Raw genomic sequence first — 72,089 nt, 5'->3', positions numbered from 1 at the left:
CTAGTGCTCACGGCCGTGGATGGCGGCTCTCCCCCGAAGTCCGGCACAGCACAAATCCATGTCATTGTCCTCGATGCCAACGACAATCCTCCTGTGTTCTCTCAGACCACTTACAAAAGTCGAGTTCTGGAAAACAGCCCCAAAGATTATCTGGTTGTCACTGTTTCTGCTACTGATTTAGACGAGGGAAATTATGGGGAAATATCCTATTCTTTCAGCCAGAAATCCAAAGAAAACAGTAAAACTTTTAATATAAACCCAGTGACAGGGGAACTTCGACTCACAGGCCAATTGGATTTTGAAACTATTGAAACATATGAGCTAGATGTTCAGGCCACAGATGACGGGGGGCTGTTTTCCCACTCTAAAGTGCTTGTGGAGGTGCTGGATGTGAATGACAATCCCCCGGAAGTTAAAGTAACGTCCCTCACCAGCCCCATACCTGAGGACTCCTCGCCTGTAACAGTGGTGGCGCTTTTCAGTGTCAGAGACCGGGACTCTGGGAACAATGGGAGAACAGTCTGCTCCATAGAAGATGATCTTCCATTTTCTTTAAAAACAACTTTCAAAAATTCCTACTCTCTAGTGACTGAATATGTGCTTGACAGAGAGAAAGTATCGGAGTATAACATCACCATCACAGCCAGGGATTTGGGAACTCCCAGTCTCTCCACTGAGGAGAGAATCGTCGTGAAAATATCCGACATTAATGACAATTCCCCAGAGTTCAGTCAAACATCATACATGATGTATGTCCGAGAAAACAACGGTCCAGGGATAAAGATTGGCAAAGTCAATGCTTTTGATTCGGACTCAGAGCAGAATGCCAAAGTGACATACTCTCTATTGCCTGCTGAGGTAGGTGGCCTTCCGCAGCTCTCCTATATCTCCATAAACTCGGAAAATGGGAATGTGTACGCTCTGCGATCCATGGATTATGAACAGATAAGAGAGTTCCAGGTCACAGTGAGAGCTGCAGATGGCGGGTCCCCTCCATTAAGCTCTGAAGTAATTATCCAAGTTGTGATAACTGATGAAAATGACAACACCCCCTTCATTTTATACCCTCTGCAGAACAGCAGTTCCCCCGCTACTGACCTGGTTCCTAGATCGGCGAAGGCGGGTTACCTGGTGACGAAGGTGGTGGCTGTGGATGGAGATTCCGGTCAGAATTCTTGGCTTTCCTATCATTTGTTGAAGGCCACTGACCCAGGTCTATTTACTATCGCTTCCCAAAATGGTGAAATAAGAACCACGAGGCTAATAACAGACCGAGATACGGTGAAGCAAAAACTCATTGTGCTTGTTAGGGACAGCGGAGAATTACCCCTTTCTTCATCTGCGACTCTAAACATAGCTCTAGTGGATGGCTTTTCGGATGCATACATGCAGTTTACAGATGTAGCTGTGGAAGAGGAAGAGAATGACACATTAACGATGTACTTAATAATTTCCTTGTGTTTAGTATCGTTTGTCTTTTTTATTTCAGTGATAATATTTATAATTATCAAGCTTTATAGAAGAAGGAATTATGGAGAAAAATACATGTCTGCTTCTGGCAATTGTTGTGGTAATAGCAACTTCCAAAATAATTTGGTAGATATAACGGGTAACGGAACTCAGTCTCACAGTTATCGTTATGAAGTCTGTTTAACAACTGGATCAGGAAACAGTGAATTCAGATTCCTCAGACCAATTATCCCCTCTCTCCCACCTCAGCATGGCAATGAGGACTCTGGAAAAGAACAGGATCTTCTTACTAACTTTGATCTAACCACGGACATGAAATCAGCGAACCAGGTAAAATTAACTTCTCATTCTCTATAGTTTTTTTATTTCTTATTTTCTTATTATTGATTTAACATATGCCTATATTTAACTATATTTAAAGAAAACATCATAAATATTTCACAATTATTCAGAATGCTACCTTTTTGTTCTATTGGTTCTTGCAAATGAGTTTAGTATTGATCTGTATATATTTAATGTTTCCTAATCTGTGTTTTGGGTTACAAATATTTGGAATATTAGATAGCTTCAGTACACAAGTATCCGAGAGTATTAATATACTATTGGTCCATTGAGTATGCACGTTATAAGGAAATGATTAGTCTACTGTTTTGGCGAAATATTCTTGAATATTCTAGTCGGGATAACTGATTTTTGTCTTTGATCAAAGTATGCTGGTGTCATTAAAGAAACAAACTTTGCCACAAGCGCGGTTTAACAGGGAATTGTAAATGATAAATTAATGCATCCAGCTATTTCCCCGTTATTGTTACAGTCACCCAGGACCCAATTAAGGCAAAGGAGGCCTTAGGTATACTCTATGGGGGCCCCATAACACCACTCCCACACTGTGACCCCACCCACATGGGAAGGCCCTACCCTCCTTCTGCTGGGATGATCTCGTCTTTCAGGCTGGCTGCTGTCGCAGGGATCAGTTGCACTGGATTTATCTTTATAGAGTTTTCCTTGCATCCATGAGAGCTAGACATATCTTTAAATGAAAGCCTAGACTCTGATCTAATCACGTGACTCTGGGAGCTGGGGCCTTAGGAGTCTCTGGTGTTACTCGAATTTTGTCATATAGCCAACCTTAACTTTGTCACATTGCTTTATTCTGTAATGGAAATATCTCGATGCATACTGTTGACTTTATATATTGTAGTGTGCATTTGTAGAAAACATATTGAAAGCTGTATAGTCTCAGGGCATATTGAATCATATCAGAATTCTATCTGGTTTTTCATGACGTCATGTGTTAGTACAGCAGAAGACTATTTTAATTAATAGAAACTGAGCGACTGATCTACTTGGTGTTGTGAAATTCCTTGATGGTGTTGTGTCCTGTGGTATAGAACTTGCAAATTTGTATTTAAACTATATTTTACAGTGGTTTTTATATTTTTGTAATAAATAATGTAACTTAAATTAGTATTCAGGATTATTAGAAATAGATTCCTAGAATCGGAAATGGAATTTTAAAATCGTTCATTATGTTGTTATCTTGGCCTTTGCAGGTAGTTTTGCAATTTATTTCTGGTGTGATAACACTAGGTGATGAAAGATTATATGGCAGATGTTTCTAAAATGTGTGTGTGTGTGAGTGTGAGAGAGAGATAGTTGGATTCAATTGACATTCACTTACAGCCTTCCTTATCTCTTGCTTTAACATATTTTTTATTTTGGATTTTTCTGCTCTAAAAAGATTTAAAATCGGGTTAGCATATAAAAGCCACAAGAGGGGGCCCTGCTCTGACACATCTTTAGAAATCCACCGAAGTAGGGCTGCTGTCCTAAATATGTTAGCAAGTTGATAGGAAGTTTATGTTGTGGGGGGATTTATACATGACACAGAGTAGAGGATGAATGGGTCTGAGGATGAATGGAGAGGGAGACTTTATTCAAAAGGAAATCATTAAACATTTCAGATTATATATCTAGAAAATGTTAAGTGTTTACAGTTTTTAAAACAGTGAAAAGACCATTTTTGCCAGTCCCCCTCTATGCTTTCTCTGACCCATGGGTGTTTCCCATGACCCAATCCCATATCTGTCCCAACCCACTGCACTCCCATTTCTTTCATGGTCCCTGTGGTGGGGCTAGCACCGCAGTGCCCCTTTGTGGCAGGGGCAGGAAGGATGTCGGCACCTCACCTCTCTCTAGTCTCGGTGTTTGCCTCTCTTCAGGCTGTCTGTTACTGTCACTCGGTCGTACGCTCTTCTCTCCCCCGTAGGCGCAGTAGCGCGACCTGGCAGGCAGAGTCTATATAACCCCTCTTACGAGTGGGTGGCTCGACCTAGTGGCCAGAGTCCATATAATCCCCCTTTGTGGTGGGGTAGCGTGACCTGGCAGCCAAAGTCCATATAATCCCCATTTGCAGGTGGGGTAGCACGACCTGGCGGCCAAAGTCCATATAATCCCCCTTTGCAGGCGGGGTAGCACGGCCTGGCGGCCAAAGTCCATATAATCCCCCTTTGCAGGCGGGGTAGCACGGCCTGGCGGCCAAAGTCCATATAATCCCCCTTTGCAGGCGGGGTAGCACGGCCTGGCGGCCAAAGTCCATATAATCCCCCTTTGCAGGCGGGGTAGCACGGCCTGGCGGCCAAAGTCCATATAATCCCCCTTTGCAGGCGGGGTAGCACGGCCTGGCGGCCAAAGTCCATATAATCCCCCTTTGCAGGCGGGGTAGCACGGCCTGGCGGCCAAAGTCCATATAATCCCCCTTTGCAGGCAGGGTAGCACGGCCTGGCGGCCAGAGTCCATATAATCCCCCTTTGCAGGCGGGGTAGCACGGCCTGGCGGCCAGAGTCCATATAATCCCCCTTTGCAGGCAGGGTAGCACAGCCTAGCAGCCAGAGTCCATATAATCCCTCACAGTTTAGGGTGAGGGCATAGGGGGACTCAGGCCCACCCTCTCCACTGAGCCCCGACCCAGGGCCCGGGTAGCGGCAAGCTCTACTTGCCACTCGCTCGGCAGGGATCCGCCCGCAACACACCAAGCGGTAATACAGCTTTAACGCCATTTATCTCTACTTTTCCCCTGGGTCACTTCCTACCGGGAATGACAGTGCATCTGCAGCGAGGGGTCCTCCGGTCTGTTCCTCCCCTGGGTCATCCTCCATCAGGGTCTCAGGTAGTGCCTTGGCAGGGCTGACTCCCGGATCCTGGCTCACAGGCCCTCTCTCTGCAGGAGCTAGCAGCATGCATCCTTCCCCTCCGGCAGTCAGCCCAGACTGAGCTGAGCTGCAGGCTTTTATATCTGACCTCTAGTTGGAGCATGCCCAGCAGAACTTCCGGGGCGGGGCTTCCTCTGTGAGGAAGGAAGGGTTAACCCCTGCTATACCAAAGCGGGGCCGCTCTGCCCTGTCACAGTCCCCTACATTCTTTTTCTGTGATTACCTTCCTGACCCTACCTCTTATCCCTTGTCCACTTTCCATTCCCCCTACAATGTTTGGGGAAGGTTATGATTTGCTGATTATGATTATGCTATCTGTATGCATGTATCGTTTTTGTATTTAAAGTTATAAGTATTGGCTCTATACCTGGATTTCAAATGTTTGCTCCTGGGGTAACACCCAGGAAGTAATTGGAAAGCTCCTGAACCACACAAGTGCATGGATTCTGGCTGAAACACCTAACAACTCTCCATGGTTGTTTACTTGAACAATTTAACAAATGTTTGAAGAATGGATGTCAAAAATGGATAGTGACAGGGATACACATCCTCATACCAAAAAAAAAAAAAAAAAAAAAAGAAGAAGAAGACTGTAGTGATTCTATGAATTATATATAATATAATAATTATATTACTATCATGTGCTTACCAACTATGCTGAAACTTCTACCAGCAATTCTGGCAAAGAAGATATAGATAGTGCTAGCTCACAATGGAATGCTGCCTCCTAATCTGAGCAAGCATGCTGCACAGTAAACATGAAAGGGACAAAACAGGCTGAACAGGAGGATCACAGAATATGTAAAACAGGAAAAGAAAAATTTAGAGACGGTGTGGCTAGACTACCCAAAAGCACATGACAACATCTCATATTAATGGATCATTGAGAGACTTAAAATCCAAAGGTCATTTCCTTTCTGGAGCAATCTATGGTTAACTGGCACACTAGACTGTACCTTGAAGAGATTGTCATTGATGAGGTCCAAATTAGAAGAATCTTTCAAGGGAATTCCTTATCACCAGTGCTGTTTATGGTAGTGATGCTACTGCTTACATGGATACTTGGTGAGATAAATTGTGGTTATTATAACAACAAAGAGCAACAAACAGTGAACCATTTGTTTCACATGGATAATCTGAAACTATATGAACAGTCACAAAAGGAGATTGTGATGAAGTGTACAAACCCCACAATGAGCAACGAAGGGTTAAGGAAGTACTCTGGGCTCAGCCAGTGCCACCCTGCCCTGCCTGTAGGAAATGTGCCAATTGGAGGAGGGGTTAAAAGGCAGGGGAGCTGCTCATCTTGTGGCAGACCAGGGAGGAGAGCAGACATGCTACTTGCAGCTCCAGGGAGCTGAGGGAAGGCAGAAGAATCTCTCCCTAAACAACTGCCCAAAGATCCCTCCCTGAGGAAAGGGAAGGCCTGCTGCAGGGAAAGCCTGAGTGGAAAGCATTCCCCTCTCCCTCTCATATGAACACTGGACTTGATTGATCCCCTTTATTTTTTGTTTGGACTACCCCAGCAGGGGAAAACCCTTGGACTGAGCTGGCCCTGGGAGGCTGGGTCATGCCACAGGAGGAAAGGAGAACAATCTCACAACATGCAGCCTCCAGAAGTGGGGTGAGCAGACAACCCTCACACTGCCTTAGCTCAGATGGCTACCTTGGGACAATCTCAGGGAGGTGGTAGTAAGTGGCCCAGGGAGGGCTGCCTTAAGCATCTCTGGCTGTCAGAGCACTGATAGCCCCCAAAGGGCCCTGGTCGGATTCCAGTGGAGTGGGAGGGCCTGTGCTCCCCTACCAACAACCCCCTGCATGTCACAGGTCTAAGCCATGACAGCTAGGTGGCACTCCTGTACCAACAAACCCAACCAAGGGCTGTCACAGATACACAAAGACAGATGATATGTAGAAAAGATTGATGAAGATATAAAGCTAGAGGTTGGTGTGGCTAAATACAGTGTACATATCTGTAAAGGGGGCAAACTGATACAATCAGATGGCATACAAATTAAGAAAGGCTTACTGTGGTGCTAGCAGGCCAGGTGACAGCTCATGCCAAGCTCCCCATGTCTCAACTGGACACTGACAAATACATAGATGGAATCTGTCTGTCTCACTTGTGGGTTAATATTGATAAAATAGGAATTAGAATTATAAGAAAGTGTTTAATGTTTAGACTTTGTTGAATGCTTGTGAGTTGCTGCATGCATTAATCTTACTTGTAATATCTGTGTTCCATACTGTAATGTAATATTTGAGTGGTTGTATAATGAGCCTCTGTGACTGTATGAATTCCCATACAGGAGGGGGACATTAATTAGTGGGAAGAGCTGCTCTTCTACAGAAATTGTTATGCCCCTCCTGAAAGAGGAGACCCTTTTCCTAACTTACACATCTTCATATAGTTCACTATAGGAATGGCTACAAGCTTCATCTTTGGTGTGAGACCTAAAGTGCAATTGACTTGGGGTAAGTGACTGGTCCTTTGGGATGGGGAGAAACCTGAATATTGCTGTGATTCTTCATGTAAGGGACCATCTATCACAGAAATGCACTCAGCTGGGTGGCAAGACAGACTGGATTACCCAAGGGGACTGTCTGAGACTCAGTGTTAAGGCTATTAAATTACCTGAGGTGTTTGTAGTTGGTGTGGTTGGTTGATGAACTCTAAGTTTGGAACTTGCAACGAAATTGGGGGTTTGTGCCCAGGTTTTTAACAGCCTTCCAGGAGGTTGGTACTCAGGTTCTTGTGTCACTGTTTGGAACTTCACAGGTACTATCTAAAGTATTTCTCATCATGGGCCCTACAAATACCTTGGACTCAGGGGACTGTTGGAGTTGCAACATAAGGAAAACAAAGAAGAAGGCAGAAAAGATTATTACAGATTAAGAAGAACTACTCTAAGGATAAAACTCAACTCAAAGAATTTGATCCAACACATTCATATATGGGTGATACCAATAGTAAAGTATACTGCTGGAGTGATCCACTGGAATCAAGAGGAGAAAAAAATTGACATCCAAACAAGAAAGCTCCTGGCTATGCATACAGCAATGAAAGGAAAAGGTCTGCTATCTATGGAGGAAGCAATTGAGAAGGAAGAATATACATCAAAATACAAGAAGAGTCAACTGAATAGAAGATCATATTGCTGGGATAACAAGTGATGGCCAAGCTTGCATCCCAACCCCAAAAAAGCATAAAGGAAAGGAGAAAGCAAATCACCAAAGAAAGATTCAAAAGATTTACACAAAAATCAATGCATGGACAATGATGGAGAGAGATTGAACTCACTTGTGATTGAAGATTAACAAACTCATGGTTTGTAGAAGGATATATCAAAAGAGAGAGAGAGTCTCATTAGGAGTGCACAAGAGCAGTCCTTAAAGTTTAATTATGTTTGAAACAAAATTGACTGACAGAACTGCTCCCCAAATGGAAGAATCTGTTCTGAAAAGGAAAAGATGGTGGATCATGTGTTGAGCATCTTCAAGTGTCTGGCTGGAAGAGAATATATGAACAGATGGTCATCAAGTGTCTGCATTGGTGTCTCTATGGCAAGTATGGATTGAAACACACCATGTGGTATTATGACCACCAAATTGAAAGTGCTCTAGAAAATGAATAGGTAAAAAATTATGGAATATGACAATTGTCACAGACTGAATGGTGGAGGTAAATAGGGTGGCTATAGCTGTTGTAGAGAAGAAGGAAAACAAGACATGTTAATTGATCTGACCTTACCAGCAGACAGAAAAATAAAAAAAGAAACAAGAAGAGAAAATAGCAAAGTATGAAGAACTCTGCCACAAAGTGGAATGATTATGGAAAACTGGAACAAAGACAGTCCCAGTGATTATTGGGGCACTTGGGTTCACTAAGGATAATAATGAGCAGCTCAAGAACATGTTGGGTGTGGACATCACTACAATGATGCACTGCCTCAGGAGTGTGAATCCCAACCTCTGGATAGACTGTCTGTCTTGCCACCGAGATGAGTGTACGTTTGTGATAGATGGTCCCTTACACCAAAAATCACAGCAATATTCCTGGACAATGATCCCTCACTTTCACAGACCTTGGGAGGCAGGCCAGTCCTCGCCCACAGACAACCCGCCAACCTTAAGCATATTCTCACCAGCTACCATGCACCGCACCATAACAACTCTAACTCAGGAACAAACCCATGCAACAAACCTCGATGCCAACTCTGCCCACATATCTACACCAGCAACACCATCACAGGACCTAACCAGATCAGCTACAACATCACCGGCTCATTCACCTGCACGTCCACCAATGTTATATATGCCATCATGTGCCAGCAATGCCCCTCTGCTATGTACATTGGCCAGACTGGACAGTCACTACGCAAGAGGATAAATGGACACAAGTCAGATATCAGGAATGGCAATATACAAAAACCTGTAGGAGAACACTTCAACCTCCCCGGCCACACAATAGCAGATGTAAAGGTAGCCATCTTACAGCAAAAAAACTTCAGGACCAGACTCCAAAGAGAAACTGCTGAGCTCCAGTTCATTTGCAAATTTGACACCATCAGATCAGGATTAAACAAGACTGTGAATGGCTATCCAACTACAGAAGCAGTTTCTCCTTCCTTGGTGTTCACAGCTCAACTGCTAGCAGAGGACCTCACCCTCCCTGATTGAACTAACCTCGTTATCTCCATACTGATTTATACTTGCCTCTGGAGATTTCCATTACTTGCATCTGAAGAAGTGAGGTTCTTACCCACGAAAGCTTATGCTCCCAATACTTCTGTTAGTCTTAAAGGTGCCACAGGACCCTCTGTAGCTTTTTACAGATTCAGACTAACACGGCTACCCCTCTGATACTTAGCAATATTCCAGTTTCTCCCAGTTCTCCAGGTTGATTGCACCTTAGATCTCACACCTAAGACTATGCTTGTAGCCAATCATATAATATCTATAAAGATTTATAAAAGAAAGTGAGCGAGTTACTTACAAGGGTAAAGCAGGTAAACCTAGATACACTAATGAGTTACAATCTTAAATTTCAAAAGGTGTAAAAAGGTTCTATGACCAACAAGTTCTATATGTCCTTCATTACTAAACCCTGCTAAACAGGTGGGGATTTCTCACTTATGTCTAGAAACACTTTGCCCCCCTAGAGTCCAAGCAGCATAGAGATACCAAGTTTCTTTTGTTTGGGGTTTTCATCACCCTCCTGCCATGTGCTTTGAACTGCAAACTGAGCTGATGGGAGGAATCCACGTACATGACTCATACTCATGGGCAGAAAAGCAGAACAAGAAAAGTCTTTTGTCCTCTTATTGATGGTATGTAGGGAAATTCCAAATGCAATGCCCATAATAGTCCCTCTATGGATGGACCTTTCCTTTTGGGAAGGGCATAACAGTTTCTATTGAAGATCAGCCCTTCACACTAATGTCTCTTTCCTGGCTGGTGATTTACACAGTCATAGAGGCTCACAAATACAACTGCTTAAATATTACCTTACTATATGGGATACGGATGTTATAAGTGAGATTCATGCATGTAGCAACTCACAAGCATTCAATAAAGACTAAACAGTAAACACATTCTTAGAATTATAATACCTGTTTTAACAATGCTAATACACAGGTGAGCCAGACTGATTCCAGCTATGCATTTGTCAGTGGTCACTTGAAACCTGGGGACCCTGGCATGAGCTGGCACCTGGTCTGTCAATGTCACAATCACAATCAATAATCTCCAGAAGACAGCTCTCTTATGCACTGCAAGAATTTTAAGGAAAGTCAAAGGAGAACAAGTGCCTTTGAGGACCTGAAATGCAGGAATACTGTGAAAAGTTTAAAAAACTCCTGAATACTCAAACCTATGGAGCTGATTAATGGTCAGGATTTATTGGCGACTCATAGGGATAAATTTTAGACAGTAGCTTTCCTCTTTTTATGCTTAAAACTATTGTATATTGTGAAGGCTATAGTTTTTTTAAAATCCCCATAATGTAATACTGAGGGATAATACTGTTATTATTAAAAATAATAATTTTCTGCTTTTTACAATAGTTAAATAATACTAAACCTCAGAAATTAGTCCTAGGGGAACATAAAAAAAGTTTATAATATGTAATCATATTCATAATGATCTGCAAAATATTAACATACAGAAGGGAATGGTGAACATAACTGATCATATAGGCTGAAATGTAATTGAACAAAAACACCCCTATGGGTTAAAATTACTAGTCTCATTATTTCATGTAGACTTTCACTATTGCATATTGCATATTTATAAAATGATGGGGCCTAAATTAGCTGTTGCCACTCAAGAAAGAGATCTTGGAGTTATTGTGGATAGTTCTCTGAAAACAGCCACTCAATGTGCAGCAGCAGTCAAAAAAGTGAACAGAATTTTGGGAATCATTAAGAAAGGGATAGATAATAAGACAGAAAATATCATATTGCCTCTATACAAATCCATGGTATACCCACATCTTGAATACTGCATGCAGATGTGGTTGCTCCATCTCAAAAAAGATATATTGAAATTGGAAAAGGTTCAGAAAAAGGGCAACAAAAATGATTAGAGGTATGGAGCATCTGCCATTTGAGGAGAGATTAATAAAACTGGGACTTTTCAGCTTGGAAAAAAGACGACTACAGGGAGATATGATAGAGATCTATGAAATCATGACTAGTGTGGAGAAAGTAAATAAGGAAGTGTTATTTACTCCTTCTCATAACACAAGGACTAGGGGTCACCAAATGAAATTAATATGCAACAGGTTTAAAACAAACGAAAGGAAGTATTTTTTCACACAACAGCACAGTCAACCTGTATAATTCCTTGCCAGAGGATGTTGTGAAGGCCAAGACTATAACAAGGTTAAAAAAAGAACTAGATAAATTCATGGAGGATAGGTCCATCAATGGCTATTAGCCAGGATAGGCAGAGGGTGGAGATGGATGGTAGGGGAGAGATCACCTGATCATTACCTGTTACATTTACTCCCTCTGGGGCACCCGGCATTGGCCACTGTCGGTAAACAGGATACTAGGCTGGATGGACCTTTGGTCTGACCCAGTATGGCTGTACTTATGTTCTTATGTTCTTATGTACTCACAGCACCCTTTTCAGGGACCTAAAATGAGTGAGACAGATAATCCTTGAGTGGTTCTAGTTCTGGCACGACAGGAAGATCTCAGCGGCTTAGCCCTAGGTCAGTCCCTTTGTATTAGTGCCTGATGTAGGGCTGCCATGCATATTCATGAGGGTGTTCAGTCCCCAATATCCATATTTAAACTTCTTCATCCTAACAAGGTCAAGGTGTCCTTCTCTAACAGGCTTACTTCCTTTTACCTCAACTATATTAACAATTGGTTACCATAGCATTCTTGAGGTTGAACATCTGTGGATATTCATATCTTAAAATACCCTAAATTAGCATAAACTGGTGTTTTGTGGTTACTTGTCAGCAGTTCAGCATACTTGTGTATTACAGCATTCCATTTTGTGACATCTTGTGATAGAAGGTCACTCCTATTAGTTGCTTATGCTAAGTGTTTTAGACCCTGGGCCTCAATTAGATTAACTAAACTCTGAGGCCTTTAGGCTTTTGCATTATCACTTTGATTTATACCCATACCTTACCTAGCATATACCTACAGTGGGAGCCGCAATCGGCCGAACCTGCGGATGCGGCAGGTAAACAAACAGGCCTGGCCCACCAGGGTGCTTACCCTGGCGGGCTGCGTGCCAAAGGTTGCCGATCCCTGACCTAGTGTAATGGTCCAGGAACTAGAGCCTGGGTCTGCAGAGCCTCAACAGCTGACATTCCCACATTTCTACCAGGAGGTCTTAGAGAACCACGCCCAGGGAGCATTGTGGAGAGTAGGTGCCACAGGAAGTACCACCAGGGGAGGCAGAGTGACAGTACCCTGAAGCCCTCTCAGTTGCCAAGTGCCCTATTTAACCTCAGGGGTTGCCCGAGGCAGTTGTCTGTGCAACCACACAGATTTTGGCCTGCTGTGACTCCAGACTTCACCTTGTCTCCTGATCTCCAGTTTTCATTCCCAGCCTGACTTTGATTCTGATTCCTGCCTCCTGATTCCAGCCTGGTACTACCTCTGACCTCTGGTCCCCAAACTCAGCCTGACTCTGACCCCGACTCTTGCTTACTGAACCTGGCTGTTGTGATTCCTCTGACTTCTGCTCAGTGACTATTGTCCCTGATATGCAGACTCAGCCCAGCTGTAACCGTTAGGCCAGACTACCTAGGCCCTGGTTCCTTACACCCAGGTAATTATAGGCTTGTCAGTCTGACATGGCTCCCTGGCAAGATAATGGAGCATGGGCTAAATATTATATAGAAATAAAGGAGGGTAATATAATTATTGTTAATCAACATGGGTTTATGGACAAAAATCCTGTCAAACTAATTTGATAGTTTTTGTCGATGAGATCACAAGTTTGGTTGATAAAGGTAATAGTGTGTATAATATACTTGGACTTTTATAAGGCCTTTGATTTGTCACCACATGACATTTTGATTAAAAACCTGGACTGATAAAATTATCATGGCACACGTTAAATGGATTAAAAGCTGGCTAACTGATAGGTCTCAAAATGTAATTGTAAATTGGGAATCATTATCCAAAGAGTGTGTTTCTAGTGCCGTCCCACACTGACCCTATGTTATTTAACATTTTTATTAATGGCCTGGAAGAAAACATAAAATCATCACTGTTAAAGTTTGCAGATGAAACAAAAATCTGTGTGGGGGGGAGAGGAGACAGGTCACTGATACAGAGTGATCTGGATCATTTGGTAAGCTGGACGCGAGCAAACAATATGCCTTTTTACTGGGGCTAAATGTAAAGGTAGGTATTTAGAAAGAAAGAGCATAGGCTGTATTTACAGGATGGGGGACTGTGTCCATGGAAACAGTGACTCTGAAAAAGATTTGGAGGTGGTCGGTTATCTGCAGGACAAGACCTCCCAGTACAATGCTGTGGCCAAAAGGGCTAATATGATTATTGGATGCATAAACAGGGGAATCTTGAGTAGAGTAGAGAGACTATTTTACCTCTGTATTTGGACCTGGTGTGATGGCTACTGGAATATTGGAATACAGTTCTGGTTTTCAGAATTTAAGAGGATGTTGATCAATAAGAGTGGGTACAGAGAAGAGAGGCTAGAATGATTAGAAGATTAGAAAAAATGCCTTATAGTGATAGATGCAAGGAACTAATTCTATTGATCTTAACAAAGAGAAGGTTAAGGGATGATTTGATTATAGTTTATAAGTACTTACAAGGGGAAGATATTTGATAATGTGCTCTTCAATGTAACAGAGAAAGATATAACAGGATCCCATGGCTGGAAGTAGAAGCTAAACAAATTCAGAAGGGAAATAATATGTAAACTTTTAACAGTGTGAATAATTCACCATTGGATCAATTTATCAAGGGTTATGGTGGATTCTTCATCATCTGCAATTTTAAGATCAAGATTGGATGTTTTTCTAAAAGATATTATCTAGGAATTATATGGGGGAAGTTCTGTGGCCTGTGTCAGACAGGAGATCAGACTAGATGAGTACAATGCTCCATTCAGCCTTGGAATCTGTGACTCTAGTAATTAAATACAACTTTATGGTTAGCTATGAAAAGAAGTAACTGTTGTGAAACAAATAAGTACAAATTATAGTAACAAGCTTACAAAAATAAATAAATCCAGACAAAAAGAAATGAGGGTAAAATAAGAAGACCAGTTATAAATTTTCAAATTACTGTGGTTTGGCGAAGCATCTGCTTCAGTTTAAGATATACTATTTTAACGTGTTTTACTAGCTAAAGCAGAATATTAGGAATTCAAGATTTCACACATCTCCTCATTTCAGATGTCTCTGATAGACATTCCAACTCTAAAAGGAACGTGAATTTTTAGAACTGAAATAATTTGGATAACAGATTAATAAAATACCGTAGATATGACAGTTTAATCCTTTCATTTTTCAATCACTATTCATATGTACTTACAAAATATATTAAAATGCTATGAAAAGAATCTCAATTCATGTCATTTTTGTTGATTCTGTATAAATTTCGATCAACAACTCAAACAATAAATATTTTATGTGTTTAAATATGGGTAGGACACTACCCAACATACTATTTTATACATTAAAAAAAAAAACAGGAAAAAAAAAACAACGAACATAAAGTTCAGACATCTGGTGGCGCTGTTGGCTAAGAAGGGCTTACAATTGCAGATTGTAATGCACTCCTGAGGAATGAAACATCCCACGACCACAAGAGCAGAGGTGCTGCAGAGGCTTTGTCTGGAATTGCTGAGAACACTACAAAGGGATTCACATCAATTAAAACTCTAGAAAGAACATCTTCCGGAAATGAAAATCCTGGGATGAATCTCGACTAGTGATATTATTTCAGGATCGCCCTGTCATGTGTTTTTATATAAACAATGGCGGATACCGAGAGGAGAACAGCATTCAAAAGGCAAGTCGCGTCTCTCCTTCTGTTTCTTTGCATGTGGGCCATCGGATCCGGAACAGTTCGGTATTCTGTTCCCGAAGAAATGGAAAGCGGGTCCTTTGTGGCTAATGTAGGAAAGGATCTAGGGCTAGACCTGAAGGGTTTGTCTGTTCGCAGGGCTCGCGTTGTTACTGAAGACGGCAGCCAGTATTTCCAGCTAAATGGCAATACAGGCGACTTGTTTATTAAAGAGAAAGTGGACAGAGAAAAATTGTGCGGGCAAACTGACCCCTGCACGATACAATTTGAAATAATCCTGGAAAATCCTTTACAATCTTATCGAACTGAAGTGAGGGTTTATGATGTAAATGATCATTCTCCAGTGTTCTTGGAAAGTGAAATACGTTTTAAAATCCCGGAAACGAGTCCCCCAGGATCTCGGTTTCCCCTAGAGAGCGCTCAGGACTTAGATGTGGGAAACAACAGCCTCCAGAACTACAGCATTAGCGCCAATGCCCATTTTCGTGTGTATACCGGTGAACACAGTGACGGCAGGAAATATGCAGAGCTAGTGCTGGATAAAGCATTGGATAGAGAGCATCAGCCGGAGGTGAGGCTAGTGCTCACGGCTGTAGATGGCGGCTCCCCTCCGAGGTCCGGCACAGCACAAATCCTTGTCATTGTTCTGGATGCCAACGACAATCTCCCTGTGTTCTCTCAGACCATTTACAAAGCTCGAGTTCTGGAAAACAGCCCCAAAGATTATCTGGTTGTCACTATTTCTGCTACTGATTTAGACGAGGGAAAGTATGGGGAAATATCCTATTACTTTAGCCAAAAATCCAAAGAAAATAGCAAAACCTTTAATATAAATCCAATGACAGGGGAAATTCGACTCACAGGCGCAATTGACTTTGAAATGATTGAGACTTACGAGTTAAACATTCAGGCCACAGATGGCGGGGGTCTGTCTGCGCACTGTAAAGTGCTTGTTCTCGTTGTAGATGTGAATGACAATGCCCCAGAAGTGATAGTAACATCCCTCATCAGCCCGATACTTGAGGACTCCTTGGCTGAGACGGTGGTGGCGCTTTTCATTGTCAGAGACCGGGACTCTGGGGACAACGGGAGAACAGTATGTTCCGTAGAAGATGACGTTCCATTTTCTTTAAAAACAACTTTCAAAAATTCCTACTCTCTGATGATTGAAAGTACACTTGACCGAGAGAAAGTTTCCGCATATAATATAACCCTCAGTGCTCAGGATTTGGGATCTCCAAGTCTCTCTACTGAAAAGACCATCACAGTGAAAATATCCGACATTAATGACAATTCCCCAGAGTTCAGTCAAACATCATACACTCTGTATGTCCGAGAAAACAACGGTCCAGGGATAAAGATTGGCAAAGTCAATGCTTTTGATTCGGACTCAGAGCAGAATGCCAAAGTGACATACTCTCTATTGCCTGCTGAGGTAGGTGGCCTTCCGCAGCTCTCCTATATCTCCATAAACTCGGAAAATGGGAATGTGTACGCTCTGCGATCCATGGATTATGAACAGATAAGAGAGTTCCAGGTTACAGTGAGAGCTGCAGATGGCGGGTCCCCTCCATTAAGCTCTGAAGTAATTATCCAAGTTGTGATAATTGATGAAAATGACAACACCCCCTTCATTTTATACCCTCTGCAGAACAGCAGTTCCCCCGCTAATGACCTTGTTCCTAGATCGGCGGAGGCGGGTTACCTAGTGACAAAGGTGGTGGCTGTGGATGGAGATTCCGGTCAGAATTCTTGGCTTTCCTACCAGCTGCTGAAGGCTACTGATACAGGTCTATTCACTGTGGGTTCCCAAAATGGTGAAATAAGAACCACGAGGCTAATAACAGACCGAGATACAATGAAGCAAAAACTCATAGTGGTTGTTAGAGACAGTGGAGAATTGCCCCTTTCTTCATCTGCAACTCTGAATATAGCTCTAGTGGATGGGTTTTCAGACGTGTATATGCAGTTTACTGATGTAGTTGAAGAAGAGGAAAAGGATGACACATTAACTACGTATTTAGTCATTTCTTTGTGTTTAATTTCGTTTCTTTTTCTAATTTCAATAATTATATTTTCAATAATCAAGCTACTTCAGAGAAGAAATTATGGAGGAACATGCATGCCTGCGTCTGGCAATGTTGATGGCGATGGCAACTTCCAGAATAATTTGACGGGTAACGGAACTCTGTCTCAAAATTATCGTTATGAAGTTTGTTTAACATCTGGTTCGGGAACTAGCGAGTTCAAATTCCTGAGACCTGTTATCTCCCGTCTCCCAGCTCAGCAAAGCAATTCTGGAATCGATTTAGTGAAAGTACAGGATCGCGTTATTAACTCGCATCTGAATAACGAAATGGAATCTGCCGGTCAGGTGAGACTGTCTGCCGCTTAAATATATTTTTCCTATCTCTTTTCTAGCGCAATATGGAATTAATGATTGTTTTAACGCCTGTATAGATTTCAGTAATATTAATTTAACTTTTATGTTGAAATATTTGCAGTCTCCCTCTTTATTTCCTCCAGTATACATATGGTGTATGGAAGTGATTTTAATACTGGTGGGAGTTAATTATTTAATTTTACTTGCTAAGGTTTTAGTTGAGATACCGGTGTTACTGTTTCTTAAATATATTACCTTGTTATTTTCACGGAAGTGGAAATTAAAATATTTCTTTGTGTTACATCAAAACGGTTTCACTGATTGAAATATAGTCAATAAATCTTTGAATGGGGAAGAGCGAGAGAGAGATTGCACAAGGGATTCGGAGCTACCGGGTGCAATAGAAGTCAGAGTGTGCGAAAATGAGGGATGTGTTTTCTAAGAAGGTTGTAAAGAACATTCTCATGTACTGTTCTTCAGAGTGTAATCAACTGCTTTGGGAGCGCCGATTTGTGGCCTTAGAAAAGAACGCTGTTGCCCTGGGCTGTCAACGTTTCACAAGGCGAGCTCTTCTCTTTCCTTTCCGGGGGCATTTGTAGTATGCAAATTCTGGCGGTGCTTAGTTCATATCTCTAATATGGAAACAGTTCCTCTCTATGATCTATATCTTGGAATCGTAAAAGAAGGCTCATAGAACAAACTCCATTAATGAAAGTTTTTAAAATATAAATGGATGGTTTAATGTTATTCTCCTTACAATTATCCTATGCAGGGAGTTAATGGTGTGTTTTCCAATTATTTGCGCATTCATTGTTTCCGGAAAGCTGAATCATCATATTAATCCCTCTTCTCCTGCTAAATGTACCGATAAATTGCATTGCTTTTTTCTTTTCTTCCTTGTTATTCTTTCTAACTTAGAGCCCAATTAACCGGTTATAGAAAAGAGAAACTAGGAAAAATAAATACTCAAAATATTGATAAGTACATAATCTTTTGACAAGCTATAAACATTACAATCGTAAAGTCTTATTATCTTGAAAAATATGGCATAAAATAATCCGTTTTGGTGAATATTTCAGAACTAGTACAGAATGGTTTAATAGTATTTTGACAAGATGCACTGAGGATAAGAAAATAAGTGCATTTTGAAGGTTACTACATCCTTCGTCTGTTTGTACCGTCTTTCCATCTGCCTGCCTCTCTCTGTCTCTCTCTAATGCTTCCATTTCGGTATGTTATCTGAGTACCAATTGTGTGTGGGGGGGGGGGGGGGAGAGGGCGCACACACACACATGCAGAGAGAACGATTGTACGCGCTATAATTACTCGTCAGGTTCAATGAAGGACTTGATTTCAAATACAGGAAGTAGCATAAACTGAATGGGTGAAATGCTAGCCAACTAATGTTAATGGTAAAACACCCACTAACTTAAATGGGCCAGGATTTCACCCAATCTCTCTTGTCTGGATAAAACAGAGGATTGAGAGAAGGGATTCCATAGACTGAAGAGTCGGTCCAGAAGTTCAGCCATGTTTTCTATTTGCTGCTCAGTGCAGGAGGTAGATGTAGTTACAACTTCATAGAATAATAGAATCATAGAATATCAGGGTTGGAAGGGACCTCAGGAGGTCATCTAGTCCAACCCCCTGCTCAAAGCAGGACCAAGCCCAACTAAATCATCCCAGCCAGGGCTTTGTCAAGCCTGACCTTAAAAACCTCTAAGGAAGGAGCAACAAAGGGTATGTCTACACTTACCGGAGGGTCCAGCGGCAGGCAATCGATGTTCTGGGATCGATTTATTGCGTCTGGTTTAGACGCGATAAATCGATCCCGGATTGATCCCGGAAGTGCTCGCCGTCGACGCCGGTACTCCAGCTCGGCGAGAGGAGTACGCGGCATCGACGGGGGAGCCTGCCTGCCGCGTCTGGACCCGCGGTAAGTTCGGACTAAGGTACTTCGAATTCAGCTACGTTATTAACGTAGCTGAATTTGCGTACCTTAGTCCGAAGTGGGGGCTTAGTGGGGACCAGGCCAAAGAGTCCTGTGGAACCTTATAGACTAACAGACGTATTGGAGCATAAGGAAGGAGATTCTACCACCTCCCTAGGTAACCCATTGCAGTACTTCACCACCCTCCTAGTGAAAAAGTTTTTCCTAATATCCAACCTAAACCTCCGCCACTGCAACTTGAGACCATTACTCCTTGTTCTGTCATCTGCTACCACTGAGAACAGTCTAGATCCATCCTCTTTGGAACCCCCTTTCAGGTAGTTGAAAGCAGCTCTCAAATCCCCCCTCATTTTTCTCTTCTGCAGACTAAACAATCCCAGTTCCCTCAGCCTCTCCTCGTAAGTCATGTGCTCCAGCCCCTAATCATTTTTGTTGCCCTCCACTGGACTCTTTCCAATTTTTCCGCATCCTTCTTGTAGTGTGGGGCCCAAAACTGGACACAGTACTCCAGATGAGGCCTCACCAATGCCGACCCACTGAAAAGGGCAGGGATTGTTTAGGGGGGAAATGCAAAATTTGGGGAAGAAGGTATTTTTCAGGCCGACAATTTTTAAAATACAGAGGCTATTGGAAGCTGATTGGGGTTCAAAACAAAATCATAAATGAATCCCAGGACATGGCTCATTGAGAAGGTAATACACTGATTGGATGTCTGTGCAATTTTCAAAAGTTGCTTTAATATATTACTGCCAGGCCATCTGGAGTACCTCAGGACATTGAGTGCCTACCTCAGTGCAGACACCCCAAACTGGTGATGGGTTCCATGATTAGATTTCACCAAACCAGTAACAGGTGTGAACTCCTGGATTACTATCAGGGCCGGCTCTACCATTTTTGCCACCCCAAGCAAAAAAACAAAACAAAACAAAAAACCGCTTGGAATGCCGCCCCTTAGCATGTGCCGCCCCAGGCACATGCTTCCTCCGCTGGTGCCTGGAGCTGGCCCTGATTACTATAATAGTTTTACCATACAGTCCCATTAGACTCTCCAGTCTATCTTGCCACCCAGACAAACTGAACTTAACCATAAATGGTCATTTATACCAAAAATCACAAACATTACAGGTTACTCCCAGTCCCAAGAGACCAGTCACCCAGATCGAGTTGCATTCTAGATCTCACACCAAAGATAACCCTGGTAGTCAAGTATATAGTCAACTAACTATAGGTTTATTAGCTAAGAAAAGGAAATGAGATCTGTTGCCAGGCTAAAGCACGTAAAATATACCTACAGGTGAGTCATAGTCTCTAATTCCCAAATGGTGGCAGAAAAGTCTTTTCAGGATAGCCAGATTGTTTCTGGGGATCTCTGCTTTGCTTCTGGTACCCTTCCCTGTAACAGTCCAAACAGTCCAGACATGCAGGATCTTTCCCTGAATCCATAGGTATAGTTTTTTCTCACAGAAATCAAGCTGACAGGCTCACCATCCAGATGGGCTCTTTGGTTGATAGAGAGATAGGAGTACATTTAGAGTCTTTGATCTCTGATCAGCACACACAATGACCACTTGCCTTCAAATTAGCACTTTCCTGTTAAAGTTCTTCATTGCATTACACAAGGCTTCTTTCTCATTTGGTGGGTTATTTAGTTACAGAGGAATATAGAATGTAAATGTTTTATATTATATTATAACAGGATGCATATCAGTGAAAACAATGCATGTAACATCCCATTAGTTTTCATGAAGTTTAAATACCAAATACATTCTTAAACAATTAACAACCACTTTAATCTATATTAATACATATCTGAATTGGTTTGGGGCTTTGGCATGAGCTGACATGTGGTATGTCAGCATCACAATTAGATTGATATCACCTCCAAATCTATGCTAGATATTAGGGCTGTCAATTAATCGCAGTTAACTCACACGATTAACTCAAAAACATTAATCATGATTTAAAAAATTAATCATGATTAATCACAGTTTTAATCACACTGTTAAACAATAGAATACCAATTGAAAATTATGAAATATTTTGGATGTTTTTCTACATTTTCATATATATTGTATTGTGTGTTGTAACTGAAATAACAGTGTATACTATTTTATTATAAATATTTGCACTGTAAAATGATAAAAGAAATAGTATTTTTCAATTCACCTCATACAAGTACTGTAGTGCAATCTCTTTATCATGAAAGTGCAACTTACAAAAGTAGATTTTTTTTGTTACATAACTGCACTCAAAAATAAACAATGTAAAACTTCTGTCGTGTTGCATTTGGATCAGAATCGCCTGAGGACCCTTTATTACAAGCATGCAAGGGGGGTACCAGCAAACCGACAGTCCCCCCGAATACAGATTCTCAGCAGCTTATATAGCATAAAACCACAATTAGCAATATACACTTCCTTGTTAACAATTTTTGCCATACTTGGAATGCACCTTCCATAAAAGGAAAGCAGCACCAGCCAGCCTTCCTGTTATTCACAGTTTGCCCTTTGTGGTTACAAGCTTTTGGAACACTAGCAGTTGGCAGTTACATTTCACAAGCCTGGTGATTACAAATAGTACTGCTTTTGTATTTTTCCTTTACCCTGTCTCCAATAACCCCTCCCCCCTTTTTTTACGGTTAACTTGACCAAAGTTCAGGCCCGACAAAGCTCAGGCCTGAGCCAAAGTTTAGGCCTGAGCCAATTTTCTACTACAATCCCCCATTTGATGCCTATTTGGCATCACCTTTGCCTAAACTTCCATATTCATAAGTTGGTAAATCTCCCTCTGCTCTTCCCCTTCTTCCTTTTTATCCATCCAAATATTACTGTAAACATGCATCAACTTTATTACTTTCCGAGGCTGGGCCTGGAGTCTTTCTTGCCTTGGGTTAGGTGGACAGGTACAAGGACAGCACTGTGTTTTACAGCAGCAATAGCAAATACAAAGACTTAATCCAAGCAATACCAAAAGCGTTAACCCTCCTATTGCAGCGATATGATGGGGTTGGCGTATAACCTTAGTTACTTTACACATTACATCAGATTCAGTACATAATGTGGATATACGATGGGCTGTATGGAAGGCTTGCTTTTCAATTTGATATATGTTTTCAAGTACCTGAGTAGCTCCTTGCAATTCGGAGAGTTTTTGAACTTCTGGTAGGAGTGAAAGCAGATTGTGAAAGCAGTTGGGTATTAAGGTGGTCCAATTAAAGGGGATTTTGTACTTAAGGACTACCTGAGAAACCTTATTAGCAGGCCAATAAAGAAGATGGCTGCCTGCAGCCGTGGTAAGATTAAAATGTATATCTAACAGAGCAGAGGTCTTCAAGCACACATAGGTGTCATTAGCTTGGAAGAGCAAGTGTCCTGTCAAGTTAGTTCCTAGCCCCATGCCTTCCCAGCAGACACTGTCATGAGCAGTGATGACATCCCCTGGTTTCAGTTTGCACATACATTGAAGCTGTGGGGGCTCTAAGGGCCAGAGTGTCCACTGATTCCCAAGACCTATCCAAATATCGTGTGTTATTTCAGGAGCACTGATCACAAACCTGGTTAGGTCCACCAGGCACTTTGATTTCCCAAATGTCTTGGTGGATTACCCAATCTCACATGCACCCTCCCCATGGACCGGGCAGGATTTGGTATGTGGGTGCCCACATCCCTCTAACCGGTCTATATGGTTGGAAGGAGCACTGTGAATGTTCACACCTCCACCCTGAAAACCTCCAGGTATGCCTCCATGGCCATAGATTAGATGGAATTCCTGAGGCATTTGTAAGGGCAGAGGGCCAGGCCTGATGCATAAGATCACCTCGAATGGCCAATAGCTGATCATTCAGGAAATCCTGAACCTCTGAACATGCTAGATCCCACCTCAATGCCTTCCCAGACTTGCTGATACTTAATACCATCTCTGTCAGCAGCTTGCGAGTCATTGGACTAAGGGCGGAAATAACATGTAATTCACCAACACCAGCCTGTACCTGGGTTAGCTGTGCTCCAGTAATAAGACCAGTGGCTTTTTCCAATTGGCCTAATTTTTCCTCATGCTGTTGGCTTTTGTGAACATTCCAAATTACAGCTGCGCTATTTGTACCATCCCATAGGTGTCCAGCCAAGTCTCTTCTCTTTCTAGGGGAAACCCAGATCTTTTGCTGTGCTAGCTGAATAGCAGCTCCTTTAGAGCAATTTGGATATGTAGAGATAATTTGAAAACTGGACAGTGTGAATTTAATGGTCCCTAATGTAACATTAATTACAGTCCATCGGTGTCCTAACACACTAACACATCTCCCCCTTGTGAAGTATTATACCACATCTTTGGCTAAACACCTTCACAAAGGGCAGAGAGGCATCAAAATTAATGGCATAGGAAGGGGTATATTGCAATAGGGTACAGGAATATTATATTATTAGTTACAGGAATAATTTTCAGTACAGGTAAAATCTTCAGTGGTAGAACAGATTCTTTGGGTATATGTTTGATTATTCACTAGTGAGGCTACTGATTGGCTAAGATTTAGAAAAATATTACTTTCCCATCCCCATCCTAAGTTCGTTAAGAAGGAGAGGCTGAGGAACATTAAAAGTTTCATCTTCGGGTTGTTTTGTCTAGCCTCCGCAAGCTATTTTTTGAGATTTTGTAGTCTTAGTTCACTTAGCTGTCCGGCAGTGAGGTAGCAAGGGAGAGGTTACTAGCACAATCACCTTGCTTGGTTGGAGGCTTTATTATGTCCTCAGGTGGAGAGGTTGTTTTCTTAGCAAGATTCAAAGGCACAGTGGGTCTATCAGCGGACAAAGGAGAGGTTACCAGCTCTTTATCTTGTTCTTTACTCCTGCTGTCCAGAAGGAGCAACAACACCAGGAGGAAAGATAGACCGATCATCAGTGGGAGAGCCATTCCAGTGAGAAACATGGGCAGGTAGTCAATTCTCGGCACTTCACAGCGGTGTTGATAATTAGCAGGACTTGATAAGGGTGCCTCAGCACCGAGCCAGGGCGGTTCCTCGCTGATGGACCCCCATGTAGACCCAGTCTCTTGGTTTCAGCGAGTGGCAGGGCTGCTATATGTAAAAAGACCTAACACATTTCATTAGTGCCTGGCAATAATTAAGCATTGTGTTATTTACTAAATGACTGTCCATCTGGGCCAGGGCCAGTGGGGCACAGCTGGTAGTCGCATTGGGCGCCCTGTTAGAATTTCATGAGGGCTGAGTTCGGTCTTTCGATTGGGAGTGGCCTTCAAAGGGCATTTGGCCATACTGGATCTGTAAAGCTGCACATAAATTTTTTATAATCAGTCCAGATATGCCAGATTGTGATACAAAATCCTTAAGCAAAAGTTTTACAACAGTTTTGGCATCTGCCTTTTTACAAGGAAATACATTACTAAAACTAACACATACTTACAATTACAACATTTAAACATTTGAATAAAGTCAATCTGAATATTTACAAAAGGTCCCCAGAGAGGGGAAAGTGCTGCCTGCCTAATCTTGACAGCTTTACCAACATTATGTTGCTGGAAGCAGTGCTGGGCCACAGAGGAAAAGTCTTATTTAACTGCAACAATTAACCCCCCCCCCCTTTGCTCATGCGTGCCATCCAGTGATGCATGCGAGCAAATAGGGTCACAGCACCTGAGGCGCAACCAGGCGGCCGTCTGGGCCAAAGGTGCTCAGGGTGTAAGGTGTACTTAGCAATCACTTCAAAAACAATTTGCAGCTTTTCAGTTGGTATCAGATTTTCCTATTATTTTTTCTGAAAGAAAAAGAGCATGTTTCTACCCTCTTGGGGTTGGCAGATTATTGCTTAAAATATTCCTTCTTTTTTTTTTTATAAATACCCTTGCTGCTTACAGGCAAAACTGAGGAATTACTCAAATTTCTCCCCATATTTTCCAGTATTTGTTTTATAGGCAGGTCAGGTTTTAATGGCCTCTATTTTTTAACTTCTGCTTTCAAACACACATTGATTTGAAAAGGAAAACACAATCCACTTTGGCTTCCCTTTGGCAAAGTGACCGTTGATTACACAGAGACACCTTAAGGCTTAGTGTGGGATACTGACTACAGCTTCTATCTGCTATTTGTTACCAAAACAGATTTAAAATCTTTTACCATTCTCCTGGCCTTGACTGCCCTGCTGCAGCCACAACGTTGTTTTTTTTTAATTAAAAAACAACAATTTAAATCTTGTAACACATTAAGTTACCTTAAGGATTAAATGCTAAATACCAAAATTAAACAATACTAGGGTTTTTTTGTTTGTTTGTTTGTTTGGCAAAAGTATTTTCGGTTTTACAACCTTAAAACAACACCAATTTATTTTAAACTTATAAAACAAAGATTTTACACATCAGGAGTGTTCTTTAGCAAATTTGACCAACTTTTGTATAGTCAAATGATTTCACTTAAATAACCTCTTGCCTGGATTATCTACAGACATTCCCAAAGGAATGGCTGCAAAGAAACCAAGAATTTTCCTTTCATAACACTTTCTTTTAACATTTATACAAAGTTTTACTGCTTAATTCCTTCCAGTAACTACAGAGTTAACTTCTCAATTTTTTTCTTTCAACTTCCTCAAACTGTGGTTGCCTGCTTGTCTGGGCCTGATCCTTTTCCTTTTGTTGCATTATTTCTTTCCATGGGCACAGGCATTGTTTCACTACCAATTTAGCAAGGAGGGTGGGCTTTTGACTAACCACCTTTTATTTATTTATACACACCTATTTACATACACACATTACATGTAGATACATCTTATTTAATAATAACCTTAATTCTTTATGTCCGGACTTAATACAATCTTTCCTTGAGGCGGTAACAACCCCTCAGCACCGGTGCATTGTAAGAAAGGATAGTAGCAGGGCTAGGGACAACGGGAAAGATAGGGAGAACAGCCACATTAACAGCACTGTAAAATAGGGGAGTTACACTCACTGACTATAGGAATAATGACTCCTTGCTGAATGCAGGAGATAATAACAGGTTGGATTTTTTCTTGGCCTGTTTTGATAGAGGGTACTCCTGCACCTTGGGAAGGGGTCTTGCTGGGTTTAGGCGAATCTTAACGGGTTGGGCAGACCCAATGCCCCCAACCTGGTTGGCATGATCGGCTCACAAGGCTCACAGGGAGAGACCTTAGCCAGCAGTTCCTGTTGCAACGAGGAAGGGCTGGGGTTGGTCTCCTCCTTTGGAGCGTCCATGTACAATTTAATTTACATAGCAAGTCTCTTCCCAAAAGGTTAACCAGCAAACAAGGACTGAGGAGGAAAACATGATGGTCAGACAGAGGACCAATAGAAACAGTCAGAGGTGAAGAGATGGGGTGGGGAATAGGAGTATTTCCCACCCCTACTGCATTTACTATCACAGAAGTTAAAGGGAGAGAATGGAAGTCACTGGCACGGAGAGTAGATCGTGATGCGCCAGTATCTAGCAGACAAGTGGTGGCTTGCCATCAATAATACAGGTTACATATGGCCCAGCCTGATTCAAGGGAATAAGCGGAGCGATGACTTAAAGGGTAGAGAGATATCTGCTGGCCAGCAGGGGCTTGTAAAAAACCCAATTTCTCCTTTGTCTCCTTTAATTGTGTTTTAAGTTTCTCCTGGGAGTCCTTGAGACTCCTCCTTTGAGATTCATGGCGCCGTTTTTCTCTTTCTCCATACCAATCGAAATATGCATCAAACTTTGGCCAGAAGTGCGCCTCTGAGGTGCAGGAGCAGAGCCAGGGTTTTTGCCACCCTAGGCGGCAGTGCTTCTCCTCTGAGCATTCAGTGACGGGGGTCCTTCTGCTCCGCAGCTTCAGGGCACTTTGGCATTCAGTGATGGGGGTCCTTCTGCTCCGCATCTTCAGGGCACCGGAGCGAGTGAAGGACCCGCTGCCGAATTTCCGTGAAGACCCGTAGCGGAAGGACCCCCCTGCCGCTGAATTTCTGCCAAGGGCGGCAAAATGCTGCCCCCCAAATCCTGCCACCATAGGCGACCGCCTAGGGTCTCCTAGTGGAAGCACCGGCCCTGCTGAGGTGCACAATCTTGTCAAGGTCAAAACTTTCCCTCTATGGGAGACCATAATTTTGAATCATCCCTGGTATACCAATTCCATTTTTTCCAGAAACTTTCAGGTAAAAGGACTAAAATTTGTGTACATATAAAACGCTGGTGTGCCTTTTGGCAGGACGGCAGTTCCTTTGGACTTACCGACCCCTATCTTCCTTGAGTCTACCCAATTATGGGACTCGAACCTGCGATCCCTAGGTTTCCGACTGTGTGATCCAATCTCACAATCCCTAGGTTTCCAACCGCGTGACCCGAGCCCACAATCCCTGGCTCCCACAATCCTCAGCTTTCCGGCCACCGAGGCAAGGCCTACAACCGAGGCCTACTCTGGTGGGGACTCCAACTCACACCTAGCCACTTACCCGTGACTCTTCCCAGGGAAACCAGAACCAAAAGGGTGTCAGGCATGTCTGATTTTCACGATTTTCAGCAGCTTATATAGAGTAAAAACACAATTAGCAATACACACTTCCTTGTTAACAATTTTTGCCATACTTGGAATGCACCTTCCATAAAAGGAAGGCAGCACCAGCCAGCCTTCCTGTTATTCACAGTTTGCCCTTTGCGGTTACAAACTTTTGGAACACTAGCAGTGGGCAGTTACATTTCGCAAGCCTGGTGATTACAAATAGTTCTGCTTTTGTATTTTTCCTTTACCCTGTCTCCAATACCTGCCCCCGCCCCTTTTTACGGTTAACTTGACCAAAGTTCAGGCCCAACAAAGTTCAGACCTGAGCCAAAGTTTAGGCCTGAGCCAATTTTCTACTACACTTCAGAGCCTACAAGTCCACTCAGTCCTACTTCTTGTTCAGCCAATCACAAAGAGAAACAAGTTTGTTTACATTTACAGGAGATAGTTGTTCATTTTAAGAACACTTTCACTGCAGATTTCAGAAAAAGCAAAGAAGGTACCAATGTGAGATTTCTAAAGATAGCTACAGCACTGGACCCAAAGTTTAAGAATCTGAAGTGCCTTCCAAAATCTGAGAGGGAGGAGCTGTGGAGCATGCTTTCAAAAGTCTTAAAAGAGCAACACTTCCGTGTGGAAACTACAGAACCTGAACCACCAAAAAAGAAAATCAGCCTTCTGCGGGTGGCATCTGATTCAGATAATGAAAATGAACATACGTTGGTCTGCACTGCTTTGGATTGCTATCGAGCAGAACCCGTCATCAGCATGGATGGATGTCCCCTGGAATTGTGGTTGAAGCATGAAGGGACATATAAGTCTTTAGTACATCTGGCACATACAGTGCTATGTGAATGCCTGTTCTCACTTTCAGGTGACATTATAAACAGGAAGAGGGCAGCATTATCTCCTGCAAATGTGAACAAACTTGTTTGTCTGAGCGACTGGCTGAACAAGAAGTAGGACTGAGTGGACTTGCAGGCTCTAAAATTTTACATTGTTTTATTTTTGAATGCAGGGTTTTTTGTACATAATTCTACATTTGTAAGTTCAACTTTCATGATAAAGAGATCGCACTATAGTACTTGTATTAGGTTAATTGAAAAATACTATTTCTTTTGTTTTTTACAGTGCAAATACTTGTAATCAAAAATAAATATAAAGTGAGCACTGTAAACTTTGTATTCTGTGTTGTAATTGAAATCAATGTATTTGAAAATGTAGAAAGCATCCAAAAATATTTAAATAAATGGTATTCTATTATTGTTTAAAAGTGGATTAATCATGATTAATTTTTTAATCACTTGACAGTCCTAGTATATATGAATGTACACACATAGTATAAGACAGACATAGGTATGTAAAATTGGCAAGCATTAGAAAATATTATGTACGTCCTTTGACATTCCAGCTAAAGAAATAACCTTGATCCTTTCCAAGAAAGAATCATCTCTCCCACCCCCCCCCTTCAATCCAAACTAACAGAGGAAATGCTAACCTTGTCAACTGAAGTAAAAAGGATGGACTTTTGACGTGACTGTTTCTCTTAAAGACTCCTAAGGAATTATCCTCATCCAAAAGAGACTTCTAGGTTTTTTTTGTTTCAATATGCTAATTTCTGGAATAGAACTAGCACTATAATTCAGCAGTGCTCCAACCAGCTCGATCAGGAGAACTGTTATAAAAGGAATACAGAGAAAGCTGTGAAAACAAGGATTGTTAGTTTTGCTTGAAAATAACATTCCGTGTTATAGCCAGATTCGTTGAATATTAACACACACGGACATATGAATCTAGGACAAAATAGTCAGACTGGTCTGACAGAAGAAAATAACAAGAAAAACACCAGCCCCAAACCCAGACTCGTTTGGGTATTAACTGCTCATAAGGGGCATGTTATTACGGGGTGGAGTCAATGAGAAGTCCACTTAAAATTCACGGGCAGGATGTGGCTCAATATTTGAAATACCTGGGGATATATCGCTAGCTAATGAAATAACTCTATCCTGACCGATGTACCAAAAAAATTACAAGTTTATATCAAACAGTCCATATTATTTTTCCAGTCAGTGCTTTCTAAAGATGCAGTGGATTCAGAAAACTACTGTAATGGCTGGATACTATTTTCACGAATTTAGTAACTGAAGGCGGCTGTAAGGAACTGAAAGATCCGACAACTCGCCCCCAAAGTGAAGTCCTTGTTTTGTAAAAGAGACTTCCAGAGGCGGAAAAGGATTTTCAGAATAATTAGAATTATCAAATTATAAATATTCATATAAAAGATATCTGAAGCTCTGCCTTTTACATTCCCTTTACATTCACTTCTGTTTTACACTAAACGGACTTAAATACTTTGCAAATGAGAGTGTTCCATTTACATGCGAGACTGGTAGCTGATGGCAAATATACAACAAAATTTCTGATCTTTGTAAATCGATTCAAAATCCAATCAGTATCAGCTGAGACGCTTGGTGGCAGTATTGGCTAAGGAGAACAGAGATCGACAACCTGAAACATTCGCGCGAGACTGGAATAGTTTATGTACGCAGGAGCAGGGATGCATGCAGCTCTGGAACTGCAGAAGAGACTACAGCAAGTGACATTATTTCACCACAGAGCTCTTTATATTTTCGCATTAAAATGGCGGATAAGCAGAGGAGAACAACAATCATTAGGCAAGTAGTGTCTCTCCTTTTATTTCTTTGCGTGTGGGCCCTCGGATCCGGAACAGTTCGCTATGCTGTGCCTGAGGAAATGGAAAGCGGGTCCTTTGTGGCTAATGTAGCAAAGGATCTAGGGCTAGACCCGAAGAGACTGTCTGCTCGCAGGGCCCGTGTGGTTTCCGAAGGCAGCCGCCAGCATTTCCAGCTAAACAGCAACACCGGGAACTTGTTTATTAAAGAGAAACTGGACAGAGAGGAACTGTGTGGGCAAACTGACCCCTGCATTCTGCATTTTGAAATAATCCTGGAAAATCCCTTGCAGTCCTATAGGGCTGAGGTAAGGGTTTATGATGTAAATGATCATTCTCCGGAGTTCTCAGATAATGAGCTGCTTCTAAAGATGCCCGAAAGCACTCCGCCTGGGTCCCGATTCCCTCTGGCAAACGCCCAGGATTTAGATGTCGGGAACAACAGTTTGCAGAGCTACGCCGTCAGTTCAACGGACCATTTCCGCGTATACACTCGCCATCGCAGCGACGGCAGGAAGTACGCGGAGCTGGTGTTGGAGACACCTTTGGATCGAGAGGAGCAGGCAGAAATTAGCTTCATGCTGACTGCGATAGACGGAGGCTCCCCAGCGCGGTCCGGTGCAGCGCAGGTACGAATAACTGTTCTGGATAGCAATGATAATGTTCCCGAGTTTTCCCAAACTCTTTATAGAGCACGGGTTTTGGAAAATTCCGAACAAGATTACGTGGTTCTGACAACTGATTCAGACGAAGGAATTAATGGAGCAATATCATATACATTTAGCCAAAAATCCAAAAAGAATGTCAGCGCATTCAGTATAAACCCGGTAACTGGGGAGATTCGACTTTTGGGACCACTAGATTTTGAGGAAACAGAAACCTATGAAATAGACGTTCAAGCTACAGATGGCGGGGGGCTGTCAGCACACAGCAAAGTCCTGGTGGAGGTGGTGGATGTCAATGACAATGCCCCAGAGGTGAAAGTAACATCTCTTGTTAGTCCGATACCGGAAGATTCCTCTCCCGAGACCGTGGTGGCCCTCTTCAATGTCAGAGACCGGGATTCTGGGGACAACGGGAGAACAGTCTGTTCCATAGAAGACGATCTGCCGTTTTCTGCAAAACCAACTTCAAAAAATTCCTATTCTTTAGTGACCGAAAATACATTTGACCGAGAAAAAGTATCGGAGTATAACATAACCATCACAGCCAGGGATTTGGGAACTCCCAGTCTTTCTACTGAAGAGAGAATCATTGTGAAAATATCCGACATTAATGACAATTCCCCAGAGTTCAGTCAAACATCATACATGATGTACGTCCGAGAAAACAACGGCCCAGCTGTATTGATAGGGAAAGTCAATGCTTTTGATTCAGACTCAGAGCAGAATGCCAAAGTGACATACTCTCTATGGCCTGCTGAGGTAGGTGGCCTTCCTCTGCTCTCCTATATCTCCATAAACTCGGAAAATGGGAATGTGTACGCTCTGCGATCCATGGATTATGAACAGATAGGAAGTTTCCAGGTTGCAGTGAGAGCTGCAGATGGCGGGTCCCCTCCACTAAACTCTGAAGTCATTGTTCGAGTTGTGATAATTGATGAAAATGACAACGCCCCCTTCATTTTATACCCTCTGCAGAACAGCAGCTCCCCCGCTAATGACCTGGTTCCCAGGTCGGCGGAGGCGGGTTACCTGGTGACGAAGGTGGTGGCTGTGGATGGAGATTCCGGTCAGAATTCTTGGCTTTCCTATCACTTGTTGAAGGCCACTGACCCAGGTCTATTTACTATCGCTTCCCAAAATGGTGAAATAAGAACCACGAGGCTAATAACAGACCGAGATACGATGAAGCAAATACTCATTGTGCTTGTTAGAGACAGCGGAGAATCGCCCCTTTCGTCATCTGCAACTTTAAACATCGCTCTAGTGGATGGGTTTTCAGACTTACACATGCGGTTTACAGATGCAGCTGTGGAAGAGGAAGAGAATGGCACATTAACTCTGTACTTAATAATTTCCTTGTGCTTAGTATTATTTGTTTTTTTTATTTCAATAATAGTATTTATAATTATCAAGCTTTATAGAAGAAGACATTATAGAGAAAGATTCATGTCTGCTTCTGGTAATTTTTATGGTAATAGCAACTTCCAAAATAATTTGGTAGATGTAACGGGTAACGGAACTCTGTCTCACAGTTATCGTTATGAAGTCTGTTTAACAACTGGATCAGGAAACAGCGAATTCAGATTCCTCAGACCCATTATCCCCTCTCTCCCACCTCAGCATGGCATTGCTGGAACGGACTCTGGAAAAGAACAGGATCTTCTTACTAACCTCCAGCTGAACACGGACCTAGAATCAGCGAACGAGGTTAGATTAACTTCTGATCTTCTCGAGTGTTTTTATTTCATTTTCGTTAATTATTTATTTAAAGTGTACCCATCATTAAAAGATAATGTAGAAGTTTTTATTTTCAAAATTATTCAGAAAGCGATTCCTTTCCTTCTCTAACGTACATATAAATATTGCCTTTACAATTTGAAGTTAGTATTTATTTGTGTACATTTAATGTTTTGTAGTTTATGTATTTTGGTTTAAAATATTTGGGTTATTAGATATCTTAAGCAATGAACAGATGTGAAAAGAGTTGGAAAATATTAAAATACTAATGGTGCATTGTATATGCATGTTATAAGGACATTATTAGTCTACCTTTTTGGAAATACTCTTGAATGTCCTAGTAGGGTGTACTGATTTGTGCTTTTGTTAAGGAGAGCTGGTGTTATTAAAAATTAGACTTTGCCATAAGTGTGGGTTAACGGGGAATTGGAGATGGTAAATTAATGGACCTAACCAGTTACACACTGTTATGTTGACTCACTGTTACCCAATTAAATTAATCGAGGCTCTAGGTATGCTCCCTCTGGGGCCTCATAACCCCACTGCGACAGTGTAGCCCCACCCACTTGTATTGGCCCTGTCCCTCCTCCAGCTGGGATGAGCTCTTCTTTTAGGCTAGCTGCTCTCTCAGACATTATACTGTTTACGGTATTTCCCTTGCCTCCATAACAGCTGGATACATTTTAAATATTTTTTTAGAATCCATACAAATGACAACGTCCCCTTCCTTTTATACCTTCTTCAAAACAACACCTCCCCTGCTATTGAACTGGTTCCCAGAACAGCAGAGGCGGGCTACCTTGTGAGTCAGTAGTGGAAATTCTGGTCAGAAATCTGCGCTTTCCTGCTAAACGCTGAAGGCCACTGAACCAGGTTATTGTGGTCATTTCCATAATGGGGAAATAAGAACCATTAGGATAATAACAGATCGGAACAGTATAGAGCGAAGGCTGGTTATTATAGGTATGGGCGCATTATCCCCAATACATTATTCTCCGTTCCTAAATCTACATTTCAATATTGATACGCAAATTTGGAATAACCCAGATTTTCAAAAGAACTCTGCGAAACGAATTGTTATCGATGTCCGGGTGAACTATTAGCTTATACAATTCTGGTTTTGCTGTTCTCGTTTTATCGAGAAAACACGTTCTTCATGATTTTTCAGTGTTAATGTTACACTTGACATCCGTTTTATTATGTACTGCCAATCGATTCTATTGGTGTACTTTCCCGATATGTGACTATATGATATTTAATACATTACTTATAGAAGCGTGTGTATATGTTTAATAGATATAGGTAAGCTATTTTAATAGACTTGTTTTCAAATTTTAGATATTTGATTTATGTATCTCTTTTTGTCATGAAATTGTAAACATTTTTACTCTATGATTAAGCTATTTTGCCCTTTATTATTTTGATTTAATCCAGGAATTCATTTAATTCAGTTGTTAAAATGCCACTTTATGGTTGTCTGGAGAGAGGAAAAAGCATTGCTCAATTTTCTTATTAGATTCAGAAGGACGTGAGGAGACATAAAGCTTGGCTTTATGCATGTATTGGAAGCATTTGAGCCTATGAACTCTCTGGACCTGTTTAAAGAGATTTCATATATAGATTGAAAAGGAAAAGAGACGGACTCCTTATTTATTAATTTACTCTTGTGTTGACTACCTGTTGAGGCTTTTCAAACACTTAAAAAGACATTCCCTGCTATGAGGAACCCAGAATCTAAGGGATCCCCTGAAAGTCTTGTAAGGAGACCTTTAAGGGAGGAGAAGTAATTGACCTTCATGGCTCTCTGGACTCTATAGAATGGGAACCGTAGAATGATAGAATCATAGAATATCAAGGTTGGAAGGGACCTCAGGAGGTCATCTAGTCCAACCCCCGGCTCAAAGCAGGACCAATCTCTAACTATATCATCCCTGCCAGGGCTTTGTCAAGTCTGACCTTAAAATCCTCTAAGGAAGGATTCCAGCTTCTCCTCCACTGTAACCCCTAGGTCCTTTTCTGCAGAACTGCTGCCTAGCCATTGGTCCCCAGTCTGTAGCAATGCGTGGGATTCTTCCTTCCTAAGTGCAAGACTCTGCACTTGTCCTTGTTGAACCTCATCATATTTCCTTTAGCCCAATCCTCTAATTTGTCTAGGTCCCTCTGTATCCTATCCCTACCCTCCAGCGTATCTACGCTCCTCCCAGTTTAGTGTCATCTGCAAACTTGCTGAGGGTGTCATCTGCAAACTTGCTGAGAGTGCAGTCAACACCATCCTCCAGATCATTAATGAAGACATTGAACATTAATCCTTGACTTTCTTCTTGTTCCCTCTCTAGTCATGCTCGGTTTTGAAGCGTGACAGCACTTTGTTTTGATCATTGATCGCCAGAGGAGCTGATAGGTCTGGAAATCTAGCCTTGAATGTTTGTCTGTTGTCATTCCTGAGGTGGTTTCCCATCATCATCAGCATAGCTGTGTGGACTGAGTTAGGACTGGGAAAAGTCCAGCAGGTCAGCTAATTATACGTTGGTTATACCCAATGAAGTTCGGATAAAGAAAAATGGGAAAGGTTATTGGCATCCAGTGGTGATTTCCTGAGAGACAGACTGATTAGGGCCCATTTCAGAGTGTTTGGGAGAGTGCCTTCCCTGAAGGATACATTGATTATTTCCTTCCGTGGGGGACCTATGTGCTGTTCGCAGGTTTTCAACAGCACACGGGCACAGATCCATTTCACACATGGTGGACTTCCCACATGGCATGTGTGGATACTGTGAATTCACAGAAGACAATTGCTGAGGCCTGTGTTTTCGAGAAGTCCTTGTCCTTGTGCTGCCGTGGATCTGAAAAAGTGTGTCTTGAGCCACCAGCATTCTTACCTTCTGCTATCCTGCATCATCTGGCACAGCTCATCCATGAATCATAGTCACCTGTGTTGCGGTGAGAGAGTAAGAGCAGAATATCAGTGACATAGGACATCAGATGACTACGTTGTTCCTAAAGCTGTCAGAACTCTGTGTCTGTGTCTGGTTCCTTGTATCCTTTAGGACAATTTGGAAGTTCAGTGGAATCATTAACTTTTATGAGTGTGTGAGGAAGATAGGGAGGGCAATTTGTTTTTCAGACTATTTATTGAATCAAGGGCAAGAGCAATGATCTCTATCCAGAAGAAGTGGTGATTGGATCAGGAAAGCGAGTATTATTTATTTCTTCCATGTTTACTCCCAGTCCAAATATTAGGTCCGGTATGTGGCCAGCTTTGGGTGTAGTTTCAATGACCACTTCGGAAAATTATCTTGCTGCTTTGGTGAATATAAGGGTTTGAACCAGGTTTTTTTGTGCTGTTGTCTACGTGGGTATTTAAAACCACGATTAATCTATTTTGATTTATAGATGTATGGTTTCAAATGGTTTTATTCTCTTCTACACGTGAGACTGGATGAATGCAGTGTGGCTCCGCATCCTCATTCCTTGACTCTGATTTCCGGTTGAAATGCGCATTTGGTAGGAATGAGCTGTGTCATCAAAATCCCGGCAGTGCTTTCCAGCCACTTCTCCTTGCTGCAGGAAAGTCTGGAGCCTCATCCGTTATTAGGTCATGCCTGGTGATGGCCGAAATGGGGACATAACAACAGAATGAACTAGTGCCGTGTCATGTATTTGTAAAACGGATGAGGACAAGAGAAATTCAGTGTTCTTTTACTCCTCTTGCTAAGTACAGCTAATAAATGTGATATCTCTGAGATAAGGGAACGGAAGGGCAGGATTTTCACATAACATAAGAACATAAGAATGGCCATACTAGGTCAGACCAAAGGTCCATCCAGCCCAGTATCCTATCTACCGACAGTGACCAATGCCAGGTGTCCCAGAGAGAGTGAACCTAACAGATAATGATCCAGTGATCTCTCTCCTGCCATCCATCTCCACCCTCTGACAAACAGGCTAGGGACACCATTCCTTACCAATCCTGGCTAATAGCCATTAAAGGACTTAACCTCCAAGAATTTAACTAGCTCTCTTTTAAACCCTGTTATAGTCCTAGCCTTCACAACCTCCTCAGGCAGGGAGTTCCACATACACTCATAAACAGGCGTTAGTAAAACAGCACAAATACTGTTATTTGTGGAAAATATACTCCTAGTTTTATTCTTTCTTACTTTTAAAAGATCAGCGGTAACTGAAGTGTGCAAAGACATTTTGCAATGACAATTTATCTTTTCTGTTTTATATTATATTATATTATATTATATTATATTATATTTTATTTTATTTATTTATTTATTTATTTATTTATTGATAGATATCTATGCATTTTTCATTCCTGAAAGAAAGCTTTTTTCTCCATCCAGAATTTATACAACGATTGTATCCATTTAATTACTTTTATTAATTGTGTTATTACTTTTTCTGAACCTCAAAGGAGGAAAATAATTTGGAAGAATATTTTGAAACGGGAAGAATCCCTTTTTAAAGCCGCTTGGTAGTGCTATTGGCCAAGGCGGCGCTGAAACAGAACTGGGTGTGTGTCCTGTAAACCCAGCCGTTCAGCCAGACAGTATCAGTCAGAGACGCCGGAGAGCAGACACCGGGGCATTACTTTGTGAGGAATGAGGGACTGAACAATGTTTAGCGCGTTTTGAAGGGGCATTATAGCTTTACGTGTAAAGGGATATACAATAAAATCTATTTTCCCGCATTCTGCAATATTTTCGTCTGGGAAATAAGGGGACTTCCTGACAGGAGTTTTGGAGGAGATTTGTGAGACGAATGGCGACTACAAACCTGAAAATCGCATTAACAAGGCAAGTTCTGTGTTTCTGTGTTTTTATCTCTGCACCTTATGTTCTCTCTGAAACGATTCGCTATTCTGTACCTGAAGAGATGGAAAATGGGTCCATTGTAGCTAATATTGCAAAAGATCTGGGGCTGGATTTGAGGAAACTGTCTGCTTGTGGGGCCGGATTGTTTCAGAAGACAGCAAGCAGCGCTTTCAATTTGAACGCAGTACAGGGGCTTTGTTAATTAAAGACCGAATAGATCGCGAGGAGATTTGTAGGAAAATTGTCATGTACACTGTACATTTTCAATTATTACTGGAAAATCCATTGCAATTATTTCGATCTGAAGTGGAAATTTATGATATCAATGACCATTCTCCAGTTTTCTCTGAGGACAAATTAATTTTCAAGATCTCCGAAACAATTGATTCTGGATCTCGTTTTCCACTAGAGGGCGCTGAGGATTTTGATGTGGGAAGTAACAACATTCAGAATTATACTATCATTCCTCCTAATGAATATTTTAACGTATATTTTCGGGATGAAAATGACGGTGATAAATACTTAGAGCGAGTATTGGAAAAATCATTGGACAGAGAGGGGCCGCCTGAGATCAGTTTTATTCTCACTGGTATAGATGATGGATCTCCCCCCAGATCCGGTACAACACAAATTCACATCATGGTTCTGGATGTAAATGATAATGCTCCTATCTTTACTCGGGAGTTGTACAAAGTTATGATTTTGGAAAACAGCCCAGAAGACTCTATGTTTGTCACGGTCATTGCAACTGATTTAGATAAAGGACTTAATGGGGAGATAGCTTATTCATTCAGTCAAAATGCGGGGAAGAGCCATTCAGCATTCAAAATAATCCCTCTGAGTGGTGAAATACGAATAGTAAAACCTCTGGATTTTGAATTTATTGAGAAATACGAGATTGGCGTTCGAGCCACAGATGGCGGAGGTCTGTCTGCACTCTGCAAAGTTCTTGTAGAAGTTTTGGATGTGAATGACAATCCCCCTGAAGTGACAATAAATTCGCTCATGAGCCTCATACCAGAAAACTCATCTCCTGAGACAGTGGTGGCCTTTTTCAGCATTAAGGATCTCGACTCCGGGGGAAATGGGAGAACATCTTGTTCTATTGAAGATCAACTGCCTTTTGCTCTAAAACCAGCTTTTAAGAATTATCATGAACCGGTGACAGAAAAACCTCTGGACAGAGAGAAAGATTCACAGTATGTTATAACCATCACTGCTACAGACTCAGGGTCCCCCTCGCTTACTACCACTGAAGCCATTACGGTGCAAATATTGGACATCAATGACAATGCCCCTCTGTTTAATCAGGCATTTTACACCATGTATGTGCATGAGCATAATAATCCAACTGCATTAATTGGCACCATAACTGCTGTTGATCGGGATTTAGGACAGAATGCCAACGTGAAATATTCTAAGGGGGGGAGGGATAGCTCAGTGGTTTGAGTATTGGCCTACTAAACCCACGATTGTGAGTTCAATCCTTGAGGGGGCTACTTAGGGATCTGGGGCAAAATCAGTACTTGGTCCTGCTAGTGAAGGCAGGGGGCTGGACTCGATGACCTTTCAAGGTCCCTTCCAGTTCTAGGAGATAGGATATCTCCATTAATTAATTAAATTATTAATTAATTAAAATATTGCCTGCTCGGAAAGCTGATCAGTCCTTAAATTCCTACATATCTATTAATTCTACGGCCATTGGACTACGAGCTTATAACAAATATCGATGTCCTAGTACAAGCTTCAGACTTTGGCTCTCCTCCATTAAGCACAAATGTCACAGTTCATGTAATCATTATTGACGAAAATGACAACTCTCCAGTTATTTTATTCCCCCCGCAGAACAGCTCTTCTGCCTCAGTTGACTTGGCTCCCAGAACAGCGGAGGCAGGCTATCTTGTAACTAAGGTGGTGGCTGTAGATGGAGATTCTGGTCAGAATTCTTGGCTTTCCGACCAACTCTTCAGGTCAACTGATCCTGGTCTATTCATGGTGGGGCTTCAAAATGGGGAAATAAGATCCATCAGGCCAATAACTGAGCGAGATTAATTGGAATTAATTGATAAACTCAACATTAACAAGTCACCGGGACCAGATGGCATTCACCCAAGAGTTCTGAAAGAACTCAAATGTGAAGTTGCGGAACTATTAACTAAGGTTTGTAACCTGTCCTTTAAATCGGCTTCGGTACCCAATGACTGGAAGTTAGCTAATGTAACGCCAATATTTAAAAAGGGCTCTAGGGGTGATCCCGGCAATTACAGACCGGTAAGTCTAACGTCGGTACCGGGCAAATTAGTTGAAACAATAGTAAAGAACAAAATTGTCAGACACATAGAAAAACATAAACTCTTGAGCAATAGTCAACATGGTTTCTGTAAAGGGAAATCGTGTCTTACTAATCTATTAGAGTTCTTTGAAAGGGTCAACAAACATGTGGACAAGGGGGATCCGGTGGACATAGTGTACTTAGATTTCCAGAAAGCCTTTGACAAGGTCCCTCACCAAAGGCTCTTACGTAAATTAAGCTGTCATGGGATAAAAGGGAAGGTCCTTTCATGGATTGAGAACTGGTTAAAGGACAGGGAACAAAGGGTAGGAATTAATGGTAAATTCTCAGAATGGAGAGGGGTAACTAGTGGTGTTCCCCAAGGGTCAGTCCTAGGACCTATCCTATTCAATTTATTCATAAATGATCTGGAGAAAGGGGTAAACAGTGAGGTGGCAAAGTTTGCAGATGATACTAAACTACTCAAGATAGTTAAGACCAAAGCAGATTGTGAAGAACTTCAAAAAGATCTCACAAAACTAAGTGATTGGGCAACAAAATGGCAAATGAAATTTAATGTGGATAAATGTAAAGTAATGCACATTGGAAAAAATAACCCCAACTATACATACAACATGATGGGGGCTAATTTAGCTACAACGAGTCAGGAAAAAGATCTTGGCGTCATCGTGGATAGTTCTCTAAAGATGTCCACGCAGTGTGCAGAGGCGGTCAAAAAAGCAAACAGGATGTTAGGAATCATTAAAAAGGGGATAGAGAATAAGACTGAGAATATATTATTGCCCTTATATAAATCCATGGTTCGCCCACATCTCGAATACTGTGTACAGATGTGGTCTCCTCACCTCAAAAAAGATATTATAGCACTAGAAAAGGTTCAGAAAAGAGCAACTAAAATGATTAAGGGTTTAGAGAGGGTCCCATATGAGGAAAGATTAAAGAGGCTAGGACTCTTCAGTTTGGAAAAGAGAAGACTAAGGGGGGACATGATAGAGGTATATAAAATCATGAGTGATGTTGAGAAAGTGGATAAGGAAAAGTTATTTACTTATTCCCATAATACAAGAACTAGGGGTCACCAAAAGAAATTAATAGGCAGCAGGTTTAAAACAAATAAAAGGAAGTTCTTCTTCACGCAGCGCACAGTCAACTTGTGGAACTCCTTACCTGAGGAGGCTGTGAAGGCTAGGACTATAACAATGTTTAAAAGGGGACTGGATAAATTCATGGTGGCTAAGTCCATAAATGGCTATTAGCCAGGATGGGTAAGAATGGTGTCCCTAGCCTCTGTTCGTCAGAGGATGGAGATGGATGGCAGGAGAGAGATCACTTGATCATTGCCTGTTAGGTTCACTCCCTCTGGGGCATCTGGCATTGGCCACTGTCGGTAGACAGATACTGGGCTAGATGGACCTTTGGTCTGACCCAGTACGGCCTTTCTTATGTTCTTATGTTCTTATGAGACTCCTTCAGGCAGAAACTCATCATCCTTGTTAGCGACAATGGACGACCGCCTCTTTCCACTACTCCGGTGCTGAATATCCTTCTGGACCGGTGGAGGGATTCTCTGACGCACATATGCCACTCACTGACTCGGCTCAGGAGGAGGAAAACGGCAGTATATTAACTATGTATTTAGCAATTTCGTTGGCTTTAATTTCATTTCTCTTCCTGGTTGCGCTAATGATACTCATAGTTAAGTTATGTAACAAAAACAATTTGAGGAGAATTACATGTCAACCTCTGGTATGATTTATGGAGGTTGTAACTTTCTGAGTAACTTGGTTGATGTAAATGATACGGGAACTCTGTCCCACGCTTATCATTATGAAGTCTGTTTAACAACTGGTTCGGGTAACAGCGAATTCAAGTTTCTGAAACCGCTCATTCCCAGCTCAGCACTGTAATATAGAAGGGACTGTTGAGAGAAGCGGATTTTAAGAATATTCTTAACCCCAATAAGGAGGTGGGCTCAGAAAACCAGATGAACATACGTTGATATTATTTCTCATTATTTTTCTTTAGATCTTGCTATATTTTTCTTTAGATCTTGTTTATGAAGTGGGTTGATGTTTTTCACACAAAATGATACTGAAGTTTTATCCAGGACTGTAGTCTCATTTGACACTGTATAGGAGGTTAAAGGAACTACATGCCTGACTGAGAGAAACAGAATTTGGTCCGTAAGGATGATTAAGATGACTTGTTGGGTTTTTGTTTGTTTGTTTGAAACTTCTGGAAAGTGTATATGCCACGTAACACAATATTTATCTTTTATGCTTAGCAAAACCAAGGGTTAATTACAAAGCAAGGTGTACTGGACTGTTTATTTGGATAAATACTTTTCTGATTCCTTTATAACATTTCTGAATATCTTTGTAGAATTAACAGGGTTCCACAACCCTTCTCCTTCATAAACTTCGCTTAGTTAAATTTAGCAATCACATTGAACTTAATAAAATTTAATTGTACACAATGTGACAGTCCTATACCTTCAGACAATGGTGATATACTAAATTAAACGTAGTTTCAGGCTGCTTCCAGATGCTAAAGGGAAGAGATTCCCACTTCTTTTGATAGAGTGATTCACATTGTTTTACTAAATCAGTAACAACTTCAGTGTGATATTTTGTTGTCAGAGAAAATAAATGTTAGAAAAAATAGTTTTAATACAACCAGTGTGGTACTATATGAATATTCTACCATCATCATACAATTTAGTGAACCATGAACTACTTTTTCAGATTTGTTTCGATACATACACTATAATCTTTTATACTTGTGCATGCAGATAGTGGCGCTGCTTGCTGTCGCATGTTTTGTCTTGTTAGCAATTTATCGGATGATCCGATGACATATATGTTCTATATCTGTATATGTTGCTTTAACAATTTTAAAGAAAAAAGTGTGACACGGTAATGGGCAAATCCGTGAGAGCCTATACTACAGTATGGTATTTCAACTCATAATTGGAAGCGGCAATTGTCTTTGAGCAATAAACAAAAGGAGAATTAAATTCTACACAGGAAAAGTGTTGTTGGGATGAGATTTCTCTGATGAGGAGATTAAGAAATTAGAACAAGAACTCTACCTCTTGTGTATTATCTTCCGAGTGTCTCCTTGAGTAATAAAGTAATCTTCCCTCAAATTATTTAACCGTTTGTAATGCTGCCTACATTGACTCTAGAGCCTGAGTACCAACCTCAAGGACGATTGTTAGGAACCAGGGCACAAACCTCAAATTGGATGTGAGTTCAGATTTCACCAACAAATTATCAAGTGTAAACGCCTCAGGCACTATAAACTGGCCATCAGGAAGTTTAGACTTGAAATTAGACCAAGGTTTCTAACCATCAGAGGAGTGAAGTTCTGGAATAGCCTTCCAAGGGGAGCAGAGGAGGCAAAAGACATATCTGGCTTCAAGACTAAGCTTGATAAGTTTATGGAAGGGATGGTATGATGGGATAGCCTAATTTTGGCAATTAATTGATATTTGACCTATTAGTGGTAAATATGCCCAATGGCCTGTGATGGGATGTTAGATGGGGTGGGATCTGAGTTACTACAGAGAATTCTTTCCTGGGTGTCTGGCTGGTGAGTCTTGCCCACATGCTCAGCGTTTAGCTGATTGCCATATTTGGGGTCAGGAAGGAATTTTCCTCCAGGGCAGATTGGCAGAGGCCCTGGGGGTTTTTTTTTTTTTTGCCTTCTTCTGCAGTGTGGGGCACGGGTCACTTGCTGAAGGATTCTCTGCACCTTGAAGTCTTTAAACCACAAGTTGAAGACTTCAATAGCTCGGACATAGTTCAGGATTCTACTGAAGTGGCGTGGAGACTTAGGTGCAGATTGTGTGCTCCCTCCATCCCCTGAGTGCCACTCTAGTGGAAGCCGAAGCTGCGAGGCAGGGAGCCTGCCTCCGGCAGAAAGGAAGTGACCCAAATCCAATTAATTCTGGCTATCTCCAACTATTCTATAGTCTCCAGCAGACAAAGATTAAAGTAAGCGGGAGGGCAGGAGAGGGTGAACAGAGTGTCCCTGGCTTGGATAAGCAGCTCTCCCCTACAACTGTCCCTCGTTCTTGGCTGGTGATAGGAACCTGATTCGAGCTATCTGATTAATTGCTAGGGTACCATGCTTAGCTTGCACAAGTTTAATATTCCCAAGTAGCTCTATCCTGAGCCTGGATTGCTCTAGAGAAGAGAATCAGGTAGCCATAACAGGCCCCTTGACTGATCCCGGCTCTGCTGCTCCCAGCGGAAGCTGGATAGCAGAGAATCTGCCCCTTAAAACGGTGAAAGCTACTTAAAACATATGATAAAACATAATCTGTTATACGACAACATTTTAATTTGTTTCCAAGGCTGGGACATTAGCATTTCTCTAAAAGAGAGAGAGGTCTGGAAGAGTATTCTAGGAATGTGCATCAAAATAAGCAACATTTAAACGTTCTGCTTCTATAATTTACTTACCGATGAAGATGGAGCATTTCAAACTTGATTAGGATAAACCTAGAAATCTGAGTTCATATCTGCCAGTAATACGTAAATAAATCTGTTTTTCCTTTCTGCATAAAATAATAATAATAATAATCAGGAAAACCCCCTCCTTTTATACAGTATTTCCAATTTTTCTGTGTGGTGCCTTCAAATCAGTAGGTTCATTCGAGTACTGAAAAGGGGGAATGGGGCTGGAGGGAAAAGAAGCTGCTATGAGGGGAAATGGAGAGCCAAATCCTGTTCGTAATGAAACAAGTCTTTGTGTACTTATTGCCAAATTCTAGTCGCATTCCAAATATCTGGAATTTGTTAACCCTTGAATATCTGTATTTCTCTTCAGCAAAGTGTCAGTAGGGAGGGATCCTCACAATACAATTAAAATTGCATTTTGGTCGCTGTACGTATGCTGTCAAAGAGATAAAACTGTGTTACATGATTTATAGATATTGGCACAAATACTAAAAATATTAATACAACGCACTTATTCAATTGTAATCAGTTCTTTTTCAAGGAAAATGCGATTGGATTTAATGGAATTTAATAGAACCGAGGACTGAGCAAAATTTAGCAAAAATGGAGTGAGAACCTCTGGATTTGGCCCATTTATTATATTTAATGAGTTTTCTGTTTTTACCATAAAGATGGCACTTTGAGACTATATACTTCTGCACACGACGAAAATGTCCATATTTTCTCTTTTCATTTTCATCTATTTATTTTGTGTCACTTTTCAAGACTTCCTCCCACGAGTTCATAATTAAAGAGCGGTATTTCTAAATATTTCAGAATATTTGTTGTACAAATATTTCCATTGCAGACCTAATTACATTATTCTGCGAAAATCCATCTAAAGTATTATGTAATAACTTTTAGCTTTATTGAAAACAAATTAATATAAATCACGAAAAAATATATAAAAATGAACACTCTCCTTAAAAATAATTGCAGCTTCCAGTACTTCGCAATTGATGCTCTGAGCGGCGCTGTTCGCCCGTTAAGGAGACAAATGAAAATCCAGTTCAAGCAACTCTTTCCCCTTATACACACCGCACAAGCAGAGATGGATCAACCACACATAAGTGTTTGGTTATGAAAGGGAATATTGGGACTGTATTTTGCCTTTGAGCTATTTTTACATTTTTCCAAACATCTTGTGAGGTATGCATTAAATAATAAACATAATCTCGATTACTACAGTATTCGCCTAAACAGAAGTCAGAGGCATCTTCATTCCTATGGCAGACAAAGTGTCTGGAATTGCAAAGGGCGAGTTCTGCTTTATTTTCTTATTATTACAATTCTGGAGACAGTTTCTGGGAAGATTCGCTGTTAGATTCTTGAAGAAATTCAGAAAGACTCTTTCGTGGGAAATATTGAAAAGGATCTGGCGCTGGATATAAAGGCTGAGGACACGGTGAAGTGAACAACGAGCTGAAGGTTATTAGTGATCTAGGTTATTAGTGATAAAGAGTCCAGCTTCCGGAGAGACAAATGTTGTTAGGAATCAATGAGCTCAGGGCTCCGGGGACGCGCTCTTTTCTACACAATGCGCAGGATCGGGAGGTGGGATCCAACTCCCTACAGAGCTGCAATATACATTTCAATCTGGATGTAAGGACACACGCTGGTGGCGCGAAGTATTCCGAACCAGTTTTGGAGAAATCTCTGGACCGAGACGAGGAGCAAAGTCTTCACCATCTCACAGTTGCAGTCAGGTACAGCTCCGATCTAGGTTATTGTTCTAGATGCAAACGACAACCAGCCTGTGTTTAATCAGTCCGTATATAAAACATATATGATGGAAAACATGCAAGGAGGAACCTTGGTAATTAGACTTTTGGAGACTCACAAAGACGAGGGAGCGAACAGTGTGTTTAAACTACTTCTTCGGGGAAGTACCTGAGGGAATGCACAGGATTTTACACTGTATTTCCACCACGGGAGAAGTAAGAAATATTGGAACATGGATTATGAGGAAGCTCCGCTGTTTAAAACAGAGGTAGAAGCTAAGGCAAGTCGCGGACGGGGAATTATTGCAAAGTTATTATATATGCTATTGAGGAAAATTATGTCACTGCAACGTCTGAAGCGTTCTCTCTCTTTACCTCTGTCGCAGAAGATATTTCAACAGATTCAGTAGTCGCTATTTTAAATATAAACAATAAAGATTCAGGGAGAAATGTGACTAGAAGGAGAATGCCAGTCACTCCTAAATTGTTGATAGTGGCTTTCATGAAATTCCTAATACGTCTACCTCTCCATTAACTCAGAAACTCTGTTTCTACACTCTGCGCTCCTTCAATTACGAACACTTTTGGAAGATTCGGTTCCAGTGCAGGCTCAATATGGAGGTACCCCATCTCTCAGCAGTAATGTCTCCGTCACTCTTTCTATATTGGACAATACCGCGGGAACTGTGTACCCTTCCATTCCCACTGTTGGCTCCACCTGATTAGAATTGGCCCCTCTTTTCTCCGAGCCGGGTTACCTGGTCACTAAGGCGGTGGCGGTGGATGCAGACTCCGGGCAGAACGCCTGGCTCTTCTACCAGCTGCTAAAGGCTACAGAGCCGGGGCTCTTCTCTGTGGGACTCCACAGCCGCGAGATCAGGACAGCGCGCTACTTTCTAGACAAAGATGCGTTCAAGCAAAGTCTACGGTGGTTTTAGTGAAGGACAAGGGGCAGTCCGCTCTTTCTGCCACGGCCACTGTCACGGTGGCAGTCATAGATTCATAGAGTTTAAGGCTAGACGGGACCATCAGATCACCTAGTCTGAACTCCCATACATAGAATCATAGAAGATTAGGGTTGGAAGAGACCTCAGGAGGTCATCTAGTCCCATTCCCTGCTCAAAGCAGGACCAACACCAACTAAATCATCCCAGCTAGTGCTTTGACAAGCCAGGCCTTAAAAACCTCTAAGGAAGGATATTCCACCACCTCCATAGGTAACCCATTCCAGTGCTTCACTACCCTCCTACCTAAACCTCCCCCACTGCAACTTGAGACCATTACTCCTTGTTCTGTCATCTGGTACCACTGAGAACAGCCAAGCTCCATCCTCTTTGGAACCTCCCTTCAGGTAGTTGAAGGCTGCTATCAAATCCCCCCTCATTCTTCTCTTCTGCAGACTAAATAACCCCAGTTCCCTCAGCCTCTCCTCCTAAGTCATGTGCGCCAGCCCCCTAATTCTTTTAGTTGTCCTCCGCTGGACTCTCTCCAATTTGTCCACATCCCTTCTGTAGTGGGGTGGGGGTAGGGCGGGGAGGAGAGACCAAAACTGGACCCAATACTCCAGGTGTGGCCTCACCAGTGCTGAATAGAAGGGAATAATCACTTCCTTCGATCTGCTGGCAATGCTCCTACTGATATAGCCCAATATGCCATTGGCCTTCTTGGCAACAAGGGCACACGGCTGACTCATATCCAGCTTCTCATCCACTGTAATTCCCTGGTCCTTTTCTGCAGAACTGCTGCTTAGCCAGTTGGTCCCCAGCCTGTAGCGGTGCATGGGATTCTTCCTTCCTAAGTGCAAGACTCTGCACTTGTCCTTGTTGAACCTCATCAGATTTCTTTTGGCCCAATCCTCTAATTTGTCTACATCACCGCCACCCACACCAATCCATACCCACACTCTAAATCCAACTGAAAGTAGACTGAAGTATTACTTACAGCTCACTGGAGACAAGACTATTATGTGCCACAGGCAGAGACTAGGAGGGACTGAGGTGCACCAGTGCCTGAGGCCCTGCAGTGGTGGAGAAATGATTCTGGCAGGAGACCTGAACCCACATGCTGCAGAGGAAGGAAAACAAAAACCAAAAGAAACCAACCACCAAGGTCACTGCCAATCTGACCTGTGGGAGATCAGTTAGACCCCGAGTACATATTTCAGCAAGAACCAGCCAACCAAGGACCTGAGAGAGAGTAAATGCTTGGTGGCACCTCAGAGCCCTGGCCCTCCTCCTCTAATGTCCCATCTCCAGCTGTGACCATCTCTGATGCTTTAGAGGAAGGAGAGAGAGAGAGAGCAGGAGAAAAAAACAGAACATATTTGGCCTTTGTGTGTGTGTGTGTGGGAGGATCCCTCCCTGACCCCTGCAGTTGGTGGTCTGAAACCCTGAATCATGAGCTTTTAGGAACATAAGGCATAAACAGAAAGTGAGTCCCTCGGATGTTGAGCCCTGCCCACTACCATCACAAGCAATCCCATCATACAGCTGCACTTATAAATTTGCTTAGCTCTTAAAACTAATTTAAGTTGTTTGCCCTCACTGATAACATCCTCAAAATCCTCCCCGATTTAAGCAGCTTTTCAGCTCCTGCAGACACCTAGTCCAATGTCACCTCCTATTTGGAGATGTGATGGCGTCTGTTTCCTGCTTTTTCTTTATCTTTATAATAGTGCTACTGGTCCTCAGACTCTGCAGGTGGAGGAACTCTCATCTATTTGACTCCTCCAGTGTAACTTTTAGTGGAGTTCCCATGTCCCAGTACATGGTATAGAGGGAGTCAGAGCTTTTCTTCACACTAATTATGATCCTGATCAGTCTGTAGCTGGCGAATTTAAAATGGCTCGGTTTAGTTTGGCGGAGGCAAGTAGCTCAAACGATTCCCTAAAAAAACCCCAAGAAAATGATCAAACGGATTCAAACAAGTCTGAGAAAAGTTTGAAGAAATCTAACGAAGAACATTTAATTAATCGGATTAGTCCCTCGCTTGTGTATATTTTGTGCTAATGACGATTTAGAGTGTATTTTGTTATTTATGTTTACATATTATATGGAAATTGAATATGAAAATTTTAGACCTATGCACATACATTTACATCTTGTAACATTAGTAATTTTAAATGTTTTGTGATTAGCCAATGTTTTCTTTCTACTTTCAGATGAGTTTGGGTTTATTTCTGTACATCATGTAATCTAATTTTAAGCAACTGAGGTTAAATTAAAAAGTGTATTTATTGATTAACAAACTCTTCGTTTGACCTTTCTTTAATTTCTTGATGACACCTCTCCCATTATCTAATTTATTCCAGTTAATTTATTAATCTGTAGGCACATTTTAAGAAGTGAAATACTTCTACTACTTCAAAATGTTACTGTCAAACATTGTGAAGTATGATAAATGACAGTATTTAAACAACAATAATAATGCCAAATATAATGCTGAAGTGCATTTGTAAGATCTATATTCAAAAGGCGGTAATGGAAGTAATGCTTTTACAAATGTATGTAATTATAACGAAGCATCTTTTCCATTCTAAAACACAAGCGTGTTTCCACTGTATTGAAAAATCTGTATTCCCTCAAAATATGGGCTCATATGTGAAATGACATTACAGAGACAAATTCATTCACCGATGCAATTTATTTTAGCTCAAGAGTTCTAGGAGATTAATTAAATTGTCGTTGGTATGGCCTAGTAAATAGAGCACTGGACTTGTACTGGGGTTTACTCTCAGCTCTGCCCCGAGCCAGCTGGGTGACCTTGGGCAAATAACTTCATCTCTGTGTGCCTCAATATCCTCTTCTGTAAAGTGGGAATAATTATACTAAACCTATCTGTAAAGTGCTCTGAAATCTACTTATTAAAAGCCCTATATATTATGACTATTTTAATATTGCGTCTGTTGTTGTTTTTTTGATGTGTAATATCCCAACAATCTCATGCTTCAAAATATGTCCACATTAGTCTATGTAATTTATGGAAGAAATCCTCTTTTCTTATTTCTGGCTATTAATATATGAACTTCTGTAGGCATTCTATTGTTGGAAGGGTTTTTAACACAAAATTCAATTTAAGGGATTTATACTTCACATTTTAATAGATATCATGTAGATGGTAATTTTATTAAGAAGTGACATATATGTCAGCAAAAAGCATTATGTATATCATATTTCATTATACACGTTCCCCTCTCACACTGAGATTTGATGTCTTTCTAAAAGATATATTCTGATTCAGTCATAATCAGACTGCAGAGTGTTCCATTATATTGTAGAGAATAATATATATATATAATTCTCTACAATATAATGGAACACTCTGCAGTCTGATATATATATATATATGCATAGCAGTTCATATAGCATAATATAACAATACGTTTAATTACATATCTAGCGCTTTTAAATGACTGAACAATTGAAATGTCAGTATTAAAAAAGGTTAAACAAAACAAACCGTTCACAATGGAGTATTCTGCAGTCATTGATATAGACTCTGAGTGTCGCTGTTCGCTAACTATGCACAGACAGTCTAATACGAGATCGAGCAAACCCATTTAACAGCAAACAAAGACAGAGAAGCCGCAGGATTCAAGGTCTGAATAGAAACCAAGGACCTTAAGGTTCATTGAATCTAGCCCTTACATTGGATGCCGTAATGAAGATTTGGGCCGAGACAACAGCATACAAATTCCTGATTCCTAATCACTGCAGACATCGGTAAGAGAACTGGAAGGCAGCCCTTCATCCCCTTTGAAATGGCGGACACGCAGAGCAGACAGGATTGCAAAAGGCGAGTCTTGTGTTGCTGTATCTTGGTCACCGTTTGGGAGACAGTTTCGGGACAGATTCGCTATTCGATTCCTGAGGAAATGGAGATAGGAGCCTTCGTAGGGAACATCGTAAAGGACCTGGGACTGGATCTAAAGGAGCTCTCAGACCGCGGAGTCAGCCTTGTTGCCAGAGGTAGGACACAATATTTTGCTTTGAATTTGAAAAACGGCCATTTATTTGTCAACGAAAGGATGGACAGAGAGCAGATCTGTGGTCATAGTGCAAAATGTGTGTTAAATGTTGAGGTTCTTGCGGAAAATCCAGTGAAGCTTTACAGAGGCGAAGTGGAAATAAAGGATATAAATGATAACTCACCCAGTTTCCCAGAAAATGAAAGCGTGTTAGAAATCAGTGAGAATACTGTAAGAGGTACACGTTTCCCATTAGAAAAAGCTCATGACCCTGATGTAGGACTGAATTCTCTACAAAATTACAAATGTAGCCAAGACAGCTATTTTATCCTGAATGTAGAAACCGGAGATGACGGTGTAAAATACCCGGAATTAATATTGGAGACATCTTTGGATCGAGAACATCAAGCAGTTCATAATTTGATCCTCACCGCCACTGACGGTGGGGATCCTGTAAAATCAGGATCATCAATAATCCGTATTATAGTGTTGGATGGAAACGACAATGCCCCAGAATTTACGCAATCGGTGTATAAAGTGAGTGTAAAGGAAGACATTCCTGTGGGGAGTGTGGTGCTCAGGGTAACAGCCTCGGACAGGGATGAAGGCATAAACGCACAGATCAAGTATTCGTTTATCAAAATCTCAGAAAGGTTTGACAAAAAATTTAAATTGGATTCTGAAACTGGGGCCATCCAAGTAACAGCAAACCTTGATTTTGAAGAGTTAGCGTTTTATGAACTCGACATACAAGCGAGGGACGAAGGCGGGCTATCAGCCCACTGCAAAGTTCTGATAGAGATTGCTGACGTTAATAATCATATCCCTGGGATCACCGTCACATCTTCTTTCAGTCCCATTGCCGAAGATTCCCTCTTAGGTGCAGTAATTGCTATTCTTAATGTGCATGATCGAGATTCTGGGGAGAATGGTGAGGTCACGTGTACTATAATTCCAGAAAGCCTCCCTTTCAAACTAGAGAGGTCATTTGATAATTTTTACACTGTGGTGACTGATAAAGCTCTGGACAGGGAGCAAGTCTCCGAATACAATATTACTGTTATAGCCACAGACCGAGGGATTCCTCCTCTCAGCTCAAACAAAACTGTCTTTATAGAAGTTTTGGATAAAAATGACAACCGGCCTGTCTTCGATCAAAAATATTACACGGCGTATATCCCAGAAAATAGCACCCCAGGTGTTTCTGTATTTCATATGAAGGCAAATGATGTGGACTGGAAGGAGAACGCCAGAGTAACTTACTCCATTATTGAAGGAGACAGAAGCGAAGTTCCTTTGTCGTCCTACATCTCCATTAACTCCGAGACTGGGGCTCTCTACGCTCTGCGCTCCTTCGATTACGAACAGTTCCGGGAGATTCGGTTCCAAGTGCAGGCTCAGGATGGGGGTTCCCCACCTCTCAGCAGTAATGTCTCCGTCACTCTCTTTATACTGGATCAGAATGACAACACTCCGCACATTTTACACCCCTCCTTTCCCACCGATGGCTCCACGGGAGTGGAGTTGGCCCCTCGCTCCTCCGAGCCGGGTTACCTGGTCACTAAGGTGGTGGCGGTGGATGCAGACTCCGGGCAGAACGCCTGGCTCTCCTACCAGCTGCTGAAGGCTACAGAGCCGGGGCTCTTCTGTGTGGGACTCCACAGCGGCGAGATCAGGACAGCGCGCTACTTTCTCGACAAAGATGCGCTCAAGCAAAGTCTGGTGGTTTTAGTGAAGGACAACGGGCAGCCCCCTCTCTCTGCCACGGCCACTGTCACGGTGGTGGTGGCTGACAGCATCCCCGAAATCCTCTCCGATTTAAGCAGCCTCTCAGCTCCTGCAGACCCCCAGTCCAGCCTCACCTTGTATTTGGTGATCGCTGTGGCTTCCGTTTCCTGCTTGTTCTTTACCTTTATCATAGTATTACTGGCCCTGAGGCTCCGCCGGTGGAGAAACTCGCAGCTGTTTGACTCTTCGAGTGTGACTTTCAGTGGAGTTCCCGTCTCGCAGTTTGTGGGGATCGATGGAGTCAGAGCTTTTCTTCACACTTCTGCTCAGGAGGCTGTCCTGTCTAAGGACTGTGGATTAAAGGAATTCTGCTTTCAAGAGGGAAGTGCTTCAAACACTCTTACGGGTATTAATCCTGCTGTCAACAAGGAGACTGAATCGTTTGATGAAGAAACAAGTACCAGAAATGCTCTCGACATCTTCTTGGAGGTGAGTGTACTCGGCTGAATTCGATATTTCTTTGATCTCTGAGTAAAACACTTCAATTGATATATTTCCATTATATCTCGTAGTCCTTTTGTCTAATCGTATTTATAATGATATTTTAAAAGGAAGAAAGAGCGTTTTATTGAGTACACATGTTAAAAATAAGTTTATGAAAACAAAGATGTCAAATCAAATTCTGTTTACAGAAAAATGTGGCTTAATATTTAAAAATGGAGGAGGGTTGGATTGATTGACTCTCAGAGAAAAATTGATAAAACAATTAGTGACCATTTCTTCCATGTGATATATTTTCTGTTAAGGAGTTCAGAATTTCCATTCTTAATTTCTCCACAAATACCTCACATACACATTCTTTGATTTCTATATTATTATATCCTAGCTGTGTTGTTAAACGGCCAATCACAGTAGCCTTATCACTAAATTAGTCCATATCAAAAATTTAAGAAATTGGTGCCTTAAATTGGGATTCCATATCTGTAGGAAATGCTTAAACTCGTGCCCATTTATTGTTTAGAATCAGGTTACTTGTGAAGATACCTAAATTTGGATGTAAGAGACAAACTGTGGGCACCCATTTTTAAAATCCTTGCCAACGACAATTAAACAGCATCTAGGGATTTCTTTCCTCATAGGTTCTTCATCTAGAGCTTAAATCCTAAACCTATTCCTGATAAGCAGTTTCTAATCAGAAGGAAGACCTATGAAGAGTTTAAGGAGCTCTCCAAGTCTTTACTTTGATAATGAAAAATCGTCAGTGATCGGTGCAGAAGATATCTTCTTTTCAAAAATGAAATGTACATGAATAGTTTACACTGAGAGCCCTCAATAAAATAAATGGCCTTTATTACCATTACAATCTGTAACGAAAATGTTATTCTAGTATATTATAAATCTAATTTACATTGGCCATTGCTAGAGGTTTGCAATCGTAAACTCTTATTCCCCAAATAGCCTAGATATAATACGTACCCCACGTCTAATGTCATTTTAGCAAGTCACATTTTGAAAGCAGACTGCCTTATAAATATGATGGCATTATTCCCTATTTGATGTCTGGCTAGCCTAGAATAAAAATCTTTTATGAGATTACTAATTTAGTTGATAAAAGTAACTGTGTTGACCTAGTATATTTACATTAATGCCAGGCATTTAACTTAATACCACTTGATATTCATATTGAAATCTAATACTATAAAATAAATAAGTTACATATTAACTTGAGTATAAACTATTTCAGACATGAAAATCTATTTGCTATGTCAAGATAATCAAATGCTGGTGTTTCTAACGAGGCTCAGCAAAGTTGGAGTCAAAGCCCAACTTTATTCAGTATTATTATCTATGATCTGGAAGAAACTATAATCATTAACATTTGCAGATGCCATAAATATCGATGGGATAGTTAATAACAGAGATCCAGTCAACGATGCAGAGAGGTCTGTAGTCTGGGAGCAGTCAACACATACATTTTAATATAGTCAAATACAAGGTCATGCATTTAGGAGCCATACATTCAGGATGGGAGGCTGTACCTGGGAAAGGATATAGGGGACATAGTAGATAATTCACTGAATATGAACTCCCAGTGCAGTGCTATGGCTTTATTCTTTCAACCTGATTCTTTGATGTATTAAAGGGCGATATAAAGTAGGAGTAATGGAGTCACAGAGCCACCAGTTTTAATGACAGAAGGGACCACTAGATCATCTAGTCTGATCTCCTGTCTATCACAGGCCTCCAACACCCCCCAGCACCAGCACACTAAACCCAACAAACAAAGTGAAACCAAAGTATTACAGCACACAGGAAACTCGTCTATTATGTACCACAGGCAGAGTACAGGAGGGACTGAGATGCACTGTACTCAGGCTCCATACAATGGCAGGAAAATGATTAAGTGAGAAATACCCAGATAATCCTGGCAAGTGACCAGCACCCACACACTTGCAAAGTAAGGCAAAAAAACTCCAAGGTCATTGCCTATCTGATCTGGGGGATAATTTCTTCTGACGCCACATATGACATCAGAGATTCATAGAATTGTAGGACTGGAAGGGACTTTGAAAGGTCATCTAGTCCAGTCCCCTGCACTCATGGCAAGATTAAGTATTATCTAGAGTATCCCTGACAGGTGTTTGTCTAACCTACTCTAAAAAATCTCCAATGATGGAGATTCCATAACCTCCCTAGGCAATTTATTTCAGTGCTTAACCACACTGACAGTGGAAGTTTATCCTAATGTCCAACCTAAACTGCCCTTGCTGCAATTTAAGCCCATTGCTTCTTGTCCTATCCTCAGATGTTAAGGAGAAAGAATTTTCTCCCTCCTCCTTGCAACAGCCTTTTATGTACTTGGAAACTGGTGTCATGTCCCTTCCCAGTCTTCTCTTCTCCAGACTAAACAAACCCAATTTTTTCAATCTTCCCTCATAAGTCATGTTTCCTGGACCTTTAATCATGTTTGTTGCTCTTCTCTGGACGTTCTCCAATTTGTCCACATCTTTCCTGAAATGTGGCACCCAGAACTGGACACAATACTCCAGCTGAGGCCTAATCAGCACAGAGTAGATTGGAAGAATTACTTCTTGTGTCTTCCTTAAGCAGTCCTGCTAATACTTTCCAGAATGATGTTTGCTTTTTTTGCAACAGTGTTACACTGTTGACTCATATTTAGCTTCCTATCCACTATGACCCCCAGTACTCTTCTGCAGTACTCTTTCCTAGGCACTTATTTCCCATTTTGTATGTGTGCAGTTAGACACTGAATATATGAGCAAGAACCAGCCAGCCAAGCACCTGAGAGAGGGAATGCTTGGTTCCTACTCAGAGTCCTGGCCCTCCCCACCCAATGTACCATCTCCAGCCATGGCTATCCCTCCCTTCATCAAAGGAAGGAGGTTAAAAAAACCCTCCCAGAATACCTAGGTGGGGAATCTCTTTCTGTCTCTCTGCTAGTGACTGGCTGTAAACCTGAAGCATGAGCTTTAGGAACATAAGCCATAAGCTGGAAATGAGCCCCAGGGCTGTTAAGCCCTGACATCTAACTCGCCCCCCTCCATCACAAGCAAACCCATCAGACAATTGCACTCATTAATTTGTCCAGCTCTGTCTCTTACAACTAATTAAATTATTTGCCCCCAAAACTCCTATAAGGAGACTGTTCCAGAACCTCTCCCCTCTCGTGGTTGGAAACCTTCTTCCAGTTTCCAGCCTGAATTTGTTCATGGCCAGTTTATATCCATTTGTTCCTGTGCCAACATTGTGCTTTGGCTTCATAAGAACGTAAGAATGGCCATACTGGGTCAGACCAATGTTCCATCTAGCCCAGTATCCTGTCTTCCGACAGTGGCCAATGCCGGGTGCCCTGAGGGAACGAGCAGAACAGGTAATCATCAAGTGATCCATTCCCTGTCACCCATTCTAAAGCTCTCTAACCTTCCTGTCATTTCCCCAGACCCCATGTTTTTATAGAGAGCAATCATATCCCCTCTCAGACTTATTTTGCTAGACTAAACTAGCCAAGAGCTTCCAGTCTCTTCTCATAAGTCCCTCCCCCTTTCCCAAAAACATCCTAGTAGCTCTTCTCTGCACTTGTTCCAGTTTAAATTCAGCTTTCTTGAACCTGGGTGATCAGAATTGTACATGGTATTTTATATGAGGTCTTTCCAGTGCCTTGTACAAAGGATAATACTTCTCTACCTAGGGGTGGACAAGAAGATGAATATGAATCAACAGTGTGCCCTTGTTGCTAAGAAGGCTAATGACATTTGGGCTGTATAAGTAGGGGCATTGCCAGCAGATCATGGGACATGATCATTCCCCTCTATTTGGCATTGGTGAGGCCTCATCTCGAGTACTGTGTCCAGTTTTGGGCCCCACACTACAAGAAGGATGTGGAAAAATTGGGAAGAGTCCAGTGGAGGGCAACAAAAATGATTAGGGGCCTGGAGAGGAGAGGCTGAGGGAACTGGGATTGTTTAGTCTGCAGAAGAGAAGAATGCTGGGGGATTTGATAGCTGCTTTCAACTACCTGGATGGATCTAGACTGTTCTCAGTGGTACCAGATGACAGAACAAGGAGTAAGGGTCTCAAGTTGCAGTGGGGGAGGTTTAGGTTGAATATTAGGGGAAAAAATTTCACTAGGAGGGTGGTGAAGCCCTGGAATGGGTTACCTAGGGAGGTGGTGGAATCGCCTTCCTTAGAGGTTTTTAAGGTTAGGCTTGACGAAGCCCTGTCTGGGATGATTTAGTTGGGGATTGGTCCTGCTTTAAGCAGGGGGTTGGACTAGATGACCTCCTGAGGTCCCTTCCAACCCTGATATTCTATGATTCCATATTATCTCTGTATATGGCACTGGTGATATCAGTCATGGAATAGCGAGTCTAGTTTTGTGTAAACAAATTAAAATGGATGTTGAAGAAACTCTGGAGTGCTTCAGGAAAGACCTACAAGAGTTTCCTGAACTAGAAAACATGAGAGACTTAAGGAGCTGGGTCTATTTATGTCATAGAAGAGAAGGTTAGTAAGCAATTTGGTCAAGGTCTTTAAGTACCTACATAGGGAGAAGATATATAATACTAGATGGTTCTTTTAGCTAGCAGACAAAGTCTTAACAAGATCCAGTGCCTAGAAGTTGAAGTTAGACACATTCAAACTGGAAATAAGGTGCACATTTTAAATAATGAGTGTAATTTATTTTTAGAACAGTTTACCAAAGAAAGTGATAGATTATCCATCATTTGGCATCTTTAAATAGAAATAGGATATTTTTCTAAAATATTTTCTCTAGTTCAACCACAAATTGTTGGGTGTTGTCCAGGGATTAATGGCTGAAATTCTGGAGGTCAGAGTATGTGACCCTCTGATTTTATAGTCTATGAATTTATGAAAATGTCTAACTACGGAAGAGTATGCATGGATCCTTTAGTTAGAATCTATGTTCCTTTTCCTCATGGTTGTACGTTTGTGTTTCTGTTTGCTTTGTTTTTGTTCAGATAGTGATTCCTCAGAATTTTAGAATGCCTGCTGATTTTTAAAACGACCCAACACAATTAGATATTTAAAAAGTCTTAAATAGCATAACATATGTTATTGAAATTGTTCAGCCAAAACAGTATGAGCGCTGTGAGCAAATGCTTTTCCTGCATCCCTTTGAAAAAGTATTGGCAATTTTTTCCCAGATCATTTTTAGCAGTTGTCTACATCTGGAGAAAGGGAAGAAAGAAAGAAAGAAAGAAAGAAAGAAAGAAAGAAAGAAAGAAAGAAAGAAAGAAAGAAAGAAAGAAAGAAAGAAAGAAAGAAAGAAAGAAGCCCATTCCACATTTGCCAGCTCTTTGTGTTCTTTATTTATTTATAAGATAGCTTTATCTCTCCATAATATTTTGGTATGCTAAGGCCTACTCTGGCCTTTTCTTATATTCATAATTTTATATTCAAAACTTACATTTTTTTCATACTCGAGAGTTTTCATCTTGAATTTTTTCACTTGCCCGGTGTGTACTTTGGGGGTAGAGGCATCGGAAGGCTCCACGTTCATTTTTCTACATTAGTGAAACAAAAAATGCGACATTAAAACTCTGAATGTGACAAAAGACCAGTGTGATAAATCTCATAGTTAAAGTGAACTGTCACTCACAGATTAAACCCATTTATAATTTTGTTTCAGAACGTGTTGTAGATTAATTAGAGAGGAATACGACAATGCAAAACATAACGTTATCTAACAACGTTCAGGAAGGAATCAACCGCTTCAAGTTTATTGTTGATTTTCACTAAAATTCATTTCCCGTCTCTTTTATATCTTGTAATAATCATCTCAGTTATTAAAAATACGAGGAAGCTTCTATTTTTCTCGGTGCACTGAGTGACCACTGTGCCTCGGGTGCTCCTTGGGTTTTCTTGCGTTCGCTGTGATATTTTCCAATTTTTTCAGATAACTTTTGTCCAATCTGAAAGCTTCCTCAGTTCCTTCTCTCCGAAAATATGAAAGTCCTCATCCCTTGTCTGAAGAAGTGAAGTATTTTAAGGATGAATCTAGAACTTGATATGGATTTTATATTACGAAGGCAGAACACATTTTGTTAAAAACTAAACATAAGCCAGTATACTGAGGTTTATGATTGAAAATATGAGAGTCGCTGTTGACTAGTGTGGATCAGAAGTTCTGGAACAGAATCGGCAGATTTCCTTGGCAATTTACATAGCACAAAACACAAAACAATTGCTCTGAATGACTTGGGTATAAAAGAGATCTCTTGCGCTGGCAATTTATTGCCCACTCCAGGCTGCCTTAGAGTATTTCTCAGTTTAAATAACTCTTATTCTTGCTTATGATATCACTGCATAAGAATCTTGGATAAGAATGGGAGATAATTCCTCAGAGAGATGAGCATTTAATCCCATTATGGAGGATGGGGATTTATATGAGATGAGATGCTATATAGAGAATAACGCCTAAATGCAAGGTAAAATATATTACTTTTTAATGTCTAGATTGAGAATGGAAAGTCTGAGCTCAAGTTTTGCTTTGGTATTTTGTGTGTTCTTTTGAAAAACATTTTTTCAACCATGGGCGGATTTAGCGATAAAAGCACGAAGTTAAAATAAACTGTAAAGTGGTCCTAGTAACCGGAAGATGTTAGACAGTTAAAAGTTAGCGACGGGTTCTAACTATAGTTCTTCACCCTGGAAATATTCTCTGTAGAAAAGGTTTTTTATAAGAAGCGTGCTGACCCAGGGGCTGATTGCATAGTGAGAAGCTCGTGCAGATGGACATAAATCAAAGGCGGTTAGTGAAGTTTCTCATCTAAATGTTTATGTCCAGATGTGGAAGCGTTGTATGATTAGGCATTTAGGTACTTTCAGAGACACGCACGGAGTCATCTGAAGTGGTGGTGGCACACACGAAGGAAAATTAGTGAAAAATGAAAGCGGTTTCGCTCTTCATATATTTTAAAATGCATTTGATATGACTGTGTAAAGGCTTGCTCTACAATCGGAAAATTACGTGCATAGCTATGCAGATATAATTGTAATATAGTATATATAAGGTTATATATATTCTTATATATTATATAAGAATATTGTATAATATTATGTGTGGTGTACTATTGTTAATTATAACGTTATAATTATACCAGCATAGCTATGATGGTAAAATCATCTTATGGACACACTTATCCCGGAACAACAACAACAACAATAATAATTAATAATAAATAATAAATGCATTAATTATGAGATTGTAGCCATCTAGAAAAGAGATTTAAAATTGAAAGTGACTGCAGAAGGATTGAAACTAAAATCCAGGGATGAACTAAACATTTTGATTGAAGAAATACTTTAATGACTATAAGAATCGTGACAAATCACGAGTAGAAATAATTGTCCACTCTCACTGATAAGGAAGACTCTGGTGTTGATTTTTAAGAACAGGAAGAAATGTGGGGGGTTATATCAACTGCCTTGACTGGGGGAGTGTTCCCGTTATATATGTCACATTCACACTTGGGATCATGTTGAGTGCTCAGTATTGCTGTACGTACAGGTATCAACAATGGACGGGGAGGAGGGGGGTTGCTTGTTTGCACGTGGCAAGAAGTTTTGAGGGTTTTTTTTTTTCATTTGAATATCTCACCAGAGTTAGATATACTTTTATCAGCTCCACATTTCATTATTTCAATGCACTGTGTCCATGGGGCTACCCTTGAGGACCACAGGGACACTTCAATGAGTGCAGAATGCAGATATACGTATATTTCCTGACACTTCTGGTAAGGAACAGATTGCAGTTGTGCTCATTACTCTGCACTGGAATAGAGGTGGTTTCTAGATGAAGTTTAAAGTCTTGGTTTTGGCCTATAAAAGCTATGAGTTACTTTGAGTGTGGTTATTTCCCCCGGCGTGCTGCTGTGACCGTTGGGATAAGTGGAGTCACTTCAGCTAAAGTGTAACAGATAGTTTATATAACAAATTAAAACAAGAGGGACAAATTTGAGGGCATTTTGAAGGGTTCTGGATTCTGAACCTTATTCTTCTTCTTAGTTTGACAGAGCCTGGATTTACCAGAAGTTGCATGACCTGTCTATGTTATGAGGCTTCCCCTAGGAGGGTAGGTCGAATGGACACCTGAATGAGATGAAGGGCGAGAATGATAGTGTGGTGAGCTGGAAGGGTCTATTTTTGGTTATTGAACCACAAGAACTCTCTTGTATGAGCTTTTAAAAGATGTGTGTAAATGCCTAGAGTTTAGACAAGTTATTTTGGATAAATATAAATAAATAAGGCCAAATCCTGAAGTCTTTAACAAAATTCCTAATGACTCCAAGTGATACTTTCCATTGGAAAAGATCTGCAAACTCGGGAATTAATTATTCACTATAGACTGTATATTTATATGTTCCGGGTACTATACTTTAATGTAGTTTTCCCTTTTGGGCACTATACAGAGAGTTGCAAATTTAGCTTTATATTTATATTTCCTTATGAAATATAAACACGAAAAGTTGTTCACTTCCATCTTATGAGCTGCAGCCGTTAAATGTCTGATGAATATGTTAATTTTTACTGAGAATCCGATGCAGTTTTACAGAGCGGAAGAGGAAATTCTGGATATAAATGATAACGCTCCCAGGTTCCCCAAATTAAAAAAAAACGATGTTAAAAATAAGTGAGATTTCAGCATCTGGAGCGTGGTTTCCTCTAGATGACGCGCAGGATCCTTATGCAGGAATTAAGCTTTCTCCAGAGCTTTGATCTCAGTGACAATAAACGCTTCATTTTGGATGTGCAGACTATCTGAGGCTCGGTATGCAGAACTCGTGTTGGAGAAAGCTCTGAACCAGAAGGACCAGATTGTTCATTATTTAGCCCTCAGAGCCACTGACTGTGGGGATCCGGTCACAGAATCTATGCAGATAGATCCGTGCCAAATGACAAGGAGCCAACTTTTAGTCAACCTGAATATAAAATGGCAGAGATGCTTAATGACTTCTTTGTTTTGGTTTTCACCAAGAAGGTTGGTGGTGATTGGACGTCTAACATGGTGAATACCAGTGAAAATGAGGTAGGATCAGAAGAGGCTAAAATAGGGAAAGAACAAGTTAAAAATTACTTGGACAAATTAGATGTCTTCAAGTCAACAGGGCCTGATGAAATGCATTCTAGAATACTCAAGGAGCTGACTGAGGAGATATCTGAGCCATTAGCGATTATCTCTGAGAAGTCATGGAAGATGGGAGAAATTCCAGAAGACTGGAAAAGGGCAAATATAGTGCCCATCTATAAAAAGGGAAATAAGGACAACCCAAGAAATTACAGACCAGTCAGCTTAACTTCTGTACCTGGAAAGATAATGGAGTAAATAATTAAGCAACCAATTTGCAAACATCTAGAGGATAATAAGGTGATAAGTAACAATCAGCATAGATTTGTCAAAAACAAATCATGTCAAACCAACCTGATAGCTTTCTTTGACAGGGTAACAAGCCTTGTGGATGGGGTGAAGCTGGAGACTGGTATATCTTGACTTTAGTAAAGCTTTTGATACTGTCTCGCATGACCGTCTCATAAACAAACTAGGGAAATGAAACCTAGATGGAGCTACTATAAGATGGGTGCAAAACTGGTTGGAAAACCATTCTTAGAGAGTAGTTATCAGTGGTTCACAGTAATGCTGGAAGGCCATAATGAGTGGGGTCCCGCAGGGATCGGTTCTGGGTCTGGTTCTGTTCAATATCTTCATCAATGATTTAGATAATGGCATAGAGAGTACACTCATAAAGTTCGTGGACGATACCAAGTTGGGAGGGGTTGCAAGTGCTTTGGAGGATAGGATTAAAATTCAAAATGATCTGGACAAACTGGAGAAATGGTCTGAAGTAAATAGGATGAAATTCAATAAGGACAAATGCAAAGTACTCCATTTAGGAAGGAACAATCAGTTGCACACATACAAAATGGGAAATGACTGCCTAGGAAGGAGTACTGCGGAAAGGGATCTGGGGGTCATAGTGGACCAGAAGCTAAATATGAGTTAACAGTGTAGTGCTGTTGCAAAAAAAGCAAACATAATTCTGGGATGTATTAGCAGGAGTGTTGTAAGCAAGACATGAAAAGTAATTCTTCTGCTCTATTCCACTCTGATTAGGCCTCAGCTGGAGTATTGTGTCCAGTTCTGGGTGCCACATTTCAGGAAGGATGTGGACAAATTGGAGAGAGTCCAGATAAGAGCAACAAAAATGATTAAAGGTCTAGGAAATATGACCTATGAGGGAAGATTGAAAAAAATGTGTTTGTTTAGTCTGGAAAAGAGAAGACTGAGAGGGTACATGATACCATTTTTCAAGTATGAATCATAGAATCATAGAATATCAGGGTTGGAAGGGACCTCAGGAGGTCATCTAGTCCAACCCCCTGCTCAAAGCAGGACCAATCCCCAACTAAATCATCCCAGCCAGGGCTTTGTCAAGCCTGACCTTAAAAACCTCTAAGGAAGGTGTCATAAACATACAGCTAAGGGTAGCATAAAATTCCTTCTTTACCTGTAAGGGGTTAAGAAGCTCAAATAACCTGGTTGGCACCTGACCAAAAGGACCAATAAGGGAAGAAGATACTTTCAAATCTGTGGAGGGAGGTTTTGTTTGTGCTCTCGTTGTTGTTATCTCCGGGACAGAGAGGGACCAGGGCAGGAAAAACCATCTCCTAAAACCCTGCCTGAAATAAGCATCCAAGATTACAAAAATTGTAAGTAATCGCAAGGAAATGCGTTAGCTTATCTTTTGTTTTAGCTTGTGAATTTTCCCTATGCTAAGAGGGAGGTTTATTCCTGTTTTTTGTAACTTTGAAGTTTTGCCTAGAGGCGAATCCTCTGTGTTTTAAATCTTATTACCCTGTAAAATTACCTTCCATCCTGATTTTACAGAGGTGCTTCTTTTACTTTTTTTCTTTATAATAAAGTTCTGCTTTTAAGAACCTGATTGTTTTTTAGTGTCCTAAAAACCCAAGGGTCTGGTCTGTGCTCACCTTGTTTACCTATTTGGTTGGTATATTATTCTCAAGCCTCCCCAGGAAAGGGGGTGAAGGGGCTTGGGGGGATATTTTGGGGAAACAGGAACTTTTCCTGAATCTTTGTCTAACTCACTTGGTGGTGGCAGTGATACCATCCAAGGACAAGGAAGAATGTGTGCCTTGGGGAAGTTTTTAACCTAAGTTGGTAGAAATAAGCTTAGGGGGTCTTTCAAGTGAATCCCCACATCTGTACCCCAGAGTTCAGAGTGGGGAGGGAACCTTGACAGACGGAGATTCCACCACCTCCCTAGGTAACCCATTCCAGTGCTTCACCACCCTCCTAGTGAAAAAGTTTTTCCTAATATCCAACCTAAACCTCCCCCATAAAAGAAGACCCAAGCCAGGCAGGAGTTGAACCTACGATCTTCTGATTGTACAATCTTATGTAAAAGATTGTTAGAAGGAGGAAGAAGAAAAATTGTTTTTCTTAACCTCTGAGGATAGGACAAGAAGCAATGGGCTTAAATTGCAGCAAGGGAGGTTTAGGTTGGTGTGATGGGGTGGCTGCCCCTCACTGGTAGATAAGAGGTAAAAACCATCCTGGGGAGGCTATGCAGGAGGCAGCCAATGAGGAAAAGGCTTATAGTGCCAACCAATCAGGAGAAGTTTTATTGGAACAGCCAATCATGGCCAGGCTAGCCCATATAAGAAGGGGCTGCTGAGCAGGGGAGGAGGCAGTCACTCTCTGAAGGGGGAGAGAGGAGGACTGGCTGCTTAGAAGGCTGGAGCACCATGGACAGAGCAGTGCTGGGCAGGGTCAGCAGAGCAGGACAAAGCTCCAGGCTGATGGCTGCCAGACTGAGGCCCTGATACAAGAGCGTAGAAGGTGCTAGGGCTGCAGGGAAGCAGCCCAGAGAAGGAGATATCAGAGTTGGAGGAGGGGCAGTACATGGCTGCGTCGGGACCCAGAGTAGCAGGCGAGGCCATGTCCCGTCCACCCTTACCCCCACTTGCCACTGAGGGGAGTGGCCAGTGAATGGACTTCAGTTTGCCACTGAGACAAGCGGCTAGAATCGGGACTGCAGTTTGCCACTGTGGCAAGTGGTTGGACTAAGGACTGTTGGTCCCCCGGAAGGGGGGAAAGAACTGAGTGGGGCACAGCTGGAGGCCTGTGTCCAGAAGAGGACGATATGGTCCGGGGAGCGATGTGGGTCCTGAATGTGGAGACAGGAGTGATGACGGGCGAGACACTAGACAAGGGCGCTCCAGTGAAACGAGAGCTAATTCCCAGGACAGCCAGCAGGAGGCGCCGCGGTGGTGAGTCACGCCCTGTTACAGTTGGACATTAGGAAAAACTTCCTAACTGTCAGGGTGGTTAAGCACTGAAATAAATTGCTTAGGGAGGTTGTGGAATCTCCATCATTGGAGATTTTTAAGAGCAGGTTAGACTAACCCCTGTCAACAATAGTCTAGATAATTAGTCCTGCCATGAGTGTAGGGGACTGGACTAGATGACCTCTCGAGGTCGCTTCCAGTTCTATGATTCTATGAAAAATGAGAGTGGTGGGAAACCTGCCAGAAGGTACAGTAGTAGTTTCAGTAAATGCCACAGACCCTGATGAGAATTTGCATTCAGAGGTAATATACTCACTTATTAAAATATGTCAGAAAGCTTCCCAAATATTAATTATTAATTCTATAACATGAGAGATTAAAACTAAAGGACAATACCGAATTCTATTAAATAAAAGTCCAAGCACAAGCCAATGGAGGCTAGTTCTGTCAGTGCAGAATTTTGTTACAAATTACTGATGTTATTAATAACACACCAGAAGTTGCAATAAAATGCAGAATGGTCGAGTCACATGTCATCACAGAAAATATCGCATTTCACTTGAAAAGTCAGTTGACAATTATTACAGTTTAGTGAATGACAGAACATTGGAAAGGGAGCTGGTGTCTGAATGTGATGTAACTAATTTTAGATAAGAATAACGCCAGAATTGCATTCTTAAGGAAGGTCAAATCCACTAAGGCCATATCTACACTATAAGTAATGTCAGCCTAAGTTATGTCTTCATACAGCTGCTGCAGTTATTACATGGCTTGTGCATGTGCAAAGTATGCTCCTTGTGTTGGTGGTGCGTGTCATCACCAGGAGCGCTTGTATAGATGAAAATTGCACCGCATCCTTGGTAGCTATCCTACAGTGCAATGTGCCACCATCCAGTGCAGGGTGTTTTGGGAAATTTTTGCAGTGCCTCATGGGGCTGAAACGAGTGGCACAGGGGTGACTGGGAACATGGGTTCAACTTCCCATAATGCAGTGTTCTCCATCCCATAATTACATCAGCACCGCTGAAATATTTTGTGCCTCTTTTCAAAATCCTCACAAACTCATGCATCCCTTCTTGCTGTCCGCCATCTGTGACAGAAGCATGAAGCCTGCATATCTCTGCACTATGGTCATGAGCCAGATCCTTCAGTATTTGCAGAGCTGCAAGAGGAGCCACAGGAAACACGACAATTTCTTGGAGGCTAGTTTGCTGTGGGACATAGAAAGAAACAATTCAAGGTTGTTGTTGGCATTCACAGAACAGCTGCAAATGGTGGAGCACCAGTACTGGGCCTGAGAAACAAGTACTGACTGGTGGGATCACACTGTCATGCAGGTTTGGGATGATGAGCAGTGGCTTGCAGAACTTTCGAAAGCAAAAGGTCACATTCCTGGATCTGTCCAGCCCCTAGCACAGGGACAGCAAAATGAGAGCCAGGCTGACAGTTGAGAAGCAAGTGGTGATTGCAGTGTGGAAACTTGGAACACCAGTTTGCTACTGATCAGTCAGGAATCAATTTGGAGTCAGGAAATCCATGGCAGCAGCAGTTGTCATGCAGGACTGTGATTCTGGGCAATGTACAGGACATAGTGGATGATTCTGCAGCAATGGGGTTTCCAAACTGTGGTGCAACAATAAATGGCATGCATATTTCTATTTTAGCACCAGCCCACCTCGCCACAAAGTACATCAACAGAAAAGGATACTTTTCTATGGTAAGACAAGCACTGGTGGATCACCCAGCATACATGATATACTGACATCAATGTGGGCTGGTCAAGGAAGGTGCATGACACGCATCTTCAAGTACACAGGACTGTTCAGAAAGCTGTAAGCAGGGACTTTCTTTCCCGACCACAGGATTACCATTGGGAATGTTAAAATGTCAATGGTGATCCTGGGAGACCCTACCTCCCCCTTGCTCCAATGGCTCATGAAGCCATACACCAGTCACCTTGACAGCACCAAGGAGCATTTCAACTACAGCAGAGATTGGCAACCTTTGGCCCGCGGCCCGCCACGGTAAGCACCCTGGTGGGCCGGGCCAGTTTGTTTACCTGCTGCGTCTGCAGGTTCAGCCAATCGCAGCTCCCACTGGCCGCGGTTCGCTGCTCCAGGCCAATGGGGGCTGCACGAAGCGGCACGGGCTGAGGGAGCCGCGATTGGCCGAACCTGTGGACGCGGCAGGTAAACAAACAGGTCTGACCCGCCAGGGTGCCAAAGGTTGCCGATCCCTGAACTACAGGCTCAGCAGATGAGAATGACAGTTAAATGTGCCTATGGTCATTTGAAGGATCGCTGGTGTTGTCTACTTATGATAGTGGACCTCACTGGAAAAAATATTTCAATGGTTATGGCTTCCTGCTGTGTCCTACCATAATATCTATGAAGAAAAGGGGGGGAAGTTTCCACTGCAGTGGAAGGTGGAGGTGGAGCAGCTGTCTGCTGAATTTGAACAGCCAAATATAAGGGCTATAAGAACAGCTCAGTGTGGAGCTATGTAACTCAGGGAGGCTTTGAAAGACCATTTAAATAGTGTCACAATAATGTGTATTGCTGTAGTGTGCTCTACCCGGGCTTGCCCTTTTGCAGCCCACTATGAATTCTGAAGTGAGTGTTGTATGCATAGGAATATAACATTATCAACGAACCTATTAATATTGTCTGATAAACATGCTATGGTTATTGACTAAATGAATTAACAGGAAATTTTGGGGTGTCAGACATGCTCATCACCCGCCTGCATATGTTGTTAACTAATAAAGACAAATTATGTTCCAAAAATTAGAATTTTATTCTGTGACATGAACCAGGCAAATAAAAAAAACATTTAAAACATTATAAAACTTAATAAATTAAGGGAACTCAACTTATAAAGGGAAAAGAGCAGTCACTTCCTTTTCAAGTACACATACACCTACCATGTCTTTCAAAGGTCAGTGTATTTGCAGCTGTGATTTTCTTTAATGTCTCCCGAGGTGGAGTGGTAGAGGTAGTGCAGCAGCCCCTGACATCATGTGGAATGTTGAAGGGGGATGTAGAAAGGGCCCAACATTGAGTTGTCTATGGGCTGCAGAGGGAGGCAAGCATGGGATTCTTGGAGCTGCAGGTCTACCAGTGTCCACAGCATCTCTGTTTGCTGCCTGAGAAACCCCATTGTGTCCACGTGCATCCCCCTCTCCTTTTCCTGTTTGGAATCCTGGGCCTTTTTCCTCTCCACTCTTTCTTTCTCCATGCTGTCTGCAAGGGTCATCCTCCAGGCCCTGGTCATGTTTTCTGATGCAGCACAGGCTTGCAGCATCTCCTGGAACATGTCATCCCAAGTCCTCTTCTTTCTCCTCCTTATCTGGCTCTAGCCTTCTGCTGGTGTGGAAAGGGAGACCCTCAAGGCCACAATACCAGCAGCTGCAGATACAACACACAGAGGTACCATTGTCAGGGTATTCGAGACAGAAATTGAAACTTAGGATACTGAACTCACTCCCTTTGAACATCATACATTTTAAGCACTATATTCTCACTTCTCCTTGGGATTGATACAGCATGGCACCAGTCACAGCACCAGCCATGGTGAGTATGGCACTCCAGGGGGCAGTGTTGTGGAAATGAGAGGGGGATAGCTCACAGGCATGACTATATGTGTATAGGGCAATGTAACTGAATACTGGCACCATTTTTCACAGGCGGTGATCATGGGCAGCGGCTGAACTGCTGGCTCGGGGAGGTTAGTGCCCCACTCCTTCTGCCCAAGACCCCACCCCTTCTGCACCCCTTGCTGGAGCCCAGAGCACCCCTCCTCCCCCGTGGCCACTGGCTCCCACTCAGGCTAGCACCCCCAGCCAGGGGGCCAGGCAGCGTGGCCCCAGCTTCCCAGCACTGGGAGGCTGAGCAGCGTGGCCCCAGACTCCCCAGCACTAGGATACCGGGCAGTGCAGCCCCAGCCTCCCCAGCCCCGGAGTGCCGGGAGGCCCGGCCCCAGCCTCCCCAGCCCTGCAGCGTCGGAATGCTCAGGAACATGGCCCCAGACTCCCCAGTCCTGCAGCACTGGTAGGCCTGGCAGCGCAGCCCCAGCCTCCCCAGTCCCAGAGCACCGGGTGGCCAGGCAGCATGGCCCCGGTGCCAGCCCCAGCTGGGGCCATGGCACAACAGAAAAACTGCCCACAGAGCAGGAAGCAGGAGGGGAACTGGGGCAGAGTGTGGGTGGGGCTACACCTGGCTGTTTGGGTAGGCTCAGCCTCCCCCAGCCTATGATTCCTGCTGCCCATGGCAGTGGTGATTTTAGCTGATATTTCACTCCTGAAGGTAACAGAGACAGCGAGAGCACAGCAGCTGCCATCCAGGCCTGTATACTGCTAGCCTGTGTGTTGCAATGGTGCCTGCTGAAGTAATTGCTGATTGACATGGGAAACTGTCTTACAACAGTGGAAGAAATAAGGCAACCCTCTCCTGAAGCCTTTAGCAGAGGATTGCTGACTACCTCCATGAAAGTTTCATAGACATCTCTATGGAGGATTCATGGGACATCCCAGTGCACATAAACAAACTGTTCCACATGGCCCCCTCTAACTCTAGAGGGGAATGAAAAGCAGATAGCAATTTTACTACATCTCTTAATTGTTTCATTACCTCTTCTAGTACATGTGAAAAAGAGTAGATCAACAGATGTGTCCTGCTACTTTGAGGGTTCCATCCCTGTATTTTCAAAGCAAACAGCATACTTATCAAAGGTTCCTTCCCCTGCATCAGGCTCACCCGTGCTCAGCTGTCAGGACTGGCTGGGCTGAAGCTGAAAACATGTCCTGGCTTCTTGCATAGCTGGATACCCTGGTCACTTGTCCCCAATACTCCTTCTCTTTCTCATCCACCTTCTTCTCCTCCTCCTCACTGTTCTTGGCAGGGGCCTGTGACTCATGCTTCTCCAAAGTATCTATGGGGTTCTTGAAGGGGGGAGTCTTCACCAAAGATGGCATGCAGCTCTTTGTAAAAGTATTAGGTCTGTGGCTCTGCACCAGATCATTTGCTGGCCTCCCTTTCCTTGTGGTATGCCTGCCATAGCTTCTTGGCTTTCACATGGCACTGCTGCTGGTCCCTCTTGTAATCCTTCTCCTCCATGTCCCAAGAATCTGCTCATAGATGTCAACATTTCTATGGCTGGATTAGAGCTGTGACTGCACAGCCTCTTCTCCCCACAAACCCAGGAAAGCCAACTCCTCCTGAGTACTCCAGCCAGAAGCGCGTCTGCAGCATGGAGCCAACATGGTCAAATGGGCAGTTGCACACAACAATGGAAAGTTGCTAGGTGTGCTTGCCAATCTGGGCATCCAGGAAAAGGAATTTCAAAAATTCACAGGGCTTTAATGGGGAGGGGTGGCTTCCTGTCCATGTGGCCCCTGGGTAGTGGCATTCACAATCATGACCAGAGCAGTTACTGTGGGGCAATGGGGGACATCTCCTGGAAGCCAGTAACAGTCAATGTAATTAACACAGTGTCTACACTGACACTGCATTAACCTAACTACATCGACCTTGATTCTATGCTGCTTGAGTAGGTAGTGTTATTAGCTTAGCTGGATAGTTAAGAGCATAGGTGGCACTGGGAGGAGGGCTTGTGGAGGCTAAAGCCACCCAAAAAATTTCCTTACCCTCTCCACAGTGGCCTGGACTGATCCACTCTGGCCTGGGCTCCCAGGCCCTGCCCCCTGCCATCACTGCTCCCTAAGGGCTCTGCTGGCCCAGAGCCAAGTCCCCCAAGTTTTGCTAATAGTTATAATGATCTTCATAATGGTTACTTAAAATTTTTCATGCTGAATTTGTCAAAGTATCATGGATTTAAACTCCATGATACTTTGACAAATTTATTAGGAAGAAATATTACATAGAGTATGTAGCTGATTGATATAATGGATAAGAACATAAGCATGGCCATACTGGATCAGACCAATGGTCCATCTAGCCCAGCATCCTCTCTTCTGACAGTGGCTAGTGCCAGATGCTTCAGAGGGAATGAACAGAATGGGGCAATCATTGAGTGATGTGGCAGTCAGAAGTTTAGGGACACCTAGAGCATGGGGTTGCAT

The 72,089-nt window shown here is 42.0% G+C and overlaps 4 protein-coding genes and 1 pseudogene across 4 annotated transcripts in view; all 5 read left to right on the top strand.

Moving 5' to 3' along the window:
• LOC135882939 (protocadherin beta-1-like) overlaps nt 1–1,827 on the top strand; it is a 2,481-nt gene extending 654 nt beyond the window's left edge. Inside the window, exon 1 of the mRNA XM_065409966.1 lies at nt 1–1,827. This exon is cut by the window's left edge and continues 654 nt beyond it. Within this exon, the coding sequence (XP_065266038.1) occupies nt 1–1,827 (1,827 nt within the window).
• A 13,340-nt stretch (nt 1,828–15,167) lies between these two features.
• Nucleotides 15,168–17,612, top strand: LOC135882937 (protocadherin beta-1-like). The gene has a single exon (XM_065409965.1). It carries the CDS (start codon nt 15,168–15,170, stop codon nt 17,610–17,612), a length of 2,445 nt encoding a protein of 814 aa, XP_065266037.1.
• A 13,059-nt stretch (nt 17,613–30,671) lies between these two features.
• Nucleotides 30,672–33,236, top strand: LOC135882936 (protocadherin beta-1-like). Its single transcript, XM_065409964.1, has one exon. It carries the CDS (start codon nt 30,672–30,674, stop codon nt 33,234–33,236), a length of 2,565 nt encoding a protein of 854 aa, XP_065266036.1.
• Nucleotides 33,237–37,895: 4,659 nt separating this feature from the next.
• LOC135882935 (protocadherin beta-3-like) lies at nt 37,896–42,148 on the top strand (annotated as a pseudogene).
• A 9,078-nt stretch (nt 42,149–51,226) lies between these two features.
• On the top strand, nt 51,227–54,327 carry LOC135882193 (protocadherin gamma-A10-like). The gene is made up of 2 exons (XM_065409008.1): nt 51,227–53,650; nt 54,301–54,327. The coding sequence occupies exons 1-2, from the start codon at nt 51,227–51,229 to the stop codon at nt 54,325–54,327; spliced, it is 2,451 nt and encodes an 816-aa protein (XP_065265080.1).
• The last annotated feature ends 17,762 nt before the right edge of the window (nt 54,328–72,089 follow it).

Source organism: Emys orbicularis, chromosome 8 (assembly GCF_028017835.1).
Source record: "Emys orbicularis isolate rEmyOrb1 chromosome 8, rEmyOrb1.hap1, whole genome shotgun sequence".
NCBI lineage: Eukaryota > Metazoa > Chordata > Testudines > Emydidae > Emys > Emys orbicularis.
Note: the sequence above shows the minus strand (reverse complement) of the source record. Positions and strands in the feature narration are given on the sequence as shown.

Coding starts and splice junctions, on each gene's coding strand:
- LOC135882936 (XM_065409964.1), top strand. CDS start 30,672: ATGGCGGATAAGCAGAGGAGAACAACAATCATTAGGCAAGTAGTGTCT.
- LOC135882937 (XM_065409965.1), top strand. CDS start 15,168: ATGGCGGATACCGAGAGGAGAACAGCATTCAAAAGGCAAGTCGCGTCT.
- LOC135882193 (XM_065409008.1), top strand. CDS start 51,227: ATGGCGGACACGCAGAGCAGACAGGATTGCAAAAGGCGAGTCTTGTGT. Junction 53,651..54,300: donor CTCTCGACATCTTCTTGGAG/GTGAGTGTACTC, acceptor CTTTCCTCATAG/GTTCTTCATCTAGAGCTTAA.